Consider the following 72,089-nt stretch of genomic DNA (forward strand, 5'->3'; position numbering starts at 1 on the left):
GCCGAACCACTAGAAGGCACTCCCTTAACTTAAAACGGCCCACTACGACCTCTTCTGGATAAAGCTCCCCTAGAAGCTGCAGCAGTCCTTATTCCTCCCATTCCTCTTCCAATTTTGGAAGGTTGTGAACTCTTACTAATCTGTCCAGAAGTACGACTAGAAAAGTTTCTCTTCCTATTATGAAAGTTCTTAACTTGCATTCTCGCACTCTCAACCCTTTGCACTTTCTCTAAAGCCTCAGTAAATGTAGAGATTTGGGCTGCGGCCAAGTCTTCCTGGATTTCCACATTAAACCCTGTACAAACTGCTTTATCCTTTTCCGCTCATTGGTCACCAATTCATGGGCCTATTTAGAAAGTTTAGTAAATTTTCCTTCGTACTCTGCTACACTAAGGGTCTCTTGTTTCAATTTGATAAATTCATCCTCCCTCTTTTCTTGAATTAAAGAAGGAAGAAATTTTTCATTGAATTCCCTAGTAAAATTTTCCCAAGTCCAAGGGGTTTGAACTCTCTCCCATTTTCCTTTTATCATGTCCCACCAAGTAAGAGCCACTTCCTCAAATTGGAAGGCAGTAAAATTCACTCGTCTATCCTCGGTATAGTCTAAGACGGCGAATATATTGGTCATTCTCTCCAACCAATTCTCCGCTATCTCAGGATCGGGTTCACCAATAAACTTAGGCGGATTAAACTTCAAAAACCTTTCTAAGGCTCTATCCTCTCCTCTATCCTGTCCCCCAGGTTGATTAAGTGGTCCAGGACCTTGTCTATCAGCCAAACGCTCTAGGATATCAGTCATCCTATTAATGGCAGTAGCCACTTGATTACCCTTAATATTTTCTTGTCCCTGGGTCGGTCCAGTTGCCGATCCCTGGTCATCTCCATGAGGTTGGGCCTGTCTAGTCCCTCGCCCACAGCCTCGACCACTCCTTCGTCATTCCATTATCCTAGGCATGCCTAGTGCAAGAGATAAATCAATTATCCGGGGAAAATATCGAAAGCAAGATGTGATACCCCGACTTCTTTAAACCCTAAATTCTAAAAAAAAAAAAACCTAGTTTACTTGATTGAAACCCTAATTTACTTGTGACCAACAGGTTTCTTAAATCCCTCATATTTTAATTGAAACCCTAATTTTTTCACTGGAATTGTAAAATTCCTCACGTTTTGTCTTTTATTTGAAAATTATTCATTTACTATGGCTCTACTACCCAATCATTCCTCAATAGGTGCAAATGAACCTAAAAAGTAGGGTTTCACTTTTCGTTTTCAAGTTGGAGCAAGTTAGGGTTTTCACGTGTATCCGTAGTGTAATTATTCGGTACGAAGTAAGGATCAAATTTGGTGCTTAAGAGTGACTTTTGGGTGAGAAATAATATGTGATTAGAAGCAATGACATAAAGTTAGTGAATAGGAAGTAAAAACCCTAATATGTGTGATTTAAGGAAAAACGGTGCAAACCGACGAGTATCGATCACTACCGATTGACCGCACCACTTGACCGCCACTTTTTTACCACATGAGCTCATTAATACTTGAGTAAAATATCTCCTTATTTCCAGCTAGCTTTGACCGAAATTGTAAGGCAAAAAATGCAAGGAAAGAAAGAGAAATTTTGGTTGGCTTTGGTGGTGACAAGTGTCACCACCCTATGGCTCTTTGGTTGATTTATTTTTCTTGCCTTCTTAACACCTTGGAGTAGCCTTTCTTCTTCATTTTTCTGCTGCTTGGCTGAGACAAGAGAGGAGAGAAAGAGAGCAAGAAATCAACTTCCTTCTTCTTGAGTTGAGCCATCCAAGTGAGGAATTAAAATTCTAAACCGATTAAAGTGTGAGTTGAAAGCTTGGGAAGCTAAGGGAACCAGAAATTTCAAGAGGAGGTGAAGTATTACTCTTACAAGCTTCTTTTGTTGAGGTATAAGGTCTAACCCACAGCTGTGATTCTTTTATTTTTGATTAAGATGATATATAATTCATGTTTTGGTTAGATTAGTTGTGATACAAGTTGTTGTGATGATTTTTTTAAGGTGATATATGTAAGTTAGGGTTTGATGATTTCTACCTATACTTGCTATATGGATGAGATGTGTTGTATCTAAACTTATATAGGAGGTTGTAGTGGTGGATTGAGGCAAGAAATGAAGAAAGTTATCATTGAAATAAAAAATTCCAGATTTCTGGAAAATTTCAGCATTGTTCTGTCCGGTTTTATTGCATCATGTTAGAGGCCGAATTAGGCTTAGAATAAAACATGAAAGTTGTATAGAATGACATTTAATGGTTTCCTACAAAATTTCAACTCAATCGGAGCAACGTAGCCTATGAAAAGACTAAAATACCCTCACTGCCCTAGGATGTTTCCAGTGCTCCGTTTTGGACAGTTCATCCAGTTAACCGTGTTTATTCATTATGATCCGTGCTGATTTAGCCATTTTTGAAAACATGAAATTTTTAGTAACCTGACTTAGCTTTTCAACACCTCCAAGAACGCCCTCAACGGACTTTGGTAGCCTGAGATATGACCATTTCAATGTAGTATGGTTGATTAGCCGACTAGTTGGATTCTGGTTCTGTAAAGTGGGAAATTTCCTGGGTTACACTGGAAATTGGACTAAGTGATCTTCATGAACATTGTAGCCCTATGTCTTAGCTTCGAAACGGTATAAGTTGCACTTTGATCCGATAAGCGTAGCCTCGAATGTATCCTTTCCACAAAACCCTATCAAATCTGTCTTTTGCTAAGGCTCATTTCTGCACTTGTTCTTAACTTGAATTTTGTCCTTGTGTTGTCTTGAGCCTATTGGACGGCTATTGAAGTTAGATTGTTGTGTGTGCATCTTTGGGTTTGAATGAGAAAAATAATGAAGCCAAAATGGCTGGAAATAGCAAAAATACAAAGGGCATGCTGCCCAAATTTACGCTTGAGGGAATGAATTCCGGTTTCTAGGGTTTAATTAGGGGTTTTTCTAATGGTGGCTCTTAAGCTTCTAATTAGCTTTGATTGAGGGATATTTTGGCCTAATTGGATATATTTTATTGCTTATTAATCGTATGTGTGATTGGTAAAATATTGTATGTTGGAAATGAAGCATTTATGAGGAAATGCTGTCCGAACTTTGAGAATGTATGATCGCTTTGAGTTTGTGATTTAGAGCTTGGACTCGGGCAAGGTAATGATATATGATGGATGGTTTCTGAGCCGTGGAGGTGAGTGACCCTAAACTATTTCCAAAGTTACTTACGAAGTGTTTCTTGCATTATTTACTCGTTTGCATATCATGTGTGTGCCGGCATGTGAGTCCATGAAATGATTTGGCTTAAATGAGTTCTTGGGGAGTCTTGTCCTGAACACCAACGTCTCCTCTACTATTTACCTGGAGCCAACGTCTCCACCACTTTCGTGAGTTCGTGACATGATCTGGAGCACCAACGTTGCTCCCTCTTACTGGTTAACGTTAGCGATAAAAGATCTTTTTGAGCGTTGGGTGTTTAAGTACAATGATTTCACTGGCTCATGGGAGCAATAAACGTACATTTGATTACCGATTCATGACATCATTGAAATAAATGATTGTAAAGCTTATTTGATTTCTGGATTTTATTGGTTATTCACTGAGCTTCTAACTCACCCCAAAACTATTTTATTCCCCTCCACAGGGCTCGTGGCGAAGGAAAGGCTTGTAGTACTTATTCACATGACTGGATGGCATATATCTTGTACAGTTTGGATTTGGAATCATTTTATGTATAGTTGGGAATTAGTTTCCACTGCATTTGTGATATGTAATTATTGGAGAGTTTGATGTATATTTGAGATTTATATTACATTTTGTTTGAGGTTTGTAGTGAGTGAGTCCCGGTGAGAGTTGGGCAGGCGACCCGCCGAACCCTGGGGTACGCCCTGGGGGGAGGTGGGGCCGTCACACAAGAACTAGTCAAGAAGACATTAGAAATATAATAATTTACATTCATTAGTATGTCAAGATCCATACAATTGGCAAGTCATGGGAGAAATCACAAAAATATAGCACACAGGTGCCACAAGAGTACTTTCAGTCATGTAAGACTAAAGCAAAATCAAGTGTCTCAAAAGTAGGCCACACAGTCATGCAAAATACAATGGCCTTAGCACTCGCATCACCCCAACTAATCCTAACTGTACCAGTCAAAATGGTCAAAAGGTCAATCAGTCTAGACCTAGTCCACAATAGGACTACTAGGGGAAATCTCCTCCTCAGGATCCTCCTCCTGATCTAAGCTCTGGACAATATCCATCAACCCATCTATCATCTCTGTGGCATCAGCCAGGATCCCGAAAGCCCGATCACGGACATCCTCACCTAATTTAGTGAGTTGAGCCCTAGTCCTCTAGAGTTCCTCACGAATAACAGCAGCAGTAGCCACCTCGCCCTCCAGAACCTCCTCAAGCTCCCCAATCCTCTCTCCCTGAGCACTAACCATTTGTCTCAGTTCGTCTACCTCCACCTGTAAATCTAGGTTGGTGTTCACCAACTGACGACGCTCGTCATTCAAGGCTAGCACAAGGTGGTTCGGGTAGGCAAAAGTCAACCTACACGAATAACGAGGGTATCTATCAGAAGGCGAGTAGAGCACTCGAGTCCCTTCACCAAGAGCTCGGTAGTAAATAGGCCTAGGAGGCTCTATGTGACCATTAGTATGGCCATTCCCATTAGCTGCCGGATTCCCGTTTCCATTATCCATCCCTGCAAAACAATCACATTTTTCAGGTTAGAAACTTAATCACTAGCTTGCACGAATGTCACTTAAGGCATGACTAACTTAGTCACTAACTTGTCCAACTATAACTTAAAGTATGACTTAGTCATCTATCTCAAATCTTAAGGGTAAAATTTCTAGTATAACTCCCAAATAGATCTCCAGCCTAACGCTCTGATACCAACTGTGACGCCCCCACTTCTCCCTAAGGCGAACCAAAGGGTATCTGCGGGATGCCTGCCCTACTCTCGTCAGGACTCGGTACAATTCGCATTCAAGTTTAATACAATACTAGTCATTACTACGAAGTAAAGTAAGAAAGTGCGGAAACGATCGAACTTAACAATATATAACAACCTCCAGTCCTTACATCGGGTTCTCAAAAGATACATCAGTTCCAAAATATACACAACCAAGAGGTCTAGTCAAATACATTGAAACCCTAAAACAAAAGTACATCCCATGGGTTTCTTCGAGTCTTACTCCAAGTCCAATCCTGTTAAGGAAAACAAATCTACAGGGCAAGCAATCGCTCGTGAGGCCAAGAACACACATGCAAGCACATTGTTCAAGTAACAATGCCAATTAACGAGTAAAACAATAATACTCAAGTAAATGACAATTCGAGCAAGAAAAGTAAACAGAAATAATTCAAGAATATAGGGGCTCTCAGGAGTTATTTTCCACTTGTACGATCAAGAACCTCCATGAATTGATACTCTGTCAATCGGGTAGGTTATAGTCCGTAGAACCACACTTATTATGCCCCCCTTTACCATTACATACCCCTGCACCGGGCCCGCCTGTCATTTATTTGAAGCGATACTGCTCGAGTATGCCAAACAAGGCCTCTCAATAGGTCAAACTTACGTATTCTCATGGTTCACCAAGGAGCCCGACCAAGCCCATGCTGGCTAGAGTCCAATGTTGGCCAGTGAGAGTTGGGCGTCCCCCATGTACAATTATGAGTCGAGGAGATTCACTCCGGCGACGTATGCAGCCATAGCATATCATTTCATTTCATTCAAGCATTCAATATATCTCAATTATTCAATTCATTCAATCAAGTCATTCATGGTTCGTTCGTTTCAAATGAGAACGAGTGCGGTAAAGTACACACTCGACTCCATTTTCAAAATCTCTAATCATCTATAACAGTTAAGCATGTATCAAGTGCTCATACACTTGACACTCACCAATACAAGAAAACAAGGATGTGTGTCCACTTGAAGGTTCAGGCATCCACCGTGGGATCCTCTTGAAGGTCCTCTTGGGTGCCTGAGTAATTGATAATAAACTATCACTTATAAATCCCAAATATCATGGAAGATCACACACATGTACAATCTAGAAAATATCATAAAGACGAGCCTAAAATCTTCTTGTAAACCAAGGTTTTAAAGTGGGGTCCAAGAATACAAGAAAATCTAATTTTTGCCCTTAAAATTATTGGATGGAAGTAAGTAGGTATGAAATCATGTAAATTATTTTCCAAACGAACGATCGAAGCTGGACTAAGAAGGGACACGTGACAATCCGACCAAGAACTGGTCGGATGTCCAGCCGAATTTATGGCCGGATTTGAGCCGGATTTATGGTCCGATGTCCAGCCGGATTTATGGTCCGATGTCCAGCCGGATTTATGTCCAGTCAGATTTTTTTCAATTTGGCCAACTATCCGGCCAGGGCCGATGTCCAGCCGGATTTATGGTCCGATGTCCAGCCGGATTTATGGTCCGATGTCCAGCCGGATTTATGTCCAGTCAGATTTTTTTCAATTTGGCCAACTATCCGGCCAGTTCCTGGCCGGATATATGGCCAGATTCTTTGAAATTCTTCCCACGTGAAAATTTTTCAAAAGGTCAAGAATTATCGAATTTAGGGGCATTCTTGGAAAAATCATAACTCATTCTCTGAAAGTCCAAAATTGAAAAATTTAATACCATTGGAAACTACTTCCAAAGTACTAAAAGTTCCTAGAAGACATCTTTTCATGATTCCAAATGGAAGATATTCAAAATATGGCTCAAAGTGGCTGTTTTGGAATGCCAAGACAGATTTGGGTTGATTTTCGGCAAAGTTTGGAAATTCGGCAAAATTCACACAATGTGGATTAGCCACTAAAATTTGGAACTCAATTAGATTTACAATCAAAATTTTCAACACAACAAGCGGAACAAGAATTGGAGTTTTGAGCACCAAGATATAATGGCTCAAAGTCACTGAAATTTCCTCCTCAAACAGGGGTTTTCTAGGTTTAAAGCTTGAGCTTTGGTACTTTAGTTGAGCAACTAAATGAATTTGGAATGCCACAAAAGTTAGCAGTATTACACTACCATCTAAGAGCTATTCCTCTGTAAATTTCATGCAAAAACTCGTACGGGAAATCAGTTAACAAAACCATTGAAGTTCCAAAAATTTCCAAGGCATTTCTGCCTTGTACTTTAGTTTTCCTTTTCTCAAACATTTGGCCAATGAGAATTCCTCGAGCAAGATTCATTTATGAAGACAAAATCTAGGAAACATCGAAAATACATTTGATAGGTGATTAACACTGAGGATTTCGAATAAAAAGTCCCAAATCAAGATTAGCTATAGATCAGTCCAGAATTAGGGTTTTCTTTCACAAAGACAGTTTTGAAATTTGACCACATCTCACTCAATTCAACTCGGAATTGGGCATAGTCAATGGCGTTGAAAACTATATTCATAAGGCTACAATTTATTAGAGGAATCATTTTAAAATTCTATCCACAACTAGCTCATATTTGAGCATCAAGTCGCAACACAAAATAGAGCTTTCAGTACAGACGAGAAACAGAACAAGCAAATTTACAAGGTTGGTACGGCTCACTTAGGTGGAATCAAGGCATGAATTTTATACCATTGGAAAACTGGAAATGTCTAATTTCTAGTTCCACAAACGTCACTCAATTTTGACGTCGGAGTAAAGAGTTATGGCCGAAACAAAATCACTGCTAGAGTAATACGGGACACAATTCCAGTTTTGGTAGAATTTTGAAATCTCAACATTTACCTATCCAAATCATGTAAATTTTTGAGGAAACTTTATACACAACCTATATTACACATTCACCAAAAACAAGTCAATAGGACCACAAGAAAGTACACCTAAGTGCACGGCAATGGCAGGGGCAGAAACGGCAAAAATTTCCTTTTCACTTCCTTTGAGCTATCTTTCACAACACCACCTATTTTCACTAGATTAAGCACTAATCCAACATAAACAACATCAAATCCCATCAAATCAGTTCATCAAGCCAATGTGGGATTTTATAGAGCCCACTCACAAGATTTCCAACAATATAAAGCTACTCATATGAATCTATGAGCTCATAAGTGCAATATAACTTCCATAAATCAAGAATTATGAGGTTGATCGTTGTATACCTTCTTAGATGATTAAGGCAGAAAATTTCGGTCACTTTAAGCTCAAGAAAAATCATGATATGAAGCTCCTTTCCTAGCTTAGCTTGATCACCAAGTGATTTGCTAGTTGTGTGTAGATTTTGAGATGATTTGGGTGAGTTTTAAGGAGTGAAATGAAGAAAAATGTTGGTTCTTTTCCTTCCTTGGATGGCCGGCTGTTTGAGCGAAGAGAGAGAGAGAGAGAGTTGTGCTGAAAATAAAGCTTCCTTGAGAAGCTTAAATGTATGGCCAAAAGTGTCCCAAAAGTCAACTAGGAATAGTGCGCGTTCGGGCGCGTTTCGTGCCCGATTCCTCTCGAGTTTGTTTCACTTGTGCACTAAACCTCTAATGCACTTGCAATCATACTATTATTATTCACTCTTAATAGTCTAAAAATAAAGGTCTAAAGTCCCTCAATTAATCGCGCACGTGAAAATGCGTACTTCCGATTTGTGCGCGATAAAGTGGAATTTTCAAGAAATTCTTATAACGATTGTATCACTAACTAATAATTAACACTTAAACATAAAAATACCTATTTCAAGACTAATGTATGAGTCTCCAATTTTTCAAGTTTATTGTATCCTCAAATCGATTATTAACTCCAATTGTGTATTCACTATTCTCACCTAACGAGTTTTCAAAAATTAAATTTTGAAACGAGTCATTTTAAAAATATAAGTAAGTCATGGTTCCATATAATTGGATCCAAAAAGGTTGAAATAAAATATTCGTAGTAAACGGGCAATTAATTATTTAAATAAGTTAGTAATAGGAATTTAAAATAAGTAAATTTGCGAATCCTCACAAGTAAGATACCAAGTAAATGCTGAAATTATTGGCCATTCAAAACACATTGAAATTTGTATTATAAGTTACCAAAATTTATTGTAATTGAAAAACCATAATTTCGTATAATAAGTCTTTAGTCAAAACCATTCAAACACCTATAAATTGCAAAAAATTTTACCAATTTATTTTCCTTATAACTTACATCTTCAATTGAGAATTTAACTATTTTATTAAAATACTCCAACAATCCCCCACTTATTTTAATAAAATAAAATAGTATAATATTTTATGGCAAGGAAGGACTAACATGCATAATATAGGTATCAATGCCTTGAACCTATATTTAGTGTCATAGTAATTTCCAATACTAGAGCTAATAGTGAATTTCGGTATTGAATGATGGTTGCTTTTGGGATATTGGATATCACCTTATACACACAATAGTCTAGGTGTTCTCATGAGCTAATAAAGCTAGCACTTTACGGCCTTGTGCTCAATCTCAGTTTTTTCATGAGTGTACAAGAGAACAAGTCCTAATTCTCTTCAGGGCGGGCCCACCCATAACATTTAAGTAGGTGAAATCCATCAAGAGTGCTCCCGTAACTCAAACACCCCACTCATAGGAGCTATAGATTTTATTAAGAGTAATATAGCTCAACCTTTCTTCCGTTACAGGATGTATGCACATATACCATAGGAATGGACCATACTTATCAAAATTTGTGCATACCCATTTCAAATGACCATATAATTCGTTTTTCCCTTTGAACCTAACTCTTAGAATCTCCAATCATTAGATTAGGTATCCTTACATGTGATTTACGATTCATGGACTTTAGTCACACCTCTCTCATGGTTTATCATATCTTTGCCTCAAGCTTAAGCTATTCACTATCATCACAAAACATAAACAAACATACGATCTCATTGACACTCGAGTCAAATTATTTTCATCAAGGATCACAATAATACTGTAATAACACCAATATTTTGTGAGAATATTTCTCACATAATTGCCATACAAGCAATTATATACACTTCAAGTGAAAGCTTAATGTTTTTCAATTTTTTTCATCCTAGTAGCCTGTAGTCTCACTGGAAATCATTGACATAGATGATCATTAGTTTACTACTAGGAGCTACTTTATTTCTCAATGATTCTCAATTTCATCTAGTAGGCCAGTATTCCATAAACCTACTAGGAACCATATTTACCATTATATGGATTTTCCATATAATTTCTTTTCGCAAGAATATGAAATACATACTTCAAGTGCCTTCACGTTATAGTCACATTTTTGAATATGTGTCCATCTCCACAAACTCAAAGAAAGAATTAAGAAATCCAAAAATATGATACTCAATGTCATTTAATATTGCACTTAATTGCAACTTTAAAATTCATACCGCAAGTTGCAATTATAACATGGTATCACATGAGATTTGAATATATATTTTTCAAAATATAGATCCATGTCATTTAATTGAATATCGTCAAGTAATTAATCTAATTCTTTGCATTAATTTAATGCAAATAAAATACCCCCACTATTTCTAATTTTACATCAATCTCATAAGATTCACCAAATATAGATTGAAGTCTATGAGTCATAACATGACTTTCACAAATTACAAAGTATATCAAATAAAATACCCCATGATATCAGATATACACTAAGCTGATAGAGTTTGAAAAAACACAAATGTTTGTCATTGTGGCTAACAAATTCTATAAGCACATTCATTGATAGTATGCAATAGGACCTGCATTTTTGGAAGCTTTCACAAGCCTAGAAAAAAGATATTCCACTCAAAGTAATTCAATATAGATGGGATGACCATAGCTTGCTTACTCCCTATAATTCTTTGACAATCAATCACATATATATCCACAAAACAATATAATCTTCATCTTTTAAAGTCACACATATTCATTAGCTTATCAAACACATAAGTAATAGCAAAATTCTTATAACACATGTTAAAGAATTTATGGTGCTGCTTTAAATTCAACTTGACACAAGATATTATACAACTTCTTATTGTATACGCAATGAATGGAGTATACATCTATTAGAATTCATAAATCCAAGTAAATAGCTCAATTGATCATGCCCATCATTGTGAGAAGGATGGAGTAAAATTTGCATACTAGCATAACTTGGGAGCATGAAATGTGGACATTACACAACTAGTATGAATTTCTTTTATCAAATCAAGGGTTCCAATAATATGGTCATATCACACAAACCAAATTTATCTAGGTTAATTTGGTTATACATAAACTGTTCAATAGATCAAGTCATCAAGTTGCTTACCTGCTTGCCCATTGGAAGAAATAAGAATTCATTTTTTACTTGTTAAGAAGGCACCTTTGAAATTTCTTTCAAAATGCATGATTGCAAGTTGTGTAATGTTGTAGCAACTTGTAGTTGTTTAGCAATTTGAACTCCCTTGATCTATTTCTTTGATGCCATATTTTCAATAGGATAAAAAATTTCATAAAAGATATGAGCTTCATTAGAAGAATTATATAATAAGTAATTCAAACAATGGAATTCAACAACTTCCCTTTTTGCTGATTTTTTCTTCACAAATATTCTTTTATTGTAACGCCCCCACTTTTCCCTAAGACGAATCAAAGAGTATCGGCAGGACGCCTGCCCAACTCTCGTAAGGACGTGATACAAATTCAATTCAAATTTAAGGGTAACTATCGATACTAAAAGTTGAAGATATAATGAAAGTTCACTTCCTTAATAAACATTCAAGTCTTACATTACAAGATACCAAAAGTACATCTCATTCCCAATATATACAATCTTTAAAAGTTGTCTAGACAAATACATTCAAAATTCTAATCAAACGTCGACCAAGTAGACTTCTCCATAATTCCTTCCATTCCAGCTCCTGTTAAGGAAAATAAATCTAACGTGATGAGCGAATACTTGTGAGGCCAAGAAACACACATGCAAGCACGTAGTCCAAGTAATCACAACAATTATACTAAGTGAAGCGGTAAAGTTCAAGTAATTAACATTTCAAGTAGGAAAAGTAAGCAGAAACAATTCAAAGATATTGTAACTCTCAGGAGCTAAATTCCACGTAGTCGAGTCAAGGTCTTGATCAATTCCATGTTGACACTCCGTCAACCACATAGTATCAAATCCTGTAGATTCACCATTTCTTCGAATCCCGTCATATTTACACCCCCTTACCGGGCCCGCTCATCAATGTTTTGATATTACTCGAGTATATCATTGCAATACTACGCGAGTATGCCAAGCAAGATCTTTCCAATAGATCATGCTTTACGAATATCTCATGGTTTGCTAAACTTATCGACCAAGCCCCTGCTGACTCGATTCGCAAAGCTAGCCAACGAGTTTGGGTGTCCCCCGAATATGAATATGAATATGAATACAAATATAAGTCGATGGGCAGCGCTCCAATCGACAATTCAAAATGCAAATCACAAATACGAATCACATCCATATCACTTCGCACAAGGTGAATATGAATTCACATAACAAAAATTCGAATATAATTTCATTTGAAAGAGAACGAGTGCGGTAAAGTACATACTTGTCTCTAAAATTCCAAATTCACATAACGGATAAGAAGCAAGTCAAACACTTAGCAACAAATTCATGCACTTGACACTTATTAATCAAAATAAAGGAGTAAGTGCGCAAACAAGCTTTTAGGCGTTCACTTCAAGATCCTTTTGAAGGTCCCCTAGAGCGCTTGAGCAAATAATAATTAATTATCACACACTATTACTTATAAACCCCTTCCTAACAAGGAAGATTGTACACTGTTACAATACTAAGAAAATGTCACGAAAGAGAGCCTTAATTATTCGAAAATCGAGGCTCAAAAGTGGTGTTTAATAACACAAGAAAAATTGATTTCCTTAATGAAATCAAGTTTAAAACGGTCAATCAATATCAAAGAATATGGAAGAGTTTCCAAAAACTCATTTCCCAACAAGTCAGTAAAATTCAGTTTTAAGTGACAATCTTTGAAATTTCAGAACTTTCACTCAGTAGGTCCAAATTGGAAAACTTTGTATTGTTGGAAACTAGATTCAAAGTTCTAAAAGTTCCTAGAAGACACTTTTTCAATATTCTAAATGGAAGACATTCAAATTTCAGATCAAAATGGCTGATTTAAGCATACAAGACAGTTTCAGTCATGTTTTTCGGTAAACTTTGGAAATTCGAAAAAATTCATAGAAAGTGAACTAGCCTTTGAAATTCATAACACAACAAGAGTTACAAACAGGGTTTTGAACACGATAAATAGAACTAAATTTGGAGTCTCGAGTATCAGGATATAGTAGTTTTAATTTGGTAAATTTCCACTACTAAACAGTGAATTTTCCAGATTTGAAAGTAAACTTTGGGACATCATCTGGGTATCAAAATGGTCTTAGAATAAAACTAAATTTGGTACAATTCAACTTCCATATGAGAATTACTCCTCTATCAAATTTTATGTAAAAACTCGTACGGGAAGGTAGTTAACAAAACTATCAAAGTTTAGAAAATTCTTAAAGCAAATCTGTCTTCTTGTTTTCTTTTCCTTTTCAAACACTTTGCACCATGAAATCAGTCTCATTTTGGTTCATTTGTGAAACCAAGGTCCAAGAAAAATTTTGTAGGAAATTAATAGTTGGTTGACATCAAAATTCAAAATAAAACATTTCACAAACAACTAAACCAGTCGGCTAGCAAAAGGAAGGGTTTTCCAGCTTTGCCGCAGTTTGGAAATTGAACCATATTTCACTCAATTCAACTTAGAATTGAGAATAGTTGGTGACGTTAGAAACTAGAATCATAAGGCTACATTTTATTAGAACAAATCATTTTCAGAATCAATTCATAAGTGAGAGAAAATAGAGCCACAAAATGCAGCCTCTACCTTTCTCTCGGATAGACCATCAAAACAGTACATCAAACTTTGCCAAATCACTAGGCTCACTCATTTCGAACTAGAAAGAGGATTTTATACCGTTGGAAAGCTACAAGTGTCTAGTTTCAAATGCCACAAATGGCACTCGATTTTGACTTTTGTACAAAGAGTATATGTTCGATCAAAATGGTACTGTTCAGACTGCCTGAACACGTTTTCCAGGTTTCTTCAATTTTCGAAATCTCAAATTTTGCTCAACCAATTCAAATGTTTTTTGGTAGAAACTTTCTACACACCATATACAACATATATACATCAGTTTCATGGTCATTTGAGCATAAAAAATTCAAAATATAGGCAAGGCAATAACAGGACAGATTCGGCCAGCATTCCTGCGCAATTTTCCTTTGGCCTTTCCTTCATTTCTCACCATAATCTTTTCATCTACACACATAACAATCATATTGAAGTAATTACACCTCAAGACCGCTATCTAGAGGTCACCACAAGACCGCTATCCTAATATTTAAAGCAAGAAATTAAACACCTCAAGTCCGCTAGCCTAATCCATGCTTAGGATTGCAAACCCTTGCAAATAAAGCTCCAATCTTTGAAGAAAATGGAAAGGTTCAAGGTTGATGAAGGCTACCTCTTTGCTTTGTGAAAAAACCAAAAATTTTTGACCGAAATTCTCCCAAGAAAACCTGCAAGAAGGTGTCCTCCTCCAAGCTAAAGTTGCTCTCCAAGTGATATATGAGTTGTATGGGAAATTTGAGGTGAAATTGTAGCAAGAATTTGGAGTAAAGTGGTGAGCTTTCTTCCTTCTTCCCTTACTATTTTTGGCCGGGCAAGATGAGAGAGAAAAGAGAGGTTTGCTGTGTGAATCTTTCTTTGGAAGATTGAGGGATTTGTGGCCAAAATTTAAGCAAAAGTCAACTAAAAATAGTGTATGCGCGCGGGTATTGTACCACCGATTTCTCTCAGGTTTGTTTCACTTGTGCACTAATCCTATAATGTAATTCCTTTAATACTATAATTCTTCACTCTTAGTAGTTTAGAATAAATTTCTTAAATCTCCGTTTAACCGTTCCGGCTCAAAATATGTGAACTTCCGATTCGAGCGCGATAAGGCGAAATTTAAAAATGATTCATGTAACAATAATGTAACTAACTAATACTAGGGTAAATAATCATAAAAATAACTATTTTAAGAATGAAACATGAGTCCTCAAATCTCCAAGATCATTGCACTCTCGGATCGAATATTGTCTCGAAAAACGTGTATTTCTATTTCTTACAAAACGAGCCTCCGAAAATTAAATATGCTAACGGAACGTTTTAAAAATATAAGTAAGGCATTGTTCCATGTAAATGGATTTAAATTGGTTGAAATAAATTATTCAAAAAAAAACGGGTGAATAAATATTTAAATAAACCAATAAAATAAGATAAAATTAAGAAAATTTTCGGGTCCTCATATACTTCCCTCCTTAAAAAGAATTTCGTTCTCGAAATTCACATCTAGGATAATATCATACCCTTGAATAATTAGGCTTATCAGCTCAATTAATAACTTACACTCTCCAACTCATATCTCATAGTTTCTATCCATCCAATTAGCGATCAAACTTTGATTTTCCCCAATAGACGTTTTAACTTTCAAGTCATGGAGTAACTTAATCGGCCTCACGTGTACCTCACTCCTAAATCTAGGATCCGAAAAAGAGGGTGTCGTATCAGGGTCACTTAGAACTTTAGCTAAGCAATGAAAACAAGAATCATACCTCCTATGACCTTAGTGGAATTGGAAATCTGTTGATAGTCGAATGCATAAACCCTAACCGATGCTTTAGATCGACTTCCCCCAGCATTAAACCGCTTAGAGGCTGACTTTTTAGGCCTTTGAGTACTACCTCCTTCTTTTGGTACGGTTGGGCATTTCGATATCTGGTGCTCGATACTACCACAATACAAGCACCTTCCCATTTTCCTCCGGCACTCATTCTCCGTATGGTTGAACTTGCCACAATAACCACGAACAACTTGAGGAGCCACAGCTTGACCACTTAGAGGTGTTCCTCTCGATTGACCTCGTCCATTGTGACCTCCTCTTGATTGAGTCTCTTTTGGTGTACTGGTTGTCTCTACTCTTCCCGTTCCTTTTTCCTTTTTAAAAGGTGGGGCACCCCATCTGCCTGTCCAAAAGAGTTACTAGGAGAGCCTCTTTTCTTGGCATGAAAGTCTCTAACCTGCAGCCTTGCACTTTCGACTCTCTGCGCTTTCTCTAAGATTTCGATGAACGTAGAGATTTGGTGTGATGCCCCCACTTCTCCCAAGAGCGAACCCAAGGGTATCTGCGGGACGTCTACCCAATTCTCGCCAAGACTCGAGACAATTCCAATTCAAACTTAAAGTCTAATGCTAACAATAAAAGTCGGAATAAAGGTACGAAGTCATTTCCATACATAAATATTCAATCTTACATCACAATTTCAAATTTACAATCACTTTCCCCAAAATATACAACACCCAAAAGTGTCTAGTCGATTACAATCAAAACATTAATACAAAAGTGCCTCAAGTCGGCATTTCCTTAATTTCTTCCATTCTGGTTCCCGTTAAGGAAAACAAACTAATGGGATGAGCCAATACTCAGTGAGGCCAAAAAAGTCATGCAAGCATGTAGTTTAAGTATCAATAACATTTATGTCATAAATAAAGCGATAAAGTCAAGTAATTCACGATTAACAATTTAAACACACTTGAATAGGATACAAGAGCTCTCCGGAGCTAATTTCCACATACTTTGCCAATGCTCGATCCACTACTTCCACGAGTTGACACTTCGTTATCCGGATAGGTTTTGAAATCCGTAGAAGCTCCACTTACTATCTCCAGCCAACATTCCACCCTCTCAGGCCCGTAACCAAACACGCACGAAAAAGGCGATACCCAACGAGTATACCGAACAAGATCTCAAAAGATCAAGTCTTGTTTTGTTATTCTCTTGGTTTATCCAGCTTCTCGACCAAGCCCATGCCGGCTCAAGTTGCAAGATTGGCTAAGAGAATTGGGCATCCCCATAAGTCGAGGAGGTTCACTCCACTCGACAACACGACACGCACGACAACACGACATGCACATGTAAACAAGTATATATATATATTGGCCGACGAGATTCACTCCAATCGACTTTGAAAATCAAGTTTAATGTAAGTAAAGTTCGAGTAAAGGAGAGCGAGTGCGATAAAGTACACACTCGTCTCGTCAGGTGATATTCACGTATATAAGCAAATAAATCAAGTAAACACAATAAGTCATGCACTTGACATTCACCGATTCAAAATAAGTGAGCAAACAAAGCTTTAGGTGTCCGCACCGAGATTCCCTTCAAAATCTCCTTGAGCGCCTGGACAATTAATAAATATTTCTCACTCACAATCACGTATTAATCAAGAAAGAAGGCACACTTAATTTGACTAGTTGATACCTCAAACACGAACCTTAACCACTCAAAACAAAGGTTCAAAAGTGAGGATTTATTAGCACAAGAAAAACTAATTTCCTTCATGAAATCGAGTTTAAAATGATCAATCATTATCAAAGGATAGATAAAAGTTTCCAAAACTCATTTCTCATCAAGTTCGAAAATTTCAGTTTTAAGGAACAATTTTTGAAAAATCATATCTTACAATCCGTAGGTCCAAAATTGGAAAATTTTATACCGTTGGAATCTTGTTTCAAAGTACTAAAATTTGCTAGAAGATACATTTCCAAGATTCTAAATGGAAGACACTCAAATTTCAGCATAAAGTGGGTAATTCGTACTACAAGACAGTTTCAGTCCTAGTTTTCAGCGAACTTTGGAAAGTCGGTAAAATTCACAGAAAGTGAACTAGTCTCTAAAATTTGTAACTCATCCAACCAAGGTTTAAAACACAACAAATGGAAATGAAATCGGAGTTTTGAGCAGTGAGATATAGCAGCTCAAAATTGGTTGCATTTTATAATCGGTTTAGTCATTTTCCAGATTTGAAAGGCTATCTTTGAAGTATTATTTGGCCATCGAATCGGCATTGAAAATACACCAAATTCGGTACACTAAATACCAAATTTCATGCAAAAAATCACGTGGGAAGGCAGTTAACAAAATGACTGAAGTTTGTGAAATTTTCAAAACAAATCTGTCAACTCAAGCTTCTCTTTTCTTTTCAAACACTTTGTATCATGAAATCAGTCCAATTTTTGAGTCATTTGTGAAATCAAGGTCCAAGAAAAATTTCATAAGCAATTGTTAGTTGGTTGACATTAAAATCTCAAAATAAAACCTGTCACAAGGAACCAAACCAGTCAGCCAGCATGAAAAGAGGGTTTTCCAGATTTGCTACAGTTTGGGACTTGGACCATAACTCACTCAATACAAGTTGGAATTGGGAATGGTTGGTGGCATTGAAAACTACATTCAAAAGGGTACAATTCATTAGAACAACTCATTCGAAAATTCAGTTGGCAAGTGAGAGAAAATAGAGCCACAAATTTCAGCTTCTAGCTTTCTCTCGGTTTGACAATGAAACAAGATAGCAGACTTTGCTCAATCACTACAGATCACTCGGTTCGAATTAGAAGGTGCATATACACTGTTAGAAAATTACAGATGTTTAGTTTTGAATGCCGCTAATGGCACTTAATTCCAACGTCCGAGCAGAAATATATGTTCGTTCAAAGAACACTGCCAAAGGACCACTGCTACACGTTTTCCAGATTTTGTTCTTGCCAAAATTCAGTTTTTATCCTACCAATCCAAATGATTTTTGGTAGAAACTTTATTTACACCACACACAACATATATACATCAGTTGTACAATCATTTGATCACCACAAATTCGAACTAAGTGCACAGAAATAACAGGGCAGAATTCGGTTAGCTTCCTACGAAAATTTCCTTCAGTTTTCCTTTAACTTTTCTAACTAATATCCTCTTGTTTAACACATAATTACCTCAAACAACATTCGTTATCATCATATCAGTCCAATATATCCATTGTGGGATTTCATAGAGCCCACTCCAACATTTAAACTCAAACCACAACAATAACCATGAAGCTACAATGTAAGGCCCCAGTCAGTCCGTAAGTTGATATTAGGTTTTTAGGGCTAAGGAGAGAACCCTAATCTTGGTTAAGATTGAAAACCCTAGTTTATGTATTATTATTCGTAAGTTCGAACTATAATTTATATTCGGTGTTCTAGTGTGTGTTTTGGCATAAGTAAATCTAGGATTTGTTTTAGTTTACAAAGGTTTAGCAAGTTTGAATTGGTTAGCAAATCCTAGATTAGCAAACCAATAGTGTTATAATTTATTAGAAAGCTTAAGATGGGTTTAAAAACCCTAATTTTGCCAATGTTCTAAAGGTTGTTGTTTAATTGTTTTTATTATGGAAAAAGTATGTTTAAATATAGGTGATTAAGATAAGAGAGTGATTAGTAAAGTAATTAAGTGTGATTACATGTTTTAGATTAGATTAAGTTATGACCTATGCAGTTAATTGAACGATTATCAAATGTTTGAGGGCAAGAGTAGAATAAAAGCTAGGTTGAAGTGCAAGGGTTTAAAAGGCAAATAAAGCATTTTTATGTGATTGGTTGGCCTAAAAATATCTCCTATTGTCTTTGACTATTTATTACCTTAAGATTATAAGATAATCACAAGACAAAAAAAAAACAAAACTTGGAGAAAAAAAGAGAGAGGGGAGCCGAGATTGAGAGAGCAAAGAGAGGAATGAAATTCTTCAAGTTCTTCATCTTCTAGCCTTTCATCTTGCCTTTGAAGCTTGAGGGAACAACTTAGAAGCTTGATTGTTGAAGTTTGACCATCCACGAAACTCATTTGAAGGTATGCCATCTTTTTTGAAAGACAAATTTTGGAGTTTTTAATCTTTAAGCTATGGAAGTGATGTATTTTGTTGTGATTATGGATTTGTATAGTGGATTTGATGTTTATATTGAAGTTTCATGGTTAATTTTAGTGTTTTGTGGCTGTTGGAAATTCGGTCAAAAGAGAAAAAATTAAGGCTTCTTGCTTAGTGCTTTCCTTAGTTGCTTTGATTGAGAAATTGACTTGTAGATGGAATTTGTGGTGTGTTGATTGTTCTTGTATGGTTAGATTTTGGTAAAATCAGATTTTGATTATGAAACCCTAGACTCCATTAGATTAGTTTGGCTTGGCTAATGACTAGTGAGTTAGGGTTTGGCTAATTGACTTTCATTAGTGAATATGAAGTGAGGACAGGGATTTTGGTTAGTGTTTGGTAATTTTGTGGTAAAATAAGGACAGAATTTCAGACCACTCCTAGGTTGATATACCTATGGATGTTTGGTATCAAATTGGTTAGAAAAACTTGTATAAGAATCATAAAAACGGACTGTGTGGTTGCGGCGCGCAAAACCGGCAAATCTGGAAAACTTGGGCAGTTCAGCATCCGAACTTTGGCTTCATTTTTCTTGATGTTACATATGGATTCAGAAGTTCCTCAAAACATGAAAGTTGTAGCATTATAAGTCCTGAATATGCCTGTAAAATTTCAGGTCAAACGGATTAGTGTATCCTGAGTTATAGACAAAAAACTCAGGCCTGTTTTAGACATTACTTGTGCAGCGTTTTGAAATCAGCCTCTGACCGTGCATTTTTCCGTTTTGATAACGTACAATCTGGGTGTTGACTCCTCCATAAGAAATGTCGATCTTAATTTTAGTTTCGAAACGGTATAAAGTGCGTTGAAATCCGAGTTCCGTAGCTCCGGTTATGACCAAAACAAGATCGATCGTCAGAACTGCCTTTGAGTCTGGACAGTTCTGACGGGTACTTTGACACTCAAATTTCGTTCTGTTCTGAGTGGATTCAGGTCTTGACCAAAACATCAAAGTATTAGCTTTATGTCTCAGATTTCTAATGCCTTTGGAATTTCTTGCTTTGGATTTGTGAGCTGGGAGTTATGGTCCAGCAAACATACCCTGTCCGTTACTCTAGAGTGCGAATTCCTCGAACGGTTTTCTATACTTTCGACCCATCTCTGTTCAGATCCGATTTTAGGTGTCTTCATGAAAGTTATAGATTTTTCTCTTAGCTTCGCAACGCTATCTCATGTACCTTGATCCAACACTTGTAACTTTGATTGTGTTCAAAACAGTTTTGACAGTAAAACGGCTAGGCCGCCATTCCCGTTTCCGTATGCCGTTTCCGCACTTGCATGTGCCAATTTTGTCGTTTTGCTTTTTTTAAATATGTTAGTAGCCGTTTGTGATATATTGTGACACAATCTTCTATTTCAGACGTTGGTGAGTTAGGTGGAGCCGGTGGGGCCTACTAGATACTCCTCGCGGTACAAATTTCGAACTTTTGCTCTTTTATTCGTTGTGTAAGTATTCAGGCCGCTCTTATGTGTTAGTTGTTTATGTGTTTTGATATGTATGAAAAGGGTACCTAGGCGAGGGTGTACTTTATCGCACTCGACCTAAACCCTAATTTACGCACATGTTTGTACATGGCATATGTATATGAATCATTTTGGAACCAAACCCCATGAGCTTGTCGCTCGGGGTGACTTTTGAGTAAATTTTGTGAAGTTTGTGAGTTTGGGGCCCGATCTCATGACCTAGATGGACTATTCGAGCCGGTTAGGGCCTGGTCGAAGTCAGTCCAACCTGGTTTGAGGTCACCAAGTTTGTGAATCCGGTTCACCGATTATGTGGACCAAGTTTGTGACCCGAGCTTGTGAACCAAGCTCAATTTCGTTCGCTTGAGCAAGTTTGTGAGGTGTCTGGCCAGTGAGGGTGATAAGGTGTACGGTGGGAATACAAGTGGAGTTCTACGGACCATTATTTGTGATCGACGGAGTGTCGGCAGGAGGTCACGCATGGCAAACGATTTGGCTTTGGAGCCACCTGTATCCTTATTATGTGATGTCACTTTTCTGCTTTTGCTTTACTCTTACTGTGTAACTGTTGTTACGTGAAATTTACGATTTTCCCCCTGTTTACTTACTAAGCATATAGCTTACCCATTTCCTTTTGTTTTCCTTAGCAGGGGCCAACGCGAGGACTTTTGGCACATAAACTGAGTATAGTTAGGTTTGCTTGTAATAGTTGAACAATTAGGATGTTTGTTTTTGTTGTGGTGGTTTGTATAAGGACCCTCCCTAGGGTCTACTCTTTGGTTTTGGTTATAATTATAAGGATGTAATGGTATGAGTAGATACTTTTGGAGAATGTAATTCGAACACTTGCGGGGTTGTATATGTTGTATATAGTGCTCTTTCGATTTATCTAGTTTTATGCATAGTACTCTTTTGGATTATTCTAGCTTTCATTGTTTTAAGTTTTGAGTCCTAGCGCGAGTTAGGCAGGCGGCCCGCCGATACCCTTGGGTTCGCCCTTGGGAGAAGTGGGCTCGTCACAGGTGGTATCAGAGCGCCTAGGTTAGAGGACTTGGGCAAGTGGGACATACGCGATAGGCACTAGGCATATTTGATTCTTTTAAGTTGAATGATATACTTTAAGCTGAAATGCCGGTGAACTGACGAATTAATGTTTTGTAGTTATGTATCCGGGCAGTTCGAGTGGTGCGGGACCTAGTGGCGTGGGACCGAGACCTCCGTGCGCGAGGGGCCTAGTGGATTGAGCGATGCGTAAGCGGGCGATCCGTTATCGGCAGAGACCGGGAGAGCCTTACACTTTGTACTCCCCTTTTGGTCAGGTGTCACACCGACCTTGTGGGTGTTGGTATACGTACGGTTACCCTGACGAGGTCGTCCTGGCAGCGGACGATGAGCGACGCCGCCTGATTAGTCAGCTAGAGGAGGCCAGAGAGGTTGGCCACGGGCAGGCGATGCACATTAGGGACTTGGAGCGGGGTCTCCGAAATGAGATGCATAGGGCGGACGCTTTACGCCGTCAGGAGAGGGTTCGGCGGGCCGCCTGCCCAACTCTCGCCGGGACTCAGTCGATCACTACAATCCTCAAATATATTACAATAAAAATCTCAAATATACATCACATGGTCCAACATTTACATATCAAAAGCGAAGCGTCCACGCTTCCACTGCGCCACTCTGATCCATGATCCCAATTCTTATACAAGAGGAATTCCACAACAATAAAATCACAACAAGCCTTCCTTCGCCACGAGCCCTGTGGAGGGGAATAAAATAGTTTTGGGGTGAGCTAGAAGCTCAGCGAGTAACCAGTAAAATCAGAAATCAAATATATTTCACAATAATGCATTTCGATAATTTTGATGATGTCATGATTCAGAGATCAAATGTACGTTTATTGCTCTTATGAGCTGGTGAAATCATTGCACTTGAACACCCAACGCTCAAATAGATCATATAATATTAACATTAACATTGAGAGGGAGCCCCTTTTTGAGCTCCAGATGAACATGAACATAAACAAACGGAGGAGACGTTGGTGTTCAGCACAAGACTCCCCAAGTACTCATTGAAGCCAAAATCATATCATAAATTCACATGCAAGCACGCATGAAATGCAATCCAGAAAATAATGCAAGAAACATTTCATAAGAAGCTTTAACAATAGTTTGGGGTCACTCACCTCCATGGCTCAGAAATCATCCATCATATAACATTGCCTTGCTCAAATCCAAGTCTTAGATCACAAACTCAATGTAAACAAGTCCTTTAAAAGTTCGGACAGCACTTCCCCTAAATTTGCTTACTTTTCCAGCCATCATGGCTTCATTATTTCGTCAACCAGTCCCAAAGGTACACACACAACAACAAGTTCATCCGATAGTCATTCAGCAAGCTCCAAGTAGTACAAAGACAAGTCAAGCTAGGAAAAAGTCTAGAAATGAAAGTTAAGCTCAAACCAGAAAAATAGCTTTGACATCATTTTACGGTAATGGTACCAAAGGCGCTACGATTGTCGGATGAAGGTACAAGACCCACCGTTTCGAAACTAAGAGATAGGGCTACAATATTCCAGAAGGTCACTCAACCCAGTTTCGAGTGTAACCGGGTCAAAAATGCAAGATACTATACCAGAATCACAAAAAACAGATTCACAGAACGCATTCTAGCGGAAACATCATAACTCAGGCTCTCCAAGTCCAAATCCAGAAATTCCAAAACCAGCTGAAAGCTAAGAAACAGGGATAAATTTTATCAGAAGGTCTCAACATCCAATTCGGAAGTAATTCCAGCCAAAACAACCAATTACAGTTGCAAATCCCAATTTCGGATAAACCAGAACAGCAATAGTAATTTCGACTTTTCTCACTCTACGCTACTCCGATTGACCTGAAATTTTGTAAGCACCTCTAAAATGTCATTCCCTACAACCTTTATGTTTTAAGAAAAGGCCAATTCGGCCTCTATCTAGGACCTAAAAATTCGGACAGAATGTTCATCACAAAACCCTCACTTTTCAATTTTTGGTCCAAAACAGAAATTGGTTGCAATTAATCACTTTTTCCACCTCCTAGAGTCATTAAACATCATTTACAATCATCATACATGACCCCATAATCATATCCATATGAAAACAGAAAAATCCCAAAAATAATAAAACTTCGTCATTTTCAACCAAAATCAGGAAATCAACCATAAAATCACTTATTCAACCACCACCAATCACTAATTGAACATTATCAAGATCAAAGGAAAGGTTCCTTAGTCACTTACCTTACAAACCCAAGAAAAGACCCAACTTAGCACATTTGCTTCTCAAACCACTTCACTACACACCTTAATACTACCAAGAGAAAGGTTTTTATGGAGCAAATCCAAGTTTAATCGGTTAAATTGTTTGATTGGAGCAAGAAATGAAGAAGTAATATGAAAGCTTTCCTTTCGTTTCTCCTTGTGAAGCTCAGCCAAGATGATGAAGAATGAAGGTAATTTTTGAATCAATTTGGTACTTATTTGGTAAAGGTAGTAAGATGGTCAAATATCAAAGTCCAACCTTCAATAACAAGGTGACACTTGTCACCCTTTAAGCTTGAGATTATCTTCTTGTCTCTCCAAGACAAATATCTTAACACCTTGTAAAATAATATCACTCAATACAAAATTCCTACAAGTTGTCAAAAATATAATGCATTTACCGCACTAGCGGGTCCCACGTCCAAAATACACTTTTAATTTCTCAAAAACTAACCGATACTAGTAAAATCATTTTAAAATTATTTTTGCTCATAAACTTTATCTGGGGAATTTTTCTAATCAAGAAAATGTAGAAAAGACGGGCGATTAAAAAAAATAAACCCTAGAAAATTAGAAAATTTCCGGGTTCTCAAACTCATTTTTTTCGGGGCGTCACAAACTCCCCTCCTTAAAAGAATGTCGTCCTCGACATTCCATCTTATACCAATCAAGTCGAGATATCCCGCAAGAATCACTAATATTGCAAACCAAACCCACAGTCCGGCATCCTAAATTTCAAGCCTAGGATACAATATAGAGATCTGAAACCTAAGCTCTGATACCAACTGTGACGGCCCCACCTCCCCCTAGGGCGAACCAGAGGGTTCGGCGGGTCGCCTGCCCAGCTCTCGCCGGGACTTAGTCGATCACTACAATTCTCAAATATATTACAATAAAAATCTCAAATATACATCACATGGTCCAACATTTACATATCAAAAGCGAAGCGTCCACGCTTCCACTGCGCCACTCTGATCCATGATCCCAATTCTTATACAAGAGGAATTCCACAACAATAAAATCACAACAAGCCTTCCTTCGCCACGAGCCCTGTGGAGGGGAATAAAATAGTTTTGGGGTGAGCTAGAAACTCAGCGAGTAACCAGTAAAATCAGAAATCAAATATATTTCACAATAATGCATTTCGATCATTTTGATGATGTCATGATTCAGAGATCAAATGTGCGTTTATTGCTCTCATGAGCTGGTGAAATCATTGCACTTGAACACCCAACGCTCAAATAGATCATATAATATTAACATTAACATTGAGAGGGAGCCCCTTTTTGAGCTCCAGATGAACATGAACATAAACAAACGGAGGAGACGTTGGTGTTCAGCACAAGACTCCCCAAGTACTCATTGAAGCCAAAATCATATCATAAATTCACATGCAAGCACGCATGAAATGCAATCCAGAAAATAATGCAAGAAACATTTCATAAGAAGCTTTAACAATAGTTTGGGGTCACTCACCTCCATGGCTCAGAAATCATCCATCATATAACATTGCCTTGCTCAAATCCAAGTCTTAGATCACAAACTCAATGTAAACAAGTCCTTTAAAAGTTCGGACAGCACTTCCCCTAAATTTGCTTACTTTTCCAGCCATCATGGCTTCATTATTTCGTCAACCAGTCCCAAAGGTACACACACAACAACAAGTTCATCCGATAGTCATTCAGCAAGCTCCAAGTAGTACAAAGACAAGTCAAGCTAGGAAAAAGTCTAGAAATGAAAGTTAAGCTCAAACCAGAAAAATAGCTTTGACATCATTTTGCGGTAATGGTACCAAAGCCGCTACGATTGTCGGATGAAGGTACAAGACCCACCGTTTCGAAACTAAGAGATAGGGCTACAATATTCCAGAAGGTCACTCAACCCAGTTTCGAGTGTAACCGGGTCAAAAATGCAAGATACTATACCAGAATCACAAAAAACAGATTCACAGAACGCATTCTAGCGGAAACATCATAACTCAGGCTCTCCAAGTCCAAATCCAGAAATTCCAAAACCAGCTGAAAGCTAAGAAACATGGCTAAATTTTATCAGAAGGTCTCAACATCCAATTCGGAAGCAATTCCAGCCAAAACAACCAATTACAGTCGCAAATCCCAATTTCGGGTAAACCAGAACAGCAATAGTAATTTCAACTTTTCTCACTCTACGCTACTCCGATTGACCTGAAATTTTGTAAGCACCTCTAAAATGTCATTCCCTACAACTTTCATGTTTTAAGCAAAGGCCAATTCGGCCTCTATCTAGGACCTAAAAATTCGGACAGAATGTTCATCACAAAACCCTCACTTTTCAATTTTTGGTCCAAAACAGAAATTGGTTGCAATTAATCACACTTTCCACCTCCTAGAGTCATTAAATATCATTTACAATCATCATACATGACCCCATAATCATATCCATATGAAAACAGAAAAATCCCAAAAATAATAAAACTTCGTCATTTTCAACCAAAATCAGGAAATCAACCATAAAATCACTTATTCAACCACCACCAATCACTAATTGAACATTATCAAGATCAAAGGAAAGGTTCCTTAGTCACTTACCTTACAAACCCAAGAAAAGACCCAACTTAGCACATTTGCTTCTCAAACCACTTCACTACACACCTTAATACTACCAAGAGAAAGGTTTTTATGGAGCAAATCCAAGTTTAATCGGTTAAATTGTTTGATTGGAGCAAGAAATGAAGAAGTAAGATGAAAGCTTTCCTTTCGTTTCTCCTTGTGAAGCTCAGCCAAGATGATGAAGAATGAAGGTAATTTTTGAATCAATTTGGTACTTATTTGGTAAAGGTAGTAAGATGGTCAAATATCAAAGTCCAACCTTCAATAACAAGGTGACACTTGTCACCCTTTAAGCTTGAGATTATCTTCTTGTCTCTCCAAGACAAATATCTTAACACCTTGTAAAATAATATCACTCAATACAAAATTCCTACAAGTTGTCAAAAATATAATGCATTTACCGCACTAGCGGGTCCCACGTCCAAAATACGCTTTTAATTTCTCAAAAACTAACCGATACTAGTAAAATCATTTTAAAACTATTTTTGCTCATAAACTTTATCTGGGGAATTTTTCTAATCAAGAAAATGTAGAAAAGACGGGCGATTAAAAAAAATGAACCCTAGAAAATTAGAAAATTTCCGGGTTCTCAAACTCATTTTTTTCGGGGCGTCACACATCAGCACCTCTTCGCTATGAAGAGGCAACTGAAGGAGAGGGTTCGGAGTATTTCGATGAACTGCGAGGTCATCCTAGATATGGCCACGGAGGCACCGCCACGAGCCACCGGTCCAGAGATGATGGACGAGGTGGACATGTTAGGTTCCGTTGGGAACCTGGGGCCTAGGGGAGGCGTTTAGGGTCGCTTTTGTACTTTTGTTTAGTTAGTGGATTACTTTTGTTAGAACTGGCATCACCACTTTCTTTTGTTATTTGGTTGACTGACTAGATTTTTGGAGCCGGTGCTCATGTGTACATTGGGTTTTGTACCGACTGGAGGTCGGTAATCTGTAAATCTTTTGGTGTGACTTTGTAAAAATATGTATATATTTGAGTAGCATTTTGAACTTATCTTTTGTGTGTTTTTTGTGCATACGCTTTACGTCCGTACTTTTGTTCATAGTCTGGATAATAAGTATATGTAATGTTCCGATCTATAGACTTGTGCCCCTAAATGGACTCCGGTGGTCAAAGTAGAGCTGGAGAGCAAGGCCGAGGCTCTGAAGGAAATAATGGAAATGGGCCGGATCAAGTCGCTACAGCCATCCAGCGGATGGCCGATCTACTAGAGCGAATGACAAATCAGCAGGGCCAGGGGAGCAGTACTGGGAATCCTGGACATAATCCGGGACATAATCCGGGTAATCATGAGGGAGAGGACCGTGCTTTAGAAAGGTTCTAGAAATTTACACCTCCTAAGTTTATAGGTGGACCTAATCCTGACCTAGTCGAGGGCTGGATGGATCGTATGTTAGACATATTTGCCGCGCTTAAGTATTCGGAGGAGCGCTTAAGTATTCGTATGTTAGACACCCGAGCCTGCCTTGATGATTGGTCGGTCAGTGGGATAGTACCCGAGCCTGCCTTCGATTGGTCAATTGGTCAGTGGGACCAGCACCCGAGCCTGCCTTGATAATCGGTTAGTCAGTGGGATAGCACCCGAGCCTGCCTTGATGATTGGTCGGTCAGTGGGATCAACACTCGAGCCTGTCGGACTTGGTCAATTGGTCAGTGGAATCAACACCTGAGCCTGCCGAACTTGGTCAATTGGTCAGTGGGATCAATACCCGAGCCTGCCGAACTTGGTCAATTGGTCAGTGGGATCAACACCAGAGCCTTCCATTCCATTTGGCAAAAAGAAATTTGATTTGTCAAGAAACAAGAAATTAAACTTGATTTTTTTTTCTGACTTTTTGATTTTTGATTTTTTGATTTCTTGATTTTTGATTGATCTTTTTCTTTGATCTTTTCGAGAAAATCTTTTCAACAAAAATTTGGTTCAGTGTAGGGCCTTTTCCTTCTTTCTTCTTGTTTCTTCTTATTTCTCTTTTTCCAGTATCGGCCTTCCACATCACTGGATGTTTCTTCATTATGTTCAGTCATGAATACCTGCACAGGAGGATCACCAAAGTACAATATACACTTAAATTTCTTATTTTGAAAATTAATGCAACTACTACTCATGAAAAGAGCAGCGTGATTAACTCGAAACTCTCAAATGTATTACAAAAAAAATCTGCCCCAATGTGGGCTTATTTTTGTGAAATCTCACAATAAAAAAATTTGCCCCTGTGTGGGCTCATTTTGTAAAATCTCTCAAATGAAAATTTGCCCTAGTGTGGGACCATTTAATTGCAAAAATTTGCTTGGATGACTCTCCATTTATTGGGACAAAGTAAGAAACTGTGCTTTCTAACAGAAAATTTCATGATGAACTTCTCAAAATAATACCAAATTTAAAAAATTCCTTCCCTACTTTAGCATTGATGCTTAGGGTAATGGGTCACCACCTCTTGTTAACTCATCTTTCAGGACAAATCAAGTGGGTGTTATTTCTGCTTTTGAGATGGCTAAGAAAAATGGGAGGTTAGGATCTATCTTATTCTTGTGCTCCAATGATATGTAATCCATTCAACATCACATCTTAGTGAAAGCAAATAGTATGTCACCCCTATTTCTTAAGAAAATTTAGTCACATATAAGCTTTCTAGGCTAGTAACATGTGGACAGAAACGATAGCTAAACATGTGCAAACAGGTTATAATCTTAAGATCACAAATGATTGATGGATTTCTCGGAAGCATAATTCTTACTTCGAGTTGTCATGAAGGATAAGTCCACGATGGACTTTATGAGCTTGTAATGTGGCTTGAAACCGATAGTTAAAGGAATAAAATTATCAAGGACATTGCACTGAAGATCGCATTTTTCCAAAATTGCCCCCTAATTCTGGACTCCAAGATCCTGAACTTTGACTGACTTTTATTGTCACTTAATGGGGACTTTCAGCATCGAAACTTTTGCATTTCCTTTGCATTTATTTTCTTTGCTTTTCTTTTCCTTTCTTTTTAAAGGTGCTGTAGACACCAAATTTTTACTTATTTCATTTTTATTTATTTTACTTTTATTTTTTAATTGTTAGTTTTTGTTTTTTACTTATTAATCTCAGGGTTTTAGTTTAGACATCTTTTTAGCTTTTTAGATACTAAGTTTTTTTTATTTATTTCTTAATCAGTCGCTTAATTTTGATTTAAAAAAAAAAGAAAATTACTCACAAAAATATACTTTAACTCTTTAGATTCAATCAATGAATTTTGTTGTTTGTTTATCCTAAATTAATGGGAATTAGTGAAAATAAAAGGAAAATTGAAAAATTAAAAGAAGGAAAATCGTCACTCAAAAAGAAAATCTAGGCTCTTTTATCTTTTATTCCTTGTTTTTGTTCATTTCATTCGATTGTTTACTTAAATTATTATTTCGGTTGATTTTAGTTTTTGTTTAATTAAAGGATTCATTGTTAAAAAAAAAAAAAAAAAACTCACGCGCGTGTGCTAGGCACGCTCTCTGCTTCTCCTTAATATCATATTAGCAGAAAACAAAGCCGCAAGTTTGCAGCTGCATTTTCTTTCAGTTTTTTTCCTTGTTTTTTTAGCTCCCTTCGATCATGTTAGTACTGTTACACCTGGCTTTCATCGACAAGCCAAAAAGCAATTTAGAAGTTGAGGCCAATCCGATGGTTGAGAGAGAAACGGTGACCTGAAGTTGTTTATGAACCATCGAGATGAGATTTTAGGGTTGGAGTCTGATATAAAAAGGGAGCTAAGGATCTAGAGGGGTTGGGGAGTTGACGGCTGAAAAAAAAAAAGGGGCGGCTGAGTTTGAGTGAGAGGGCCAGAAGTCTGAGAGAAAAAGCCAGAAAATCTGGGCAGCGAGAGAACTAAGAAAATAAGCGAGGGAAAGGAGATGAAAAGAGTATGTGAAACAGCTGAGAGCAAAAGGGAGAGTGATAGATAGGGGGAAACGAGAAGGCCAAGCAGGGGATCGCTACTGGGACTGCGAACCTTCACTACCGCCAGCCTTCCATCGCCACCAGCAGCTCTTCACCGAAGCAAAGGAGGAACAAAGGAGTAGCAGCAAGCAGAAAGAGGAGATTTTCAATCGAACGAAGGTCCTGTTATCGATCATTTCAGTTCCTATTTGGCTCTTGAAGGGCGTAAAGGTAATAGCTTTACCTGTTTTTAGTCGTTCGATTCATGGAGTACTGAAGCTTTCTCTCTTGTATGCATTTTACTGTGTGAATCTATTTAAGATGATGAGACTGTGAGAAGTCTGGATGTTGTTCGGTGCTTTGATGACTGATGTTGAGGTTCCTTTTGTGAGTTTGGCCTTTTGTTCTTGGGTCCTTAGGTTGAGAGTTTGCTGCAACAAGATTGAATCTTTCAACTTGTTGCAGCAGTTCAGACATGTCGGCTTCTTTTCCTTTGTTTTGCTGAAGCTGTGACTCGTTTTACCTTGATTGTTTTGTTATCTATAATTGAGTGAAATACCATGAACAACACCTAGAGTTAGAAACGTGTTTAGAAAGCCCATAACAGAAAAATCCGCTGCAGCGTCGTCCATGTCGTCTTGGCTACATTGTTTGTCTTCCTTTTTTATTCGCTGCTGTTATTCATGGAACTAGCATGACTGTGTTTATTTCAGTTTAGGAAATGTTCAGTCAGAGTATTAGGAAAATGAAACTCTGTTTAAAATTTGCTCATGGAATTTGTGGTCCTCTTGTTTGGCTGAAGTTACAAGCGCAAAAGCTGCTGCGATACGCATGAAAAATTTTCGGCTTATTGCAGCAGTACATGCGGATAGTTGTTGCTCCCTTTTGTTTGCTGAACTTGTGGTTTGGTTAACATGTTCCTTTTGTCTGTTGTTTGACTGTTATGTCATAAACATATCAGCTATCAATTAGTTTTGAACCTGAGGGGAATGTTAACTATGCAATTAGTATCCATTTCTTGTCTAGGTTCAATGACTGGAAGAGCTGAAGTTTCTTGCTCATAAGCGTAGCCTATGTCCTATTTCTCTATGATGATTTCAGTGTTAGGTTGAAGAGTGGGTTGTGTTTCTTTTGTTGTTGTTGAAAGTTTTAGTTGGCCATTGCAAATAGATGATAAATATAGCTCTGCTGCATTTTTTTTTTTTATACATATATGGTTGCACTTTCAAGCCATTAGGAAGCACTGAACTTAGATTTCGCAGGGAGTTCGTGGCTGAGTTTCTTGCTCTTCCACGATTCTTTTTTCTGTCTTTTGAGTGTTAGCTCACATTTTTTGTTATTCTAAGATGAATTGGGTCTTGTGTCTTGTTTAGAAGTTGATGCTTGCCAATGATATATTTGTTTGGCTATCAAATGCCGCATATTGCAAAAATGGCAGAAGGAAAATCACTACAGCTTTTGCCGCAAGTTTTGGTTTGCATGCATGAAAATGTTTTCAAAAATTGCATTTCAACCCTACAAGTCTCCTTTTATGCTACTATGGCCCAAGCAATTAAAAATTAATCAAATTGATCCCTTAAACTTTCTTTTTCCTTTCAATTGGAGCCTAATTTTGTGAATCATGGACTGTTTAGTTATTTAAATGCTTTCAATGATCCAACTTCATGTTTATCTGGTTATTTGAGATGCCTTGACCCTTTCTTTGCTTTTGGAGGGTTTTGAAGCTAATATTTCCTTCATTTCATTACCATTGCAAGGGAGGTAACCTCTATTTTCTTGATTTTATTTCTCCTACGTGCTCCTACGTGTTATGTGTGAATATGCATGCTTTAATTCGCTTTTCATTTTATGTTTAATTGCCTATTTCGCTTTCTATTTATTTCATCTTGTTTAATTAGCAAGTGATTTGAAGGCGCTTGAATGCCAAATTTGTAATAGTTAGGTATTTATTTTATTTATTTTATTACGTTTCCCCCCCTTAGATTGTAGTAGGCTTCCCCCGAATGTAATAGACAGTGCTTTCCTTGCTTTATTCGTTCTGTGTGATTTGCATGCTTACGTGCTACGTGTTACTCGCTTTCCTAGGGTCTTGCATCTAGATATCATGCTTACGTGCTATGTGGTTTATGTGATTTACGTGTTTATTTGCTTTATTATACTTTACATGATTTATTTGATTGTAATGAATGTGTGACGTCACCGCACTAGTCCAACGCTAGTTGTGGTCCTTTTTCTCGTCACCACACTAGTCCAATGCTAGTTGTGGCCCTTTTGTTCCGATTTCCCACTAGTCCAATGCTAGTGAGGATCCATAGACATGGGCTAATCCAATGCTAGACCCTTAGGAGCCCCTCGAGCGTTAGATCATGGTTGTATGATAAAATCACTTCATTTCATGCATATTTTCCACCTTTTAGGATCTTTACCATGTTGCATGGCACTTTTCTTATATATGTACATCCCCTATCCCGTATTCCCTCCTTATACATATATCCCTTCCCCCATATTTTCCCTTATATGTATATTACTTACTCTTTGCATGAAACATGACATTAGACTTGCATTTCATTTAGGGAATAGAATTAGGGTAGTGCATTTGCTTGATTAGATAGGAAATACCCCTTGGATATGGGATATGGACGAGTTTGGCTTTTCTAGCCTTAGCACGCTCGTATTCCCTCTATTAAAGGGAAAATCGAGTCACGAATAGTAGCCCCGTACCCGACATGATGCATTCCTTTAGGTCACTTATATTTGTATTTGTATAATTATTTTATTTTATTTATTTTTCTTCTTAGAGTCTCATAGTCTTGCATAAATTCTTGACTTCTTCGAAGAGTTTTATTGGGCATCGCAATTAATGCGAGTGGCACCATTCGAGCTTTGAAGAAAAATTTCGACCCCCCCGATACCCTTTTAGGTCTAGGGTTTGCATTCATATAGTCATCCAAATGTGATCAATCATTAGGTTAAAATTAGAAAAACCTTTGACTAAATCACGCAATTAGCCTTGGCTAGGTTGGAAGGGTGCCTTGGATTCTTATCCTTGCCTTCCCTTTCTTCAAATGTGACTCCCGAATCTTTTTCTCTGATTTTTGTAGACTTGGAGTCATTTAAAAAGGGTTTTGTACTTTTTCCTTTAAAATTCATTTTAGGGTGACTTGGTACACCTCAACTCAATACCAAGTGGCGACTCCATTTTCCATTCAAAAACCCTTTTTAAACTATATTTTTTGGGCCCAAATCATCGCACTTTTAAACCCCATTCGTAGGCCCTTTTCATTCATTTTTCAAAAACTCATTCTTTAATCAAATAAATCAACAATCCATTTTTCATAAACCGTTTTTATATTTTATTTTAAAATGGGGCGCGACAGCTGGCGACTCCACTGGGGACCTTGAGAGTCCGAGCAAATTTGATTTAGTCAATCTTTTTCTTCTTTTAACATTTTCATTTGGATGTCTAGGATTGCATTTTTCCTTTTTAGGATTTTGCGTATCAACTCAATCCCTTACCCTTTTACGTACGATTGATGTGATGGATGGATGGTTTATTTATGTGATCCTGCGCTTTGCATTGCATTTGGGTGGGAGATATGACCTTAGAGTCTCGCGTTGGTTCTCGATCCCTCCCCTCCAAACGAAGCACTTCATACGTGCATGTATAGTTTTATTTACCCTTTTTTTTCTTTTTCGTGGGCGCCATCCCACACCTTCTTGTAGGATTAGGATTGATTGCCTTGGGTAGGCGGATGGTGTGCTCTGCGCCCATAGCGCTACCTAAGGGATCACTCGAGCCATCGATCGAAGGCCCTGGGAGTGATGACCCTTCGCTTTTAGGTCTGAAGGCTTGGGAGCCGAAGCCTTATCGAGTCTAGATGCATTAGTGAGCCCCAGCCTCATGCATCCATACTAGAATTGCCTAGGGTAGAGTCGACCTTACCCTATCAAGGACACTATGCACGAGGGGAGGGGTCCTACCCTTTTTCCTTACTTATCTTCGTTGCTTTTTATATCATTTAATTGTTCAACGTGTTATGTGATTATGTGTTGAACTAACGTTTCCTTGTCTCTTGTCTTTTGCATTCACAAACGTTAGGAAAATAAGAGGTCTGGCATGATCCTCTTTTAGGACCTACCCATATAGATAGGCTATTGCACGTTTAGAAATTCTGGTATATTTCATTCATAAATTAATAATGGCATGTCATTTTTAGGCCTACCCTGGCATATAAAGGGCTCCTTAGGTCACGTTTTCATTTAAATTGCATGTTTTATTGCTTTAATAAATTGGCATCATGCATCCACCTTAGAAGGGAATGCCATTTAGGGGATCCCGTGCTAGGAATAAATCGCCCTGTGTCTCGGATATTTAATCCAACAAGACTTGCATGTTTACAATTTTGTTTGGCCTAAGGGGTAAATTTCCAAGGTAAGGTACTAAAAAGTGAATTCTTCCTCAGATGACTCCATGCCGAATGTTAAACCATATACCTCGTGAGCTGATAGATTGGAAGAACAACATGGCACATGAAGTGAACCGATTGTTCCCGTACATAGGGCATCTACCGAGTCTTTTGAACATAACCCCAAACATAGCAATCATTCAAGCACTACTTGAGTATTGGGATCCTAAAGGCTCCGTTTTTCGATTTGGGGAATGCGAGTTAACACTCACTCTAGAGGAAATAGAAGGATTGTTGCGAATGCCTGGAAAAGGTAGCCCTATGGTGTACCCAACTAGTGGAACAAGAGAGCAGTTTTGCAAATTTCTAGGGTTAGGACGAGCTAGTATGGACCAGCACCCGGACGCAAAATCATGTCCACTGGAGTTCTTGTACGAACGATTTGGGGGAAGGGACTCTTATGATCGACACCATGATGACTTCTTCATTAGCAAAGAGGAGTGGGAAGGAAGGCGAGTCCAAGTCTTTGGACTAGCCTTGACCAGTCTACTATTATTCCCGCAAAAGCATGGGAAGGTTACATTTTCAACAGTCAACATGATGCAAAGTGTGTTTCTAGGAATTAAGGAAAAGACCCCTACTTTGGTGCCTATCATCATCGCTGATATCTTCACCGCTGTTACCGAATGCCAAAAGAAGAGGGGATTTTTCTATGCATCCAACCTGGTGCTTCAAATGTGGGCCATGGAACATCTGTCAAAAAAAGCGCTAAATCCATTGGGGTCATGTCTTCCAACAGCAAATTGGGTCGAGTCGCACCGAGAAAGGGTTAGAAGATACTATCGAATAGCGTCTCCAAGTTTGTTTATTCAGGAATTCAATGCTTTAACTTCGGATAAGATACAATGGGTTCTCGATTGGACGAAAGTAAGGGATCCGACTTTCAAGACTACACAATTTGGCTTCATCCCGTTAGCGAGCACCAGTGGATTGATTATGTACGTGCCACAACGAGTTATGAGACAGTTTGGGTATCCGCAGAGAGTGCCTACTGTACAAGGATTGGGAAGCATCGAACTCAATACAGTCGCTGAGTGCCGGAGTATGGTGCTGGAAGCTTGGGGGAATCTGTGTAGTTTGGACAACCTACATTTGGACCAAGTGAACAAAGCAGAGCCTAAGGTCATCTTAGAGTACAACGACTGGATCAAATCGATAATAGAACAAGGAAGAGAAAGGGTATCGTTGGTCGCCGTTAGTCTCGAAGAGCAGAATGAGAGATTGAGGAAAGAATTGGAGGATCATCAGTTGCAGATCATGGTGGCAGATCAAGCGCTGGAAGACGCCTGATCATAATTGAAGAAAGAGGCAAGCAAAACCGAGAAATTGGAAAAGGCATTGAGTGCATTTGGCAAAATCCAAGATGAGATTCGGAAACTTAGCATCGGGAGTTCTAGGGAATCCCAACACACTAGACTAGCTAGACATGAAGATTTTGTAAGAATGGTCAGTCGAACCATCAATGAGATTGTAAAGAAGGATTGAGTTTATCCATAATTAATGAGAATTCCTGTTTTTATATTCATTTACAGGTTAGAAATTGAAATTTTACCCCGAAGGTATAGCATTATGTTAGGCCCACCCTTGGCATAAAAGGGCTCTCCAATAGGACATGCATCCGAATTTTTTGGATATTTACTAACTCTTGTCTTTTTCTTTTTCTTATTTTTATTTTGTTGGAAAAGCTAAGCCAAGGTTAAGATCTAAAGGCAAGTCCTTTCATATTTTCAGGTAATATTTAAACATAACTACCCGAAGAAGCCCCATTATCACCCGATCACATAGCCGAGCTTCAAGAGAAAGTGTAAACATCAGTACCCATCCAGAACCATCTGATAGGCCCGCAACGACATCATCAACTGATTTGGCAAATCTGGGAGCTCAGCTGAGCGAAGTTCTCAATCGATTTAATGAGCTAAGCGTTGAAATGATGGCCCAACGGCGTGTAATCGATCAATTGGTAGCTAGTGGTGCTAGCGGTGAACAACATGAGCTCTTACCCCCTGGCCAATCTGAACCTCAACCCATATTCTTACCTTATATTCAAACCTCTGTTACTTCACAAGTCATAAACCCACCTGAGGAAGCCTTTACTTATCCCACTCATGGCCCACAACCTGCTTATGCACCTCACATCCAACCTAACCCTCCTCATGTCCAAATTTCCCAAAATTACTCGCCAATTACTATGAGCATACCATTCGAACCACAGGGACCTCATTATTACTCCACCGCTGAGCCATTCACCCTAGATACCGCCGCTCAAGGGAAAGCTGAAACCGGGGAGTCATCCGCACCAGTGGACAAGAATTTGCTAAAGAGATTAGATCGGTTTGAGGAGTTTATAAGGAAAAACCAAGATGTGAGCCAGTAAGGAGGTCTAGACTACAACGAACTATGCCTGTTCCCGGATATGCAATTGCCGGTGGGTTTCAAAGCACCCAAATTTACCAAGTACGATGGAACGGGGAATCCCAAGACTCACCTTCAAATGTTTGTAAACATTCTAGGGAGGCCAATAAACGATGAGAATCTGCCGGTACGCTTATTTCCCGAGAGTCTAGAAGGCGAAGCGTTGGATTGGTATTCCAATTTGAAGCCTGAGGATATGAGATCTTGGCTGGATTTGTCAACCGCTTTTGTGAGGCAGTATGAATACAATTACGAGCTCGCTCCGACGAGGACCACATTGGAGGGGACTAAGAGGAAACCATCGGAGGACCATAAGGCATATGCGAAGAGATGGAGGAAATTGGCCGCCAAGGTGGAGCCCCCCATGTCTGAAAACGAGATTGTTCGCACGTTCATCAAAGCTCATGACCCGCCTTACTTTGAGGAGATTTTTCGAATGACAGGGTGTTCCTTTGCAGAGATTGTTAATAAATTGGAAGAATATGACGAGTTTATGAGAGTAGGGAAAATTATTAATATTTCAGCTTTAAAGTCACAGTTGGAAGCCATGCAAAGCCAAAATAGCAGTAGTAAGAGGTCTCAATTTAAGAAGAAAGACGAGGAAGCCTCTTTTGTTTGGGACCAGGGCTCTTCTTCCCGGCCTAGATACCAACAAAATCCCACCTACTCACCTCGTTACTTATACCAACCACGCCCTCGCCCTGTTTATAATACCACTATCAACCATCGCCGTCCTCGACCAAATTACCCAAACACACCATCAACACCATTTCACATTCCCCCACCAAACTTTCAAATTAGACCTCGCCCTCCTTTCAACCCAAAACCTATTCCACCCGCCAACCCAAGTTACCACTATCAATAAACCAGTGACACCCAAAATCCAACCCCATACCGAACCTTCACCAATCTAGGTCGGCCCGTTGACCAATTGTATGAGCAATTAAAAACTGCTGGGAAGATTGGTACGGTACCCCCTAAGACCTATTCCAAGGGATTTCCTATTGGTTATGATCCTCAGTCGTTTTGTGTTTATCATTCGGGAGCCCCTGGACATTCAACTGTCAACTGTTGGGCACTTAAGCATAAAATTCAAGATATGATTGATGCTGGAGACATAGTCCTGAGGAGGAGGGAGGAACAAGGTCCAAATGTTAGCAAAAATCCTCTTCCTACACACAAGGATACCATGGGAGTTATTACTATTGATGAAGAGATTGAGGAACCTACACAATTTATTATGGATGAAGCTGAGACAGTAAGGGTCATTGAAGAACCATTCATATTGGAGGAAGAAGCTTATGAAGTCAAGAAAAATACGAGTCCGTTTATTTTGGAAATGGTGCCTTTCGAATGTGAGCCTTCGAAGCTGGTGGTACTTGAATTGCCTGAGCAACCTCCTATTCTTAATCTGCAAGAGGTCCCATGGAATTATAACGAGCCCACGCTATTAATTGGAGGAGAAAAGGGGCCTAGAAAGGAAGTGGATACTGTTACTAGATCTGGAAGAATTATAGGGGAACCCGCAGTTGATGAGCCCTCAAAAGCGAAAGAAAATGCTGTTCTGACAAAACCAACTGTGACTGATGAAGAGGCCTTCAATTTCCTTAAGATGCTGAAGAAAATTGAGTATAAGGTGGTTGAGCAATTGGACAAGATGTCCGCTCAAGTTTCTATATTGAATTTGCTTCTAACCTCGGAACTTCATCGAGAAGCTTTACTCAAGGTCCTAACTGAGGCTCAAGTGCCTACGAATATTCCTGTGGATAAATTCACTCATGTAGTCGAGCATGTTTTGGCTTCAAATCAAATTTCTTTTTCTGATGAAGATTTGACTTCGGATGGAATTGGACACAATAAAGCATTGTATATCTCAGTTCGTTGTAATGGGAAGTTATTGCCAAGGGTCTTGATAGACAATGGATCTGCTCTTAATATCTGTCCTTGGAATACTTTGGTTAAATTGGGATTTTAGGAAGCTAAACTTCGGCCGTCTGCCATTGTGGTGAGAGGATTTGATGGCGCAAAAAGGAAATCAATGGGGGAAGTGGATTTAGTGCTGGAAATCGGACCTGCCCAGTTTCAAGTTATGTGCCAAGTCATGGACTTCTCGAGTGTTTATAATGTTCTTCTCGGACGGCCTTGGATTCATACTTCAGGCGCTATACCTTCTTCACTCCATCAAATGTTAAGATTTGTGGTGAATGGCCAGTTGATTACGATATTTGCTGAGGAGGATTGCACTATGATCGTTAATCCAGCATTGGAAGATGATGGCGATAGAAAAGCTGTGACGGCCACACCTCTCCCTAAGGCGTACCAAAAGCATCGGCGGGTCACCTGCCCAACTCTCGCCGGGACTCACTCACTCACTACAGTCCTCCAATGAAGTATAAAATAAATCTCAAGTATTACATCCAATTCTCCAAGAATTACATATCACGAGTACCAGAAAGTAAAACCTAGAAAAACTGATAACTACAACCACCACGCCAACTATATACATCTTACTCGTCAACTTTTAACAAATACAAATTCAAGTATTCTATAACTCAAAATCTAACCACCTTCCCGAGCGATCCCCACGTCGGCCTCCTGCTAAGGAAAACAAATGGAACGGGGTAAACTATATGCTTAGTAAGTAAACAGGGGTAAAATCATAAATTTCACATTTAGATAAGCAACTATTTCACAAAAGTGTCAAGTCAAGTGCAAAAGTAACAATACAAAGAAAGGATACAGGTTGGCTCCAAAGCCAAGTAGTTTGCCATGCGTGACCTCCTGCCGACATTCCGTCGACCATAAACAAGGTCCGTAGAACTCCACTTGTACTCCCACCTAACACCTTATCACCCTCACTGGCCAGTCACCTCACAAACATGCTCGAGCGAACGAAATCACAAACTTGAGCTTGAGTCACAAGCTCGGGTCACAAACTTGGTCCACATAATCGGTGAACCGGATTCACAAACTTGGTGACCTCAACCAAGTTGGACTGACTTCGACCAATCCCTAACTGGCTCGAATAGTCCATCTAGGTCATGAGATCGGGCCCCAAACTCACAAACTTCACAAAATTTATTCAAAAGTCACCCCGAGCCACAAGCTCAAGGGGTTTAGTTCCAAAATGATTCATATACATATGTCACGTACAAATATGTGCGCAAACTAGGGTGTAGATCGAGTGCGATAAAGTACACCCTCGCCTAGGTACCCTTTTCATACATATCGAAACACATAAGCAACTAACACGTAAGAGCGGCCTGAATACTTACACAATGAACAAGGATAACAAAATGACGAAATTCGCGTCGCGAAGAGTAGCTAGTAGGCCCCACCGGCTCCACCTAGCTCACCACCGTCTGAAATAGAAGATTGCGTCACTTAATATCATAAACGGCTACTAACATACTTAAAACAAGCAAAACGGCAAAATCGGCACATAAAAGTGCGGAAACGGCATACGGAAATTGGAAATGATAACCTAATCGCTTTGCCTTCAAAACTGTTTTGAGTCTAATTGAGGCTACGAGTGTCGGATCAAGGTACATGAGGTACCGTTACGAAACTAAGGGGAAGGGTTACAATTTTCATGAAGACACCTCAATCCGGATCTAAACGGAAATAGGTCGAAAGTATAGAAAACCGTTCCAGGAATTCGCACTCTAGAGTAACGGACAGGGTATGTTTGCTGGACCGTAACTCCCAGCTCACAAATCCAAATCAGGAAATTCCAAAGGCATTAGAAAGCTGAGACATAAGGATAAAACTTTGATGTTTTGGCCAAGACCTGAATCTACTCAGAACAGAATGAAAATTGAGTGTCAATGTACCCATCAGAACTGTCCAGATACAAGGTAGTTCTGACGATCGATATTGTTTTGGTCATAACAGGAGCTACGGAACTCGGATTTCGCCGCACTTTATACCATTTCAAAGCCAAAACCAAGATCTACATTTATTATGAAGGAGTTGACACCCAGATCGTACGGGATCAAAACGGAAAAATGCACGGTCAGAGGCTGATTTCAAAACGTAGCACAAACTAATGTCTAAAACAGGCCTGAGTGTTTTGTCTATAACTCAGGATACACTAATCCGTTTGACCTAAAATTTTACAGGCATATTCAGGATTTAAGGGGCTACAATGTTTAAGAAGGTAACTTTGTCCAGCCTGGAGTGTAACAAGGTAAAAAATGCAAGATACTATACCAGAACTGGAAAAATAGATTCACAAAATGCATTCTGCTGCAAACAGCATAACTCAGCCTACTTAAGTCCAAATCCAGAAATTCCAAAGCCATCCGAAAGCTTAGAAACAGGGTTACATTTCATCATAAGACCTTAACAACTAATTCTGAAGCAATTCCAGCCAAAACAACCAATTACAGGCGCAAATTCTTACATTCGGGTAAAACCAGGACAGCAAGGGTAATTTCGACCTTTCTCATTCTACGCTACTCCGATTGACCTGAAATTTTGTAGAAACCTCTAAAATACAATTCACTACAACTTTCATGTTTTAAGCCAAGGCCAATTCAGCCTCTAACATGGAGCACTAAAATCGGACAGAACAGGGCAGCTTGGTTTCCAAATTCTGAAATTTGCACCTTTATTCTATAAATTCATATCTAACAAGTGCTCTATCATCAAACCAACCAATTACTAGCTCAATAACATCAATTAAGAGGTAGATAACCATAATCAAGGCTGAAAATATAAACCCTAGTTAAACATCCCAACATACCATTGAACCCATGAAATTTTCCCCATAAATCCATCAAAACTATAACTTTAAGTTTCTGGTTCACACATATAAGAAGTAGAGGGAAGTTTCTTACCAAATTCACCTTAATCCCTATATCAAGAAGTTGCCAAGACCTTCCTCTTCCCAAATCACTCCACCAAAACCCTTAAGCTTCCTTGGAGATCAACTTTTGTGGAGGAATTTGCAAGATTATCGGTTGAAACTCAAGATTGAGGGTTGAAATTGAGGTGCAAGGTGAAGTTTTTTCATCTCTTGTTTTTCCTCTCAAGAATTTCGACCAAGACTAAGAAAAGGGGAAGAAATGAGGAAATTTTGGTCAAATTTCTGTTTTATGAAGGTTAAGACAAGTTGGTCAAAGTCCAACTTCCATAGATGCCTTGACACTTGTTTTCTTTCTAGCATTTTCTCTCATTTCTCTTGGTCAAATATTGTGGCTGATGTATGAGATATTTTGAGGGTTAATTAGCTTAAATAAAATGAGAAGATTTAGGTAATAAAGTATGGGTCAAGTGGTGTGTTTACCCGATAACAAACGGTACCCGTTGGTTTGAGCCGATTTTTCTTAAATCGCGTATACTAGGGTTTTCACTTTCTAATCACTAACTTATTATTATCACTTCAAATCATATAATATTTCCTCATCCAAAAGTCACTCTTAAGTACCAAATTTGATCCTTGCTCCGTACCGAAAAATCATCCGGCGAAAAATCGCGAAAACCCTAATTTGCTCCAATCTTGAAAACGAAGAGTGAAACCCTACTTTCTAGGTTCATTTGCACTTATTGAAGAATGATTGAGTAGTAGGATCATATTAAATGAATAATTTCCAAATAAAAGGAATTTTAAGAAAAGTGTGATGAATTTTACAATTCCATAAAATAAAATTAGGGTTTTGAGTCAAATATGAGGGATTTAAACATAACCTACTAGTCACAAGTAAACTAGGGTTTTAAAGTACAAGTAAGGTTTCTAGTCTTGTTATAAAATAAAACAATGTTTTAAGACAAAAATAAAATAAAGAAACCTTAATCCTTTCTTTGAGATTAAACAAAAATAGTATCCTAAAATTTGGGGTATCACAATCTCCCCTTCTTCAAAGAATTTCGTCCTCGAAATTGCAATCAACGAGCTAAGGGTTGGAATACCCGAAATAATCAAAAGATCAAAAGGTGTACATATATATACAAGTCACGCCAAAATATACACAATATAATGTATCATATACACCAAGGGACATTTCAAGTTAGACAAAGTCAAGTGCAGTAAGTACTATATATGTAAGTATTAACATACCACAAGTAAATGACATGTAGGGACAATGCAAGGGCAAAATGAAAGAAACGCGACTTGTCGTCCCACACTCAGTGAAACCACCCCCGTCCTGTTTCTTGCTCCACTTCCCAAGGTGCCCGTTGATATCTTGTACTCACTCTAGCCAGACAAAGCCTGTTCATGTTCCCAAAATGCTAGTCTCAAGTACTTAGCAGCGCCTAAACTCTGGAGTACTCAGGCACAAGAATCCGAAATAAGATAATTCACATCTCGAGCTGCAGTCCCAAGAGTAAACTATCTACAATCGAAATTCCTACCTGACGTACCTATCTATGGTCCTCAGATACCATGAGAAAGATTTAAGGCCTATAACATTTATGATCCATAACTTATGCTCGAACGAACACTTAGTCCTTCATACTTATTCGCCACTTCATCCAGGCTCACTCTGCGCAGAGACCACGCGAAGCAGCTATAGGTTTTATCCCTCAATTGCTTAACCTTCAAATCACATCAAATCAAATCAAATCCCACAGTCCAGCATCCTAAACTTTAGCCTAGGATACACTACAGAGATCTGAAGCCTAAACTCTGATACCACTTGTGACGGCCCCACCTCCCCCTAAGGCGTACCAAAGGGTTCGGCGGGTCGCCTGCCCAGCTCTCGCCGGGACTCACTCACTCACTACAGTCCTCCAATGAAGTATAAAATAAATCTCAAGTATTACATCCAATTCTCCAAGAATTACATATCACGAGTACCAGAAAGTAAAACCTAGAAAAACTAATAACTACAACCACCACGCCAACTATATACATCTTACTCGTCAACTTTTAACAAATACAAATTCAAGTATTCTATAGCTCAAAATCTAACCACCTTCCCGAGCGATCCCCGCGTCGGCCCCCTGCTAAGGAAAACAAATGGAACGGGGTAAGCTGTATGCTTAGTAAGTAAACAGGGGTAAAATCATAAATTTCACATTTAGATAAGCAACTATTTCACAAAATTGTCAAGTCAAGTTGTAACGACCCCACTTCTCCCAAGGGCGAACCCAAGGGTATCGGCGGGCCGCCTGCCTAGCTCACGCCAGGACTTAAAACTTAAAACAATCAAAGCCAGAAAATTCAAAAGAGTACTATATACAACCCCAAAAGAGTTATAATTACATTCTCCAAAAGTATCGAGTCAAACCACCAAAACAAAAACAAACATCCTAACTGTTCAACTATTACAAGCCAATCTTACTATACTAGTATACGAGCCAAAAGTCCCCGCGTCGGCCCCTGCTAAGGAAAACAAAAGGAATGGGGTAAGCTACATGCTTAGTAAGTAAACAGGGGCGAAAGCGTAAATTCATGTAGCAACAATTACACATTAAGAGTAAAGCAAAAGCAGAAAAGAACAACATCACATAATAAGGATACGGGTGGCTCCAAAGCCAATTCATGTGCCATGCATGATCTCCTGCCGACACTCCGTCGACCACAAATAATAGTCCGTAGAACTTCACTTGTACACCCACCGACACCTTATCACCCTCACTGGCCAGTCACCTCACAAACTTGCCCGGGCGAACGAAATCACAAACTTGAGCTTGAGTCCCAAGCTCGGGTCACAAACTTGGTCATCTTCTCGGTGAACCGGATTCACAAAATTGGTTCATAACATGAACGTACAAACTTGGTGACCTCAGACTAAGTTGGACTGCCTTCGACCAAGCCCTAACCGGCTCGAATAGTCCAACCAGGTCAAGAGTTCGCCCCAAACTCACAAACTTCACAAAATTATTCAAAATCACAAACTTTGCAAACTTCACAAACTTTATTCGAAAGTCGCCCCGAGCCACAAGCTCGAGGGTTTTGGTTCCAAAAGGTTCATATACATATGCCATGTACAGATATGTGCGCAAATTAGGGTCTAGGTCGAGTGCGATAAAGTACACCCTCGCCTAGGTACCCTCTTCATACAAATCAAAACACATAAGCAACGAACACACAAAAGCGGCCTGAATACTTACACAGAACTGAAATAGCAAAAGTACGAAGTCGGATCGAAATGAACAGCTAGTAGTGGGCCCCACCAGTTCCGCCCAGCTCACCTCCGTCTGAAATAGAAGATTGTGTCACATAATATCGCAAACGACTACTATCGTGCCTAAAACAAGCAAAACGGCAAAAACGGCACGCGCGCACGTAAATATGACGAACGGAAACGGAGACGGCCGTTAGCGGAAACGGCAGATTTGACACTCGTTTCTAGTTTACTCATAAGTTGAGCTACGAATATCGGATTAAGGCGTATGAGATGCCATATCGAAGCTTAAAAGATGAACAACAACTGTTATGAAGACATCCAGAACTGAAACTGGAGGCTTTAGTCCCAAATGAACCAAACACAATCACTTACGAAATCTGGCTAATGCACAAATGGTCAGTTTTGAGTGCAAACTGTTTTCTATGCTACACATGGTCAAAAGAGCTGAAAATTGGCAGTTAGATAGTTCATTCCAAATGGAACAACTTTCATGAAGGTCAGTAATCCAAATTCGGAACGAAAATTGGTCATCAGGACCAAAACAGATTTCTGGTCATTTTCACGGGCAGGCCTTGTTTGCTCGGCTATATCTCAGGTTTTATAAATCCGATTCATGAAATTCCAAGGGCGTTAGAAAGCTCTGATATAGGGTTATAAGTTTGGTGTTTTGGTCGCAAGCCCAAACAGCTTGTAACCCAGTCAAATGTGAAGCCAAAGTTCCAGTCATAAACTGTCCAAAAACGTAACAGAATTTGACGGTCAAAACAGGTCTGAGTATTTCGTTTATAGCTCAGGATATACTAATCCGTTTAACCTGAAAATTTACAGGGATATCTAGGACTTAAGGGGCTACAATGTTGAAGAAGGAAACTTTGTCCAATTTTGAATGTAACAAGGTCAAAAATGCAAGACACTATACCAGAATTGCAAAACAGGATCACAAACCGTATTTGACCTCAATATGCGGTAATGGCACCAAATTCACTACGGTTATCGGATGGGGGTGTAAGACCCACCGTTTCGAAGCTAAGAAACAGGGCTACAACAATGTAGAAGGCCACTCAGTCCAAACCCTAGCACAACTAGGTCAAATATGCAAAATACAAATCCAGAATTACCAAAACAGGTTTGCAAAATGCAGAAAACTATAATCGGTATATCTCAGTCCATACAAGTCCAAATGCCGAAATTCCAAAGGCATAAGTTACCTAAGACATCCAGCTACATTTCATCAGAAGAAATCAACTCCAAAATCCAAATCAATTCCAGTCAAAATGGCCAATTACTATCGCAGTTTTCGCATTCTGCTCAATGCAGAACAGCTACAGTAGAAACGGCATAACTCACTCCACACTCATCCAAATGACCTGAAATTTTGCAGGCATCTCAATCATATCAATACCTACAACTTTCATGTTTTGAGCAAAGTCAAATTAGGCCTCTAACCCTATGATCCAAAACCGGAAAGAATTGGGGATTTAAGAACCCTAACTTTCCATTTTCCATCCAAATCCAAAATTAGTTGCATTTAGCAACAATTCACACCTACAAGAGTCATTATAGTCCATTGCCAATCATCACAAACAACCACACCATCATAATCCAATTAAACCAGAAAAATCATCATAAAATGGAAAACTTCACCAAATCACTTCAAACCAAGATTAAAACCAGAAATTTCAGCACTCTAATCACTAATAAGCATAACTTAAGCTTCATTAAGTGTAGTAGGGTGTTTCAAGCTTCACTTACAAAGAACCAAGAGAGAGGAAGATGTTGGGTACCTTAATCCTTCAAACAAAGTTCACCAAACAACTTACTAGCTCTAGAAGGAAGAATTTTATGGAGTGAAAACTAAGTTAAACAAGTGGTTTAGTTGATTTGAGCTAGGAGTTTGCTAGAATGTTGAAGAGTTTTGTCTTTCTTCTTGCTTGGAGAGGGCCGGCCATCAAGGGTGCAAAATGGTGAATTTTGTGCAATTTTTGATATTTAATCTTTTGGTCAAAAAAAGTCAAGAAAGTGAATAGTAATTCTTAAGTCTTCTCCAATGAAATGGTGACACTTGTCACCACCATTAATGCATTCCTATCCTTTCTTTTCTCTCTCACATCAATCATATCTCACTCTCTACTTATCTCTTAACACCCGATAAATTTTACACAGTATCCGGAATTTAACCTAATTGGCCGAATTTTTCCGAACTTTTCGCACTAGTGGGTCCCACGTCCGATATACGTTCTTAATTTCTCAAAATCTAACCAATACTAGAAAAATCATCTAAAACCCATATTTACTCATGAAAATTATCCTGGAGAATTTTTCTAATAAAAAAAATGTGGAAAAGACGGGCGATAAATAAAACTCCACTTAAGCTTTCTAACATTGTAACACTAGAGGTTTGCTAATCCAGAGTTTGCCAACCATTTTCAAACTTGTTAAACCTCTGTAAACTATAACGAATCCTATTTCTTCTTGTGCCAAAACACACACTAGAATACCGCATAAACTAAGGTTTTATCGTAAGCAAAGTTAGGGTTTTCAATCTTGGCCGAGATTAGGGTTTCTCCTTAGCCCTAAAACCTTAATTTAACCGTGCAAAATAATGAATAACCCTAATCTCAACGTACGAACGGACTAGGTCCTCACACAAGTGCAAAAGTAACAATACAAAGAAAGGATACAGGTTGGCTCCAAAGCCAAGTAGTTTGCCATGCGTGACCTCCTGCCGACACTCCGTCGACCATAAACAAGGTCCGTAGAACTCCACTTGTACTCCCACCTAACACCTTATCACCCTCACTGGCCAGTCACCTCACAAACTTGCTCGAGCGAACGAAATCACAAACTTGGGCTTGAGTCACAAGCTTGGGTCACAAACTTGGTCCACATAATCGGTGAACCGGATTCACAAACTTGGTGACCTCAACCAGGTTGGACTGACTTCGACCAATCCCTAACCGGCTCGAATAGTCCATCTAGGTCATGAGATCAGGCCCCAAACTCACAAACTTCGCAAAATTTATTCAAAAGTCACCCCGAGCCACAAGCTCAAGGGGTTTAGTTCCAAAATGATTCATATACACATGTCACGTACAAATATGTGCGCAAACTAGGGTGTAGATCGAGTGCGATAAAGTACACCCTCGCCTAGGTACCCTTTTCATACATATCGAAACACATAAGCAACTAACACGTAAGAGCGGCCTGAATACTTACACAATGAACAAGGATAACAAAATGACGAAATTCGCGTCGCGAAGAGTAGCTAGTAGGCCCCACCGGCTCCACCTAGCTCACCACCGTCTGAAATAGAAGATTACGTCACTTAATATCATAAACGGCTACTAACATACTTAAAACAAGCAAAACGACAAAATCGGCACATAAAAGTGCGGAAACGGCATACGGAAATTGGAAATGATAACCTAATCGCTTTGCCGTCAAAACTGTTTTGAGTCTAATTGAGGCTACGAGTGTCGGATCAAGGTACATGAGGTACCGTTACGAAACTAAGGGGAAGGGTTACAATTTTCATGAAGACACCTCAATCCGGATCTAAACGGAAATAGGTCGAAAGTATAGAAAACCGTTCCAGGAATTCGCACTCTAGAGTAACGGACAGGGTATGTTTGCTGGACCGTAACTCCCAGCTCACAAATCCAAATCAGGAAATTCCAAAGGCATTAGAAAGCTGAGACATAAGGATAAAACTTTGATGTTTTGGCCAAGACCTGAATCCACTCAGAACAGAATGAAAATTGAGTGTCAATGTACCCATCAGAACTGTCCAGATACAAGGCAGTTCTGACGATCGATATTGTTTTGGTCATAACAGGAGCTACGGAACTCGGATTTCGCCGCACTTTATACCGTTTCGAAGCCAAAACCAAGATCTACATTTCTTATGAAGGAGTTGACACCCAGATCGTACGGGATCAAAACGGAAAAATGCACGGTCAGAGGCTGATTTCAAAACGTAGCACAAACTAATGTCTAAAACAGGCCTGAGTGTTTTGTCTATAACTCAGGATACACTAATCCGTTTGACCTAAAATTTTACAGGCATATTCAGGATTTAAGGGGCTACAATGTTTAAGAAGGTAACTTTGTCCAGCCTGGAGTGTAACAAGGTAAAAAATGCAAGATACTATACCAGAACTGGAAAAATAGATTCACAAAATGCATTCTGCTGCAAACAGCATAACTCAGCCTACTTAAGTCCAAATCCAGAAATTCCAAATCCATCCGAAAGCTTAGAAACAGGGTTACATTTCATCATAAGACCTTAACAACCAATTCTGAAGCAATTCCAGCCAAAACAACCAATTACAGGCGCAAATTCTTACATTCGGGTAAAACCAGGACAGCAAGGGTAATTTCGACCTTTCTCATTCTACGCTACTCCGATTGACCTGAAATTTTGTAGGAACCTCTAAAATATAATTCACTACAACTTTCATGTTTTAAACCAAGGCCAATTCAGCCTCTAACATGGAGCACTAAAATCGGACAGAACAGGGTAGCTTGGTTTCCAAATTCTGAAATTTGCACCTTTACTCTATAAATTCATATCTAACAAGTGCTCTATCATCAAACCAACCAATTACTAGCTCAATAACATCAATTAAGAGGTAGATAACCATAATCAAGGCTGAAAATATAAACCCTAGTTAAACATCCCAACATACCATTGAACCCATGAAATTTTCCCCATAAATCCATCAAAACTATAACTTTAAGTTTCTGGTTCACACATATAAGAAGTAGAGGGAAGTTTCTTACCAAATTCACCTTAATCCCTATATCAAGAAGTTGCCAAGACCTTCCTCTTCCCAAATCACTCCACCAAAACCCTTAAGCTTCCTTGGAGATCAACTTTTGTGGAGGAATTTGCAAGATTATCGGTTGAAACTCAAGATTGAGGGTTGAAATTGAGGTGCAAGGTGAAGTTTTTTCATCTCTTGTTTTTCCTCTCAAGAATTTCGACCAAGACTAAGAAAAGGGGAAGAAATGAGGAAATTTTGGTCAAATTTCTGTTTTATGAAGGTTAAGACAAGTTGGTCAAAGTCCAACTTCCATAGATGCCTTGACAATTGTTTTCTTTCTAGCATTTTCTCTCATTTCTCTTGGTCAAATATTGTGGCTGATGTATGAGATATTTTGAGGGTTAATTAGCTTAAATAAAATGAGAAGATTTAGGTAATAAAGTATGGGTCAAGTGGTGTGTTTACCCGATAACAAACGGTACCCGTTGGTTTGAGCCGATTTTTCTTAAATCGCGTATACTAGGGTTTTCACTTTCTAATCACTAACTTATTATTATCACTTCAAATCATATAATATTTCCTCATCCAAAAGTCACTCTTAAGTACCAAATTTGATCCTTGCTCCGTACCGAAAAATCATCCGGCGAAAAATCGCGAAAACCCTAATTTGCTCCAATCTTGAAAACGAAGAGTGAAACCCTACTTTCTAGGTTCATTTGCACTTATTGAAGAATGATTGAGTAGTAGGATCATATTAAATGAATAATTTCCAAATAAAAGGAATTTTAAGAAAAGTGTGATGAATTTTACAATTCCATAAAATAAAATTAGGGTTTTGAGTCAAATATGAGGGATTTAAACATAACCTACTAGTCACAAGTAAACTAGGGTTTTAAAGTACAAGTAAGGTTTCTAGTCTTGTTATAAAATAAAACAATGTTTTAAGACAAAAATAAAATAAAGAAACCTTAATCCTTTCTTTGAGATTAAACAAAAATAGTATCCTAAAATTTGGGGTATCACAATCTCCCCTTCTTCAAAGAATTTCGTCCTCGAAATTGCAATCAACGAGCTAAGGGTTGGAATACCCGAAATAATCAAAAGATCAAAAGGTGTACATATATATACAAGTCACGCCAAAATATACACAATATAATGCATCATATACACCAAGGGACATTTCAAGTTAGACAAAGTCAAGTGCAGTAAGTACTATATGTCGCGCCCCATTTTTTGATAAATAAATAAATGGTTTAAAAAATGTATTTTTTTGATTCAATTTGTGATTGGAAAATGAATTGTGATTTAAAAGAAAAATGGGTCTAAATGGGGGTTTGAGAATGCGACGATTTGACCCAAAAATATAGTTTAAAAAGGGTTTTTGAAATAAAAATCGGAGTCGCCACTTGGTAATGAGTTAAGGTGTACCAAGTCACCTAAAAATGAATTTTTTAAGAAAAATGAGAAAAAATTAGTAAGAAACCCCTTTTAAACGACTCCTAGTCCACGTAAACCAAGGAAAAAGGTTCGGGAGTCACATTTGACAAAGGGGAAGGCAAGGATACAATCCAAGGCACCCCTTTGACCTAGCCAAGGCCAGTTGCGTGATTTAATCAAAGATTTTCTTGTTTTAACCAAAGAATTTATTACATTTGGATGTGCTACATGAAATGCAAAATCCTAGATTCTACGATGTCTCTTGTAAGGTTTTTGGTCCCAACCACATGAATTGTGGCGGCCAATGAAAGAAAACCTTATAGAGGTCGATTAATGCAAATGATGATTCAAGTGTAAGTGTGCAAGTGTAGAAAAAGGTGCATGTGTGCAATTGTATGGAAATCCAAGTGTTTGTGTGCAAGTGTATGAAATATAGTGATAAGTGTATATAGATCGTAATTAAGTGCAATTTTGTGAAGTAGAAACCAAAATTGATCAATAAGGAAAGGAAAAGTAATGAGGAAATGTGAATTGAAAAAGTGAGTAAGTGAAAAATTGAGAATGAATGAACCTAAAGGAATGTATCAGGTCGGGTATGGGAATGACTCCTAACTTTTTCGACTTCGATTTTCCCTTTGATTAGAAGGCAAAACTAGCGTGCTAAGGCTATCGAGTAGCCACACTCGCTCGTTTCCCTTATCGGAGGGGACACTTCAAGCAAATGTACCCTAACTAGCATGAAATGCAAGACCTAAAGTGAAGGGGAAAGGTTTAGAGGAGCATGCCAAATGATAAAACTAAGGAAAATTGCATGATATGTAGTGAACATGCAAACTATGCACGAATGAAAAGGAAATGGACCTATTGGGTCTAGCGTTGGACTAGCCCTTTCTATGAGTTCCTACTAGCGTTGGACTAGTGGAACGTAACAAGGGACCACAACTAGCGTTGGACTAGTGCGGTAACGGAAAAGGGGGTCACAACTAGCGTTGGACTAGTGTGTGACGTGCATTTATCCATCACATTCATTCATAGCTATGGAAAGCAAGTAGACATGCCAAACATTCATAAACACGTAGCACGTAACACTTAGCATGCTCGACTAGATGCAAGAACCTAATAAAGCAAGTAACACGTAACACATAGGCATGCAACCAAGCTAATGAACCTATTACATTCACTAACTAAAACAAAAGGGGGAAGAGGGAGAATGGACCAAATTGCTCGCCAAAGCCCTATCTATTACAAGCCAAAAGGTGTACACATACCCCATTAAAAGAATAACTTAATGAAAACAAAAAGTAAATGACATAAGTAAAAGGAATTAAAGAAAAGCTAGGAAAGCAAAGTAGGCATGCAATTCACTTAACACGTTGGTTCACATAGGAGAGACACAAAAAGGGATAAAAGAAATTATACCGCCCCCTTGAGTTGATGCCTTAAATGGAGTGAAATCACTTATTCATCCTCCAAAATAAAAGAAATGATCAAGGTACCAATTTATTTGGGAAAATTAAAGAAAATGTGCAAACACAAGCTCAATTGATCATAAAACCTTTAAAATTGTGACTTAAGTGCAATTTAAGCAAAGCATGGTAGCTAATTAAAGCAAACAAGTAATGAAGTTGTAAAAATTAAAACTATCAAGGACCAAATTGATGAAATTATTCAATTTCTGGGTCATAGTGACATAAGGGGAAACTTGAGGGTTTAAAGTGCAATTTTTTACAGCTATTTTGCATGCATCTACGTAGGAAAGACTTTGTTCTTATTTCTGCAACATGAACTACGCAGCTATCTCTTTTCCATTTTTCATTTGTGAACTTCCTTAAGCTTTTGGACTAAATCAAATGCAGTTCGTACAAAACAACAAGCCACCACCTGATCTACTCACTTTATAATGCAACAAAAGAATCAATCAAACAAAAGGAGCCTGCAAAATAACGAAGCAAATTTTCTGCTGCAACATTAATCCAGAGTTTTTTGCAACTTTAAGCTTTCAAATGCAGGTTTCATAGAAGACTTCAAACAAAAGCCAGCAAAGACCATCCCTCAATCACCATTTTACAACTAAACACTTTGATAAACACAACACAGCTGAACCATGCAATAAAAAGAGCAGAAAACACCCCCAAAAGTTCATGCAACTCGAAGACAATTTCTGCAACAGCAAGTTTCGGCAATTGATGAAGCCTTTTTAGCAACAAAACTAGCTGCAACTTTTCTTAGTTTCATTTTCCAAGACCAGATTCATATTCAAACATACGCCTTAACCAAAATTTTCTTGATCTAACATCCAAACTTTGAACTAAGCAAACAAGACATGAGAAGGAACTCAAACATGGAAAGAACTGATGTAAAATTCTGGAAAAACACTCATGTAAAAAAAATGGCAACCTGAAATTTGTTTTACAGCTTGTGTATTCATTATCACCTACGGGTTCCATTACCACACATTCACATGATGCAAATCAATTCCAAGCCAACAAAATATACATCTTTTACCAAATCACGGCAAAGAAACCCATACCAAAATGTGGTGCTGAACATCTAAAGGAAAAATCTGAATTGAGGGACTTGCAGGAACCCAGATTCATTCATTGGTTTCGAGTTCTGGGTTTTCATATCAAAATCAAACAAACGCCCAACTCTCAAGACAAAACAACAACCAAACCCAAATCTTGTACTTTGCCCACCTTAGAATTCGTCAAGCCCAAATTACAGACAAAAACGAAAAACCAAAATGCAACCCATTAGTTCATCAGATTACATATCGTGGCCATTGGATTGTCTTTGCAGTTTCAGATATTTGCTAGAAGAACCAAAGAATCAATATATGGAAGATGTGCTTCTAGAACTTCAGAAATCTGTGCTTAAAAAAAAAAAGAGAAGGAACAGGATAGCTTATAGCTCTCTCTCTCGGTGAGAATCCGCAAGTTATGATGGACTGAGGTGACTTCGGCTCCTTGTTCTCCTGATCCTCGATGAACAGCAGCAGATTGCTCTCTTTCTTTTGCTATTTTTCCTTCATTTCTTCCAAAAACTCTTGGCTTCCTTTCTGTTTTTCTATCTCATTGAACCCAGCCGTTACTCTCCCTCTTCGCTCCTTTGCCGGTTCCCTTTCTGTCGTCAAAAAGCCTCCCTTTTCTCTCCCTTTCTTGGTTACCCCTTTCCAGCCGTCACTAGACTCTCAGCCATTGTTACCAAAACCTCCTTGCTTCCCTTGCCATCAGATACTCCCCCGTAGGCTCTCTTAATTTTTCCTTTTTTGCCGATCCTATCCCCTCTTCCAGATTTTTCCTGCCGTCACTTCTTTCTCTCTCCCCAGAAACTCCCCTTGCGGCTACCCTTTCTCTTTCTATTTATATGGGAGCCCCGCCCCCTCCTAAACCCTTAACAACTTCCTCTGTATTTGCAGCTAAGGAGCTGCCTCAAAGTTCCTTTGCAAGCTGCAAAAAATGCAGCTTGCATGCACGCAGCTTTTTTTTTTTTTTTTTAACTCAATAAATACAGAATATAAATAATAATAATAAAAAAAAAATGACAAAACTATGTAATAATAATGAAAACAAATAAATAAAATTAAAAAACAAACTAAACAAATAAAAACAACAAAAATGTCCATTTTTCAAATTTTCTTCATTTTTCCCCTTTTTTTCTTTTTTCTTTTCTTTTCTCAAAATAACTTAATAAAATAACTAAAGTGCCAAAAGATTGAATTTGAACGTATTTTTGTGACCAATTTTCCCTTTTTCTCTTTTTTCATGATTTTTTCCATTGTTTTCTTTTTCTTTTGAGAAATTCCATCCTAAAAGCTTCAAAATAAAAAATGACATGAAAACTAAAAAAAAAACTAAAAACTAAAAATGAATAAAACAAACATGACAAAAACAAAAAACTAAGAAACAAAGAGTAAATGAACTTGAGCTAAAATTTGGTGTCTACAGTTTGCCTCTCTTTGTCTGAGTTTTGAAAAAACTTGAGACAAAGAAGTAGACACCAAATACTTACCTGTGTTATTCGGCTGCGAATTACTCAAACGATGGGGACTGACCCCTAACAGGAAATTTTTAAAATCGGGACTGACCCGAGACAGGATTTAAACGGGACTGACCCGAACAGAAATATAAAATTGGGATAGACCCACGGGATAGACCCGAACCGAAAATGTAAAATGGGATAGACCCAAACAGAAAATGTAAAATGGGATAGACCCAAACAGAAACGTAAAATGGGATAGACCCAAACAGAAACGTAAATGGGATAGACCCACGGGATAGACCCGAACAGAAAAATGAAATTCTTACTGGCGGGACAAATCCAGCTCCAATAGCAATGAAAATAACATGCTTTGACAATCGGACAGTGGGATCAAACCCGAACCTGCCGTGATGAACTTGATTTGATTTTTGATTTTTTTGATTTATTGATTTTTTTTGATTTATTGATTTATTGATTTTTTTTTGATTTTTTTCTTGAGAAACTTTCCAAAGATAATTTGCCCCAGTATGATGAATTGGTCGGTGGGATAACATCTGAGACTGACGGGGTGTGGACGGTCAGCGGGATAGAACCCGGTCCTGCCGAGGTTGGCGGGATAAAACCCGGTCCCAACGTGATAAAACGGTCAGCGGGATAGAACCCGGTCCTGCCGAGATTGGCGGGATAAAACCCGGTCCCAACGTAGATAAAGCGGTCAGCGGGATAGAACCCGGTCCTGCCGAGGTAAGCGGTCAGCGGGATAAAATCCGGTCCTGCCGAGATTGGCGGGATAAAACCCGGTCCCAATTAATAAAAGCGGTCAAGAAATTGAATTTGATTTTCCAAGAAACCAGAATTTGAACTTGATTTTGACTTTTGAATTTTTCTGATTTTTGGAAAAAAAAATTTTTCAAAATAATTTGCCCCCATTATAGGGTCGCTTTTTACGCCTTTCTTCTCTTTCTTCGGCATCGGTCTTCCACATCACCAGATGCTCTTTCGTCGATGTCAACTATGAATACCTGCACAGGGGCTTACATGCACTCAAATTTTCATGAAAAGGGCAGCGTGATTGATTTGAAAAATGCATTATTTGATTCTTTGAACGAAATTCTCAATTGGACTACAAAAATATTTGCCCCTGTGTGGGCTTATTTTGCGGAATTTTGCAAATAAAAATTTTGCCCCAGTGTGGGCCCATTTGATTGCAAAAATTAGTTTGGATGCTTCTCCATTTATTTGCACAGGGTAAGCAATTGCTTTTCCTAACATGAAGAAAATTGAATGTCTTGCTTAAACTGATATAGCACATTCCATGATGAATTTCTCAAAATAATGCCAAATTACGAAAGATTTCTTCCCCACTTTAGCATCAATGCTTTAGGTAATGGGTCACCATTTCTTGTTGGTTCATCTGTCAGGACCAATCAAGTGATCTGATTTTTGAGGGGGTTAAGGGAAATGAGAAGATGAGATTTGTTTGGTTCTTGTGCCCAAAATTGTAATTCCTTTAATACCACATCTTAGTGAAAGCAAAGAGTTTGTCACCCTTATTTTTCAAGAAAACTTAGTCAACATACAAGCTTTCTAGGCATGCAACGTATGGGCAGAAGTGATAGCTAAACATGTGGAAACGGGTTATACCCTTATGATCACAAATGATTTGATGAATTTCTTATGAGCATGATCCTTACTTTGGATTGTCATGAAGGAATAAGTCAACGATGGACTTTGTTAGCTTGTAATGTGGCTTGAAAACGATAGCTAAAGAATAAAACTTTCAAGGACATAGCACCGAAGATCGCATTTTCCCAAAATTGCCCCTATTTTGAACTCGAAGATTTCAGACTTTGTTAGGATTTTCTCATCATTCCCCAGGGACTTCAGCGTCGAATTTTTCTGCATTTTTCCTTGCATTTACTTTTCTTGCTTTGCTTTTTGCCTCTTTTTCCTTTCCCTCAACTTGGTGGATTTTCATATGGTGAGTAGCGCCAACCCCATACCCAAGCAATTCAGAAATACAGCTAAAATTTTCCGGCATCAGAAATTTTCTTGACAGGGCCATTGCAAAGAACAGAAGTCAGGACTTGCGGCTTTTGTAATGGGGTCAGGTGGGGTGCTTTAGAAAAGTTAAGGCTTGAAGGCGGATTTCAAGAGTGGCTTAAAGAATCTGAGATCGCATTGTTACGCCAACCCTATTTTAGGGTTAAATCAGAATTTGCCCCAGTTTGTGCTCAATTGAGGCTTTTCTCTTTCATTTTCTTTCTTTCATTTTCTTTCTTTTTTTTTCTGATTTTTCGGCCTTCTGCCATTTTTGAACTTTCACAAAATTTGCCCCAGTTTATTTTTGAACTGAGGTTCTCTTTTCTTCTTTTGGTTTTGATTTTGTTGCATTATCACTTTTCACTTTTTGGGACTTCCCTTTCTTTTGCAAACTTGCCCCAGTGTGGGGTTTGCGATTCTCAGAGGTTGCCAAACGAAGCAATTTATTCTGAAGGCTCAAAAGGGATAACTAGGGATAGAATGCTTGATCGGAAAAGAAGAGGGCCTGACTTTTAATCCGTTCCTTACAATAACTCTGAAAGGAAACTTTCGTTAATGCAAAATTTTTTTGCATGTATCTGAATTACTGACTGAGGAAGACCCTTGTTCATCCATATTTGTGAGACATAGGCGATCCACGTGGACAAAACTCTTCCTTTTTTCCAAAAATTGGAACCCAAATGGAATCAAATTTCTCCAATTCGCGGTTCCCTTTCCCCTTTTTCTTTTTTTTTTCTTTTTTTAAAATTCCCCAATCTCCTTCCCCAATGTGGGGTGCAATCATATGTGCACTCGAAAAGAACCACCAATTTTTAGCTCAAATGAGGATGCAAGGGATAAATGGTGTTTAGGTTGTAGAAACGATGACCAAAGTATCATTCTTACACCTCATGACAACCAAAGTAGTGAAATGGTCATTGAAAATCCATTCCCCTTTTTGATATTTGAAAATTTTCCAATAAAGGGTAGTGATCATCAAGACTCTTATTTGAAACGAAAATATTCTTTCAAAGGCTCAAATGGGAGAGCAAATGATAAAATGTGTATAGGTAGAGAAACGAATGCTCAAAGTATCATTCCAAATTTTCAAAACAAACAAGAATAATGCACAATTTTGCTTTCACTTAGATGTGAATTGAATCGGTTAAACACAATGGATATTTTCAAGCGAAGATGGCCCCAATTTGCAAATTATCAATCAATGTGACTGATTTTATTCTGGGGTTAAGTGAAGGAGAAAAGGAATCTCATAGGGCCTTTTGAGTGACATCTTTTAATTCTGAGCACTCTTATTGTGAATTTTCAGGCAGGAGGTTGAAAAAAATCTCAATTTAGTTTTATTTTTCCAAAATTCATCATGGAATCTCTAATGAGTAAGAATAAAGAATGAAATGTACATATACACAAGACAATAATTGTCCAAAAATTTTATTGCTGAAAACAATTTGAAACAAAATTTCTCGTTCAATTATGATACAAATGAGAAGAGAGAAACTTGTAAAGAGCTCCACATATACACTTTTTGTCTCCTTTTCTTTTTGGAACAAAATGTATTAACAAATCAAGTAAACAGAATTTTCCTTTGGCAAACAATTACAACATCTCTCAGATGCTTTAGCGTAGAGCTTCCAGATAGATCTTTTGTGTTTTCATTATAAGATCTGCCCAAGAATCAAATAACACTTGCAGTTTTCAAACCTTATTGGATTAAAATTATCATCAGATATAGAAGAATATTTTCGTCTTATTGAAACATTTTTATGAATGCAGGGGAGGGGGAAAACAAAAGAAAAATACCCAGAGTTAGTAAACAAGAATATAAAACCGGTATGCATGTCCTATGGGGGGACCCTTTTTGTGCCAAGGGTAGGCCTAGCATGAAAATGCAATCCTCTAGGATAGGCACTATACAATACCTGATGGATCTGATCAACTCATTGAGTGAGAAATAATTTGAAAAATTTGGCCCATTGGAATGAGAAGAGACGTTGGTCAAAATGAGGACCTCGTCCGAAGGAATTGATCACTTTTGATGGATACAAGATTTTGCAAAAACGCACGGGTTTGACCTTGACGAACTTCCTATCAAAGAGATTGGAATTCGTTGATAAAATTTCTCAGTGAATTATGGGTCAAAACCCTAATTGATCAAGTGATTGGATGCAATGGACGGTTTTCTTCAAAATCGACTAGGTTTCCCAATTTGAAATTCGACACTGAAACCCTGATTGGTCAAATGGATTGAATGAAATTGACCATTTATTTAAAATCGACCGAATTACCCTAAAAAGGGAAACAGGTCAAATGAATTGAATGAAATTTAATTTATCCAAAATTAATCAGATCACCCTAAAAAGGTTAAATTGATCAAATAAATTGAACGAAACTTGACTTATTCAAAATCGGCTCGGTTGCCCTAAAAATGGGTAGATTGGCCAAATGAATGAAACTGAATTAGTGATTTATTCAAAATCGGCCGAATGACCCTAAAAAGGGTAAATTGGTCAAATGAATTGACGATTTATTCAAAATCGACCGGATGACCCTAAAAAGGGTAAATTGGTCAAATCACCCTAAAAAGGGCAAATTGGTCAAATGAACTGATGATTTATTCAAAATCGACCGGATGACCCTAAAAAGGGTAAATTGGTCAAAAGACCCTAAAAAGGGTAAATTGGTTAAATGAATGGTTTATTCAAAATTGATTATGAATTGATAAAAATGGATCGATTGAATCGTCCGGCCATTGGTGGCTTCAAAAAATTAGTCTATGAGCCTTCTAAAATCACGATTTGGCCTCAATTTATTTATTGTCTCAATAGGAGGCATTATTTGTGAATTTCTTCAAGTTAATGTCCTTTACGCAAGGGATTTTTACCAAGTTTGATAAAATGGCCAAAAAGTGATTATTAGACGTTCATATTCCAAAAATCACTCTATGAAAATGATTGGATCCTACCTTACCTTGTGCACTACCCCTTTGGATGGTACAAAATGTAAACGTGCAAGTCTCGTTGGATTAAGCATCCGAGACACAAGGTGGCTTATTCCTAACACGGGATCCCCTAAATGGCATTCCCTTCTATGGTTGATGCGTGATGCCAGTTTATTAAAGCGATAAAACATGCAATTTGAAATGGAAACGTGACCTAAGGAGCCCTTCATTTGCCAGGATTGGCCTAAAATGGTATGGCATTGTTAATTTATGAACAAAATATACCACAATTTTCAAACGTGCAATATCCTATCTACAAGGATAGGTCCTAAAAGGAGGTCATGCCAGACCTCTTATTTCCTAACGTTTGTGAATGCGAAAGATAAGAAACAAGGAAACGTTAGTTCAGCACATAATCACATAACACGTTGGACAATTAGATGATACAAAAGCAACAAAGAAATAAGGAAAGAGGGTGGGATCCCTCCCCTCGTGCATGGTGTCCCTAATAGGGTAAGGTCGACTCTACCCTAGGCAATTCTAAAATGGATGCATGAGGTTGGGGTTCGCTAATACATCTAGACTCGACAAGCTCAGGTCCCCAAGCCTTCAGACTCGTGGCCAAAGGTCATCACTCCCAAGGCCCTTTGTCGGTGGCTCGAGCGATTCCCCAAACACCGCTACGCACACGTCGTGTTACGGCTGCATGTTTGAGTGAATCTATAAAAATCCTCAACCTTCGACTAAAAACTAAAGGCTATTAACCCAAAGTTTAAAGCGGAAGATCGAGTGACCCATTGGATCGTGCTACGCACACGTCGTGCCACGATCACACGTCCAAGTGGGTCTCCTAATCCTACTAGGGTGGAGTGGCGTGACAAGCCACTAAAAAGAAAATAAAGAGGGATGAATAATAAAGCGTATGCGCGTATGATAGTGCACGTTTTGGAGGGGAGGGATCGAGAACCCACGCGAGGCTCTAAGGTAGAATCCCCTCCCAAATGCAATGCAAAGCGCGGAATCACATACAAACATCCATTCATCAAAACAATCGTAGGCGAACGTGTGAGGAAGTGAGTTGATACGCGAAATGCAAAAATCCTAGAAAAGGGAAAAATGCAACCCTAAACAACCAATGTGATAAATAAAAAGGTTTAAAAGAAGAAAAGAATTTGACTAAATCGATTGCTCGGACTCTCGCTTCCCCAGTGGAGTCGCCAACTGTCGCGCCCCATTTTTTGATAAATAAATAAATGGTTTAAAAAATGTATTTTTTTGATTCAATTTGTGATTGGAAAATGAATTGTGATTTAAAAGAAAAATGGGTCTAAATGGGGGTTTGAGAATGCGACGATTTGACCCAAAAATATAGTTTAAAAAGGGTTTTTGAAATAAAAATCGGAGTCGCCACTTGGTAATGAGTTAAGGTGTACCAAGTCACCTAAAAATGAATTTTTTAAGAAAAATGAGAAAAAATTAGTAAGAAACCCCTTTTAAACGACTCCTAGTCCACGTAAACCAAGGAAAAAGGTTCGGGAGTCACATTTGACAAAGGGGAAGGCAAGGATACAATCCAAGGCACCCCTTTGACCTAGCCAAGGCCAGTTGCGTGATTTAATCAAAGATTTTCTTGTTTTAACCAAAGAATTTATTACATTTGGATGTGCTACATGAAATGCAAAATCCTAGATTCTACGATGTCTCTTGTAAGGTTTTTGGTCCCAACCACATGAATTGTGGCGGCCAATGAAAGAAAACCTTATAGAGGTCGATTAATGCAAATGATGATTCAAGTGTAAGTGTGCAAGTGTAGAAAAAGGTGCATGTGTGCAATTGTATGGAAATCCAAGTGTTTGTGTGCAAGTGTATGAAATATAGTGATAAGTGTATATAGATCGTAATTAAGTGCAATTTTGTGAAGTAGAAACCAAAATTGATCAATAAGGAAAGGAAAAGTAATGAGGAAATGTGAATTGAAAAAGTGAGTAAGTGAAAAATTGAGAATGAATGAACCTAAAGGAATGTATCAGGTCGGGTATGGGAATGACTCCTAACTTTTTCGACTTCGATTTTCCCTTTGATTAGAAGGCAAAACTAGCGTGCTAAGGCTATCGAGTAGCCACACTCGCTCGTTTCCCTTATCGGAGGGGACACTTCAAGCAAATGTACCCTAACTAGCATGAAATGCAAGACCTAAAGTGAAGGGGAAAGGTTTAGAGGAGCATGCCAAATGATAAAACTAAGGAAAATTGCATGATATGTAGTGAACATGCAAACTATGCACGAATGAAAAGGAAATGGACCTATTGGGTCTAGCGTTGGACTAGCCCTTTCTATGAGTTCCTACTAGCGTTGGACTAGTGGAACGTAACAAGGGACCACAACTAGCGTTGGACTAGTGCGGTAACGGAAAAGGGGGTCACAACTAGCGTTGGACTAGTGTGTGACGTGCATTTATCCATCACATTCATTCATAGCTATGGAAAGCAAGTAGACATGCCAAACATTCATAAACACGTAGCACGTAACACTTAGCATGCTCGACTAGATGCAAGAACCTAATAAAGCAAGTAACACGTAACACATAGGCATGCAACCAAGCTAATGAACCTATTACATTCACTAACTAAAACAAAAGGGGGAAGAGGGAGAATGGACCAAATTGCTCGCCAAAGCCCTATCTATTACAAGCCAAAAGGTGTACACATACCCCATTAAAAGAATAACTTAATGAAAACAAAAAGTAAATGACATAAGTAAAAGGAATTAAAGAAAAGCTAGGAAAGCAAAGTAGGCATGCAATTCACTTAACACGTTGGTTCACATAGGAGAGACACAAAAAGGGATAAAAGAAATTATACCGCCCCCTTGAGTTGATGCCTTAAATGGAGTGAAATCACTTATTCATCCTCCAAAATAAAAGAAATGATCAAGGTACCAATTTATTTGGGAAAATTAAAGAAAATGTGCAAACACAAGCTCAATTGATCATAAAACCTTTAAAATTGTGACTTAAGTGCAATTTAAGCAAAGCATGGTAGCTAATTAAAGCAAACAAGTAATGAAGTTGTAAAAATTAAAACTATCAAGGACCAAATTGATGAAATTATTCAATTTCTGGGTCATAGTGACATAAGGGGAAACTTGAGGGTTTAAAGTGCAATTTTTTACAGCTATTTTGCATGCATCTACGTAGGAAAGACTTTGTTCTTATTTCTGCAACATGAACTACGCAGCTATCTCTTTTCCATTTTTCATTTGTGAACTTCCTTAAGCTTTTGGACTAAATCAAATGCAGTTCGTACAAAACAACAAGCCACCACCTGATCTACTCACTTTATAATGCAACAAAAGAATCAATCAAACAAAAGGAACCTGCAAAATAACGAAGCAAATTTTCTGCTGCAACATTAATCCAGAGTTTTTTGCAACTTTAAGCTTTCAAATGCAGGTTTCATAGAAGACTTCAAACAAAAGCCAGCAAAGACCATCCCTCAATCACCATTTTACAACTAAACACTTTGATAAACACAACACAGCTGAACCATGCAATAAAAAGAGCAGAAAACACCCCCAAAAGTTCATGCAACTCGAAGACAATTTCTGCAACAGCAAGTTTCGGCAATTGATGAAGCCTTTTTAGCAACAAAACTAGCTGTAACTTTTCTTAGTTTCATTTTCCAAGACCAGATTCATATTCAAACATACGCCTTAACCAAAATTTTCTTGATCTAACATCCAAACTTTGAACTAAGCAAACAAGACATGAGAAGGAACTCAAACATGGAAAGAACTGATGTAAAATTCTGGAAAAACACTCATGTAAAAAAATGGCAACCTGAAATTTGTTTTACAGCTTGTGTATTCATTATCACCTACGGGTTCCATTACCACACATTCACATGATGCAAATCAATTCCAAGCCAACAAAATATACATCTTTTACCAAATCACGGCAAAGAAACCCATACCAAAATGTGGTGCTGAACATCTAAAGGAAAAATCTGAATTGAGGGACTTGCAGGAACCCAGATTCATTCATTGGTTTCGAGTTCTGGGTTTTCATATCAAAATCAAACAAACGCCCAACTCTCAAGACAAAACAACAACCAAACCCAAATCTTGTACTTTGCCCACCTTAGAATTCGTCAGGCCCAAATTACAGACAAAAACGAAAAACCAAAATGCAACCCATTAGTTCATCAGATTACATATCGTGGCCATTGGATTGTCTTTGCAGTTTCAGATATTTGCTAGAAGAACCAAAGAATCAATATATGGAAGATGTGCTTCTAGAACTTCAGAAATCTGTGCTTAAAACAAAAAAGAGAAGGAACAGGATAGCTTACAGCTCTCTCTCTCGGTGAGAATCCGCAAGTTATGATGGACTGAGGTGACTTCGGCTCCTTGTTCTCCTGATCCTCGATGAACAGCAGCAGATTGCTCTCTTTCTTTTGCTATTTTTCCTTCATTTCTTCCAAAAACTCTTGGCTTCCTTTCTGTTTTTCTATCTCATTGAACCCAGCCGTTACTCTCCCTCTTCGCTCCTTTGCCGGTTCCCTTTCTGCCGTAAAAAAGCCTCCCTTTTCTCTCCCTTTCTTGGTTACCCCTTTCCAGCCGTCACTAGACTCTCAGCCATTGTTACCAAAACCTCCTTGCTTCCCTTGCCATCAGATACTCCCCCGTAGGCTCTCTTAATTTTTCCTTTTTTGCCGATCCTATCCCCTCTTCCAGATTTTTCCTGCCGTCACTTCTTTCTCTCTCCCCAGAAACTCCCCTTGCGGCTACCCTTTCTCTTTCTATTTATATGGGAGCCCCGCCCCCTCCTAAACCCTTAACAACTTCCTCTGTATTTGCAGCTAAGGAGCTGCCTCAAAGTTCCTTTGCAAGCTGCAAAAAATGCAGCTTGCATGCACGCAGCTTTTTTTTTTTTTTTTTTAACTCAATAAATACAGAATATAAATAATAATAATAATAACAAAATGACAAAACTATGTAATAATAATGAAAACAAATAAATAAAATAAAAAAACAAACTAAACAAATAAAAACAACAAAAATGTCCATTTTTCAAATTTTCTTCATTTTTCCCCTTTTTTTCTTTTTTCTTTTCTTTTCTCAAAATAACTTAATAAAAATAACTAAAGTGCCAAAAGATTGAATTTGAACGTATTTTTGTGACCAATTTTCCCTTTTTCTCTTTTTTCATGATTTTTTCCATTGTTTTCTTTTTCTTTTGAGAAATTCCATCCTAAAAGCTTAAAAATAAAATAATGACATGAAAACTAACAAAAAACTAAAAACTAAAAATGAATAAAACAAACATGACAAAAACAAAAAACTAAGAAACAAAGAGTAAATGAACTTGAGCTAAAATTTGGTGTCTACACTATATATGTAAGTATTAACATACCACAAGTAAATGACATGTAGGGACAATGCAAGGGCAAAATGAAAGAAACGCGACTTGTCGTCCCACACTCAGTGAAACCACCCCCGTCCTGTTTCTTGCTCCACTTCCCAAGGTGCCCGTTGATATCTTGTACTCACTCTAGCCAGACAAAGCCTGTTCATGTTCCCAAAATGCTAGTCTCAAGTACTTAGCAGCGCCTAAACTCTGGAGTACTCAGGCACAAGAATCCGAAATAAGATAATTCACATCTCGAGCTGCAGTCCCAAGAGTAAACTATCTACAATCGAAATTTCTACCTGACGTACCTATCTATGGTCCTCAGATACCATGAGAAAGATTTAAGGCCTATAACATTTATGATCCATAACTTATGCTCGAACGAACACTTAGTCCTTCATACTTATTCGCCACTTCATCCAGGCTCACTCTGCGCAGAGACCACGCGAAGCAGCTATAGGTTTTATCCCTCAATTGCTTAACCTTCAAATCACATCAAATCAAATCAAATCCCACAGTCCAGCATCCTAAACTTTAGCCTAGGATACACTACAGAGATCTGAAACCTAAACTCTGATACCACTTGTGACGGCCCCACCTCCCCCTAAGGCGTACCAAAGGGTTCGGCGGGTCGCCTGCCCAGCTCTCGCCGGGACTCACTCACTCACTACAGTCCTCCAATGAAGTATAAAATAAATCTCAAGTATTACATCCAATTCTCCAAGAATTACATATCACGAGTACCAGAAAGTAAAACCTAGAAAAACTGATAACTACAACCACCACGCCAACTATATACATCTTACTCGTCAACTTTTAACAAATACAAATTCAAGTATTCTATAGCTCAAAATCTAACCACCTTCCCGAGCGATCCCCGCGTCGGCCCCCTGCTAAGGAAAACAAATGGAACGGGGTAAGCTGTATGCTTAGTAAGTAAACAGGGGTAAAATCATAAATTTCACATTTAGATAAGCAACTATTTCACAAAAGTGTCAAGTCAAGTGCAAAAGTAACAATACAAAGAAAGGATACAGGTTGGCTCCAAAGCCAAGTAGTTTGCCATGCGTGACCTCCTGCCGACACTCCGTCGACCGTAAACAAGGTCCGTAGAACTCCACTTGTACTCCCACCTAACACCTTATCACCCTCACTGGCCAGTCACCTCACAAACTTGCTCGAGCGAACGAAATCACAAACTTGAGCTTGAGTCACAAGCTCGGGTCACAAACTTGGTCCACATAATCGGTGAACCGGATTCACAAACTTGGTGACCTCAACCAGGTTGGACTGACTTCGACCAATCCCTAACCGGCTCGAATAGTCCATCTAGGTCATGAGATCGGGCCCCAAACTCACAAACTTCACAAAATTTATTCAAAAGTCACCCCGAGCCACAAGCTCAAGGGGTTTAGTTCCAAAATGATTCATATACATATGTCATGTACAAATATGTGCGCAAACTAGGGTGTAGATCGAGTACGATAAAGTACACCCTCGCCTAGGTACCCTTTTCATACATATCGAAACACATAAGCAACTAACACGTAAGAGCGGCCTGAATACTTACACAATGAACAAGGATAACAAAATGACGAAATTCGCGTCGCGAAGAGTAGCTAGTAGGCCCCACCGGCTCCACCTAGCTCACCACCGTCTGAAATAGAAGATTGCGTCACTTAATATCATAAACGGCTACTAACATACTTAAAACAAGCAAAACGGCAAAATCGGCACATAAAAGTGCGGAAACGGCATACGGAAATTGGAAATGATAACCTAATCGCTTTGCCGTCAAAACTGTTTTGAGTCTAATTGAGGCTACGAGTGTCGGATCAAGGTACATGAGGTACCGTTACGAAGCTAAGGGGAAGGGTTACAATTTTCATGAAGACACCTCAATCCGGATCTAAACGGAAATAGGTCGAAAGTATAGAAAACCGTTCCAGGAATTCGCACTCTAGAGTAACGGACAGGGTATGTTTGCTGGACCGTAACTCCCAGCTCACAAATCCAAATCAGGAAATTCCAAAGGCATTATAAAGCTGAGACATAAGGATAAAACTTTGATGTTTTGGCCAAGACCTGAATCCACTCAGAACAGAATGAAAATTGAGTGCCAATGTACCCATCAGAACTGTCCAGATACAAGGCAGTTCTGACGATCGATATTGTTTTGGTCATAACAGGAGCTACGGAACTCGGATTTCGCCGCACTTTATACCGTTTCGAAGCAAAAACCAAGATCTACATTTCTTTTGAAGGAGTTGACACTCAGATCGTACGGGATCAAAACGGAAAAATGCACGGTCAGAGGCTGATTTCAAAACGTAGCACAAACTAATGTCTAAAACAGGCCTGAGTGTTTTGTCTATAACTCAGGATACACTAATCCGTTTGACCTGAAATTTTACAGGCATATTCAGGATTTAAGGGGCTACAATGTTTAAGAAGGTAACTTTGTCCAGCCTGGAGTGTAACAAGGTAAAAAATGCAAGATACTATACCAGAACTGGAAAAATAGATTCACAAAATGCATTCTGCTGCAAACAGCATAACTCAGCCTACTTAAGTCCAAATCCAGAAATTCCAAAGCCATCCGAAAGCTTAGAAACAGGGTTACATTTCATCATAAGACCTTAAAAACCAATTCTGAAGCAATTCCAGCCAAAACAACCAATTACAGGCGCAAATTCTTACATTCGGGCAAAACCAGGACAGCAAGGGTAATTTCGACCTTTCTCATTCTACGCTACTCCGATTGACCTGAAATTTTGTAGGAACCTCTAAAATATAATTCACTACAACTTTCATGTTTTAAGCCAAGGCCAATTCAGCCTCTAACATGGAGCACTAAAATCGGACAGAACAGGGTAGCTTGGTTTCCAAATTCTGAAATTTGCACCTTTACTCTATAAATTCATATCTAACAAGTGCTCTATCATCAAACCTACCAATTACTAGCTCAATAACATCAATTAAGAGGTAGATAACCATAATCAAGGCTGAAAATATAAACCCTAGTTAAACATCCCAACATACCATTGAACCCATGAAATTTTCCCCATAAATCCATCAAAACTATAACTTTAAGTTTCTGGTTCACACATATAAGAAGTAGAGGGAAGTTTCTTACCAAATTCACCTTAATCCCTATATCAAGAAGTTGCCAAGACCTTCCTCTTCCCAAATCACTCCACCAAAACCCTTAAGCTTCCTTGGAGATCAACTTTTGTGGAGGAATTTGCAAGATTATCGGTTGAAACTCAAGATTGAGGGTTGAAATTGAGGTGCAAGGTGAAGTTTTTTCATCTCTTGTTTTTCCTCTCAAGAATTTCGACCAAGACTAAGAAAAGGGGAAGAAATGAGGAAATTTTGGTCAAATTTCTGTTTTATGAAGGTTAAGACAAGTTGGTCAAAGTCCAACTTCCATAGATGCCTTGACACTTGTTTTCTTTCTAGCATTTTCTCTCATTTCTCTTGGTCAAATATTGTGGCTGATGTATGAGATATTTTGAGGGTTAATTAGCTTAAATAAAATGAGAAGATTTAGGTAATAAAGTATGGGTCAAGTGGTGTGTTTACCCGATAACAAACGGTACCCGTTGGTTTGAGCCGATTTTTCTTAAATCGCGTATACTAGGGTTTTCACTTTCTAATCACTAACTTATTATTATCACTTCAAATCATATAATATTTCCTCATCCAAAAGTCACTCTTAAGTACCAAATTTGATCCTTGCTCCGTACCGAAAAATCATCCGGCGAAAAATCGCGAAAACCCTAATTTGCTCCAATCTTGAAAACGAAGAGTGAAACCCTACTTTCTAGGTTCATTTGCACTTATTGAAGAATGATTGAGTAGTAGGATCATATTAAATGAATAATTTCCAAATAAAAGGAATTTTAAGAAAAGTGTGATGAATTTTACAATTTCATAAAATAAAATTAGGGTTTTGAGTCAAATATGAGGGATTTAAACATAACCTACTAGTCACAAGTAAACTAGGGTTTTAAAGTACAAGTAAGGTTTCTAGTCTTGTTATAAAATAAAACAATGTTTTAAGACAAAAATAAAATAAAGAAACCTTAATCCTTTCCTTGAGATTAAACAAAAATAGTATCCTAAAATTTGGGGTATCACAATCTCCCCTTCTTCAAAGAATTTCGTCCTCGAAATTGCAATCAACGAGCTAAGGGTTGGAATACCCGAAATAATCACAAGATCAAAAGGTGTACATATATATACAAGTCACGCCAAAATATACACAATATAATGCATCATATACACCAAGGGACATTTCAAGTTAGACAAAGTCAAGTGCAGTAAGTACTATATATGTAAGTATTAACATACCACAAGAAAATGACATGTAGGGACAATGCAAGGGTAAAATGAAAGAAACGCGACTTGTCGTCCCACACTCAGTGAAACCACCCCCGTCCTGTTTCTTGCTCCACTTCCCAAGGTGCCCGTTGATATCTTGTACTCACTCTAGCCAGACAAAGCCTGTTCATGTTCCCAAAATGCTAGTCTCAAGTACTTAGCAGCGCCTAAACTCTGGAGTACTCAGGCACAAGAATCCGAAATAAGATAATTCACATCTCGAGCTGCAGTCCCAAGAGTAAACTATCTACAATCGAAATTCCTACCTGACGTACATATCTATGGTCCTCAGATACCATGAGAAAGATTTAAGGCCTATAACATTTATGATCCATAACTTATGCTCGAACGAACACTTAGTCCTTCATACTTATTCGCCACTTCATCCAGGCTCACTCTGCGCAGAGACCACGCGAAGCAGCTATAGGTTTTATCCCTCAATTGCTTAACCTTCAAATCACATCAAATCAAATCAAATCCCACAGTCCAGCATCCTAAACTTTAGCCTAGGATACACTACAGAGATCTGAAGCCTAAACTCTGATACCACTTGTGACGGCCCCACCTCCCCCTAAGGCGTACCAAAGGGTTCGGCGGGTCGCCTGCCCAGCTCTCGCCGGGACTCACTCACTCACTACAGTCCTCCAATGAAGTATAAAATAAATCTCAAGTATTACATCCAATTCTCCAAGAATTACATATCACGAGTACCAGAAAGTAAAACCTAGAAAAACTGATAACTACAACCACCATGCCAACTATATACATCTTACTCGTCAACTTTTAACAAATACAAATTCAAGTATTCTATAGCTCAAAATCTAACCACCTTCCCGAGCGATCCCCGCGTCGGCCCCCTGCTAAGGAAAACAAATGGAACGGGATAAGCTGTATGCTTAGTAAGTAAACAGGGGTAAAATCATAAATTTCACATTTAGATAAGCAACTATTTCACAAAAGTGTCAAGTCAAGTGCAAAAGTAACAATACAAAGAAAGGATACAGGTTGCTCCAAAGCCAAGTAGTTTGCCATGCGTGACCTCCTGCCGACACTCCGTCGAC

General features: G+C 38.5%; 3 protein-coding genes across 3 annotated transcripts in view; 2 read left to right on the plus strand and 1 right to left on the minus strand.

The window, feature by feature from the left end:
* LOC113739035 (uncharacterized) overlaps window positions 1-799 on the minus strand; it is a 1,660-nt gene extending 861 nt beyond the window's left edge. The window contains exon 1 of the mRNA XM_027266283.1: window positions 540-799. Coding sequence (XP_027122084.1) covers window positions 540-799 — 260 coding nt within the window. The remainder of the gene's footprint in view (window positions 1-539) is intronic.
* Window positions 800-35,637: 34,838 nt separating this feature from the next.
* On the plus strand, window positions 35,638-36,870 carry LOC140015878 (uncharacterized). Its single transcript, XM_072068706.1, has one exon. It carries the CDS (start codon window positions 35,638-35,640, stop codon window positions 36,868-36,870), a length of 1,233 nt encoding a protein of 410 aa, XP_071924807.1.
* Window positions 36,871-37,993: 1,123 nt separating this feature from the next.
* Window positions 37,994-39,967, plus strand: LOC140015879 (uncharacterized). Its single transcript, XM_072068707.1, has 2 exons — window positions 37,994-38,605; window positions 39,014-39,967. The coding sequence occupies exons 1-2, from the start codon at window positions 37,994-37,996 to the stop codon at window positions 39,965-39,967; spliced, it is 1,566 nt and encodes a 521-aa protein (XP_071924808.1).
* The last annotated feature ends 32,122 nt before the right edge of the window (window positions 39,968-72,089 follow it).

The sequence above is a fragment of the Coffea arabica genome, chromosome 10c (genome assembly GCF_036785885.1).
Source record: "Coffea arabica cultivar ET-39 chromosome 10c, Coffea Arabica ET-39 HiFi, whole genome shotgun sequence".
Taxonomy (NCBI): domain Eukaryota; kingdom Viridiplantae; phylum Streptophyta; class Magnoliopsida; order Gentianales; family Rubiaceae; genus Coffea; species Coffea arabica.

What these genes read in the sequence shown, in the direction of transcription:
- LOC140015878 (XM_072068706.1), top strand. Translation starts at nt 35,638, where the DNA reads ATGGCACATGAAGTGAACCGATTGTTCCCGTACATAGGGCATCTACCG.
- LOC140015879 (XM_072068707.1), top strand. Translation starts at nt 37,994, where the DNA reads ATGCAATTGCCGGTGGGTTTCAAAGCACCCAAATTTACCAAGTACGAT. An exon ending in AAGACGAGGAAGCCTCTTTT is followed by an intron (nt 38,606 to 39,013) that starts GTTTGGGACCAG and finishes TATGATCCTCAG; the next exon opens with TCGTTTTGTGTTTATCATTC.